Source organism: Magnolia sinica, chromosome 19 (assembly GCF_029962835.1).
Source record: "Magnolia sinica isolate HGM2019 chromosome 19, MsV1, whole genome shotgun sequence".
Taxonomy (NCBI): Eukaryota; Viridiplantae; Streptophyta; class Magnoliopsida; order Magnoliales; family Magnoliaceae; genus Magnolia; species Magnolia sinica.
In genome coordinates this window covers 1,346,814-1,418,902 of record NC_080591.1, presented here as the reverse complement: position 1 = coordinate 1,418,902, position 72,089 = coordinate 1,346,814, and the positions used below count along the sequence as shown (strand labels likewise).

The 72,089-nt window shown below is 39.4% G+C and overlaps 3 protein-coding genes and 1 pseudogene across 4 annotated transcripts; all 4 read right to left on the bottom strand.

The window, feature by feature from the left end:
• Positions 1 to 14,671: 14,671 nt before the first annotated feature.
• On the bottom strand, positions 14,672 to 14,762 carry LOC131235928 (U6atac minor spliceosomal RNA; annotated as a pseudogene).
• Positions 14,763 to 25,919: 11,157 nt separating this feature from the next.
• Positions 25,920 to 31,859, bottom strand: LOC131235596 (protein CASPARIAN STRIP INTEGRITY FACTOR 1-like). Its single transcript, XM_058232832.1, has 3 exons — positions 31,656 to 31,859; positions 30,054 to 30,109; positions 25,920 to 26,110 (listed from the first exon to the last, which is right to left on the bottom strand). Exons 1-3 carry the CDS (start codon positions 31,732 to 31,734, stop codon positions 25,967 to 25,969), a joined length of 279 nt encoding a protein of 92 aa, XP_058088815.1. The 5' UTR covers positions 31,735 to 31,859; the 3' UTR covers positions 25,920 to 25,966.
• A 3,884-nt stretch (positions 31,860 to 35,743) lies between these two features.
• LOC131234473 (uncharacterized WD repeat-containing protein C17D11.16-like) lies at positions 35,744 to 50,091 on the bottom strand. Its single transcript, XM_058231381.1, has 17 exons — positions 49,901 to 50,091; positions 49,213 to 49,347; positions 48,539 to 48,720; positions 47,920 to 47,999; positions 47,741 to 47,836; positions 47,383 to 47,506; positions 44,094 to 44,152; positions 43,160 to 43,222; positions 42,463 to 42,533; positions 41,234 to 41,330; positions 40,127 to 40,201; positions 39,340 to 39,438; positions 38,213 to 38,356; positions 38,070 to 38,099; positions 37,924 to 37,986; positions 36,102 to 36,179; positions 35,744 to 35,992 (listed from the first exon to the last, which is right to left on the bottom strand). Exons 2-17 carry the CDS (start codon positions 49,329 to 49,331, stop codon positions 35,906 to 35,908), a joined length of 1,467 nt encoding a protein of 488 aa, XP_058087364.1. The 5' UTR covers positions 49,332 to 49,347; positions 49,901 to 50,091; the 3' UTR covers positions 35,744 to 35,905.
• Positions 50,092 to 52,370: 2,279 nt separating this feature from the next.
• Positions 52,371 to 68,662, bottom strand: LOC131234884 (chaperone protein dnaJ 10-like). 2 transcript variants are annotated; one of them, XM_058231873.1, is made up of 10 exons: positions 68,466 to 68,662; positions 66,872 to 66,973; positions 65,787 to 65,846; positions 62,153 to 62,235; positions 61,198 to 61,363; positions 58,129 to 58,258; positions 57,722 to 57,880; positions 56,095 to 56,267; positions 54,963 to 55,043; positions 52,371 to 52,726 (listed from the first exon to the last, which is right to left on the bottom strand). In XM_058231873.1, the coding sequence occupies exons 2-10, from the start codon at positions 66,956 to 66,958 to the stop codon at positions 52,637 to 52,639; spliced, it is 1,029 nt and encodes a 342-aa protein (XP_058087856.1). In that variant the 5' UTR covers positions 66,959 to 66,973; positions 68,466 to 68,662; the 3' UTR covers positions 52,371 to 52,636. The 2 variants fall into 2 exon arrangements, with proteins under 2 accessions (XP_058087856.1, XP_058087855.1); XM_058231872.1 differs by having other exon boundaries at positions 66,872 to 66,965; positions 68,466 to 68,661.
• Between the last annotated feature and the right edge of the window lie 3,427 nt (positions 68,663 to 72,089).

Genomic DNA, 72,089 nt, shown 5'->3' with positions numbered 1-72,089 from the left:
CCTTGAATTCTAAATCACATGGTTTCCACTATCTGTTTGATGTGAAAATTTATACCATGCTTATGAATCATAAATCAGCCGTACACACTGAATTTCAGCCCTTAGATCGGTGTATAAGTGATCTGATCGATAGATCAGCCCCCCAACAGTTGATTTTGGGTGTCCATCAAGTGAAGGAAGGTTATGAGTAGTTGTAGTAGAATGGTTCCCTCCATCTATGGCTAGATGATCTTATGAGCTGGCTAAATGACAAATAAACATCAAAGTAAAGCCTAGAAAGGTTTCAATCATAGGGACCATAATAATCACCGTTACTTGGAGTGTGACCCACTTGATCTTTGAATATAGTTAAAATTTGGGCTCAACCCCTTAGATTGAATGGAAAAATGGACGGACGATGTAGATCTTAGAAAACACCACTGTGGGCCCCACAATCGACCCTGAGATCATCGCTGCATAGGTGCACTGGTAGTGCACCGGATTTGGAAATCCGGTCAAACATGGTTGACCCGATTCCTATTCAAAGAAGAAGATCTCCCTCTCCTTTTCTTCTGCCGCACCAAATGGACAGACAGCGTCCATGTTGGGACCTACGGTGGGCCATGATCGTGATCATCCAAGATGATTTGAACGGTTCATTAATACCACGGGGTCAAAACGACCAAACCCTGGCCCTTTTTCTCTCCCAACGCGACCGAAAAACTGGACGTTTCCTCGCCCAAAATTCATCCGCAAGAAAAGGAACCGGAAATAGTTCAGTCTCCACGTGCAGGACGCCCAAGCCCTGGATCTTAGCTTTAATCTAAGTCATCCAAACTGAAGATGAGGGAGATCCGACCACACCCCAAGCATTGGGAGTTCGAAAGAATCCATGCGATTCCGGGATTTTACAAAATAACCTACGGCATAATCAGACCACATCTGTTTGGGGACGTTGTGGCCTACCATGATCAATCCATTGAAAGATCTAGACCGTCCATCTTGTGTACACAACAAAACCAACCCTACCCACGTCAGTAGAAAGGAATGGAAGAAGATCTCAACTCGTACCAATTTCTACTGAGCATAAACGGAGTGCGTAAAAGAATCCGCCTGACTCTTTTCGCCTATGCAAACGGCTTTACGTAGGAAGGTTTTGGAACCCCTCAGGCCTATAAGAACCTCTCTCGTTCGATGATGGAAAAAAGAAGGAAAGGTGTGAGAAAGAGAGAAACATGAGAAGAACAGTGGCCAGCCCCTGCTGGGCATGACAGCAAGAAAAGGAGGAAGGAAGAAAGAGAAAAAAAAGAAAAGAAAAGAAAACAAAGAAAAGGAAAGAGAAAGAGAGAGAGAGAGAGAGAGAGAGAGAGAGAGAGAGACCGGCTGCCTTGCGAAAGATTACACGCAGTTTCAAGTCCGACGAATATGGGAAGGATCATCCTAATCCCTGACTAAGAGATCAAAGGTATTGATTCACAAACTTTTTCCTACAACGGTTCGAATTGACTTAACAAAAGATTTATTGAAAATGGATTTTTTTTTTTTTTTGGGTTAGCTTGTTAGTACACACCCATGTCAGTACACACACTCCATGTTAGCCACCCCCGCTGGGGATCGATACCAAGACCTCAAGTGTTGAAACGAGGTATCTCCACTCAGTCTGCCAGCTGAGTTATGGATCTGGGTGTAAAATAGAAATCAATTGGAATGTGAATAATGGCGAATTAAAATATATCCACATCTATTCCGATATTCACTCCAATCCTAGCATAAAACACAACTTAACCTTATCATTCTAAACTATACAATAACTTAACTATATGAGTCATATTGATGCTACCAGATTTGAAGCGTGAGGACACACACCTAACAATGTTAGGGAGAGATCAAGGTCGATAAGGTGAGAGTTTTATCCTTTAAGCTTACACTAATTTAAGTTATTATATTTATCATGCCTTTCCATGCTGTTAAAGATGTGAATTATCTTATTCTTTTTATACCTTTAATGATGTGAATCATCCTACCTATCATGTTTATATTTTTCTGAGAACTATCCTATTAATTGATTCAGTTATTATCATTACAATTATTGGCCCTATTGGGATTATAACATTATGTCAATTATAAGTGATTTTTATGAATTTATGTGAGGCCATGGATACAAGCCTGCCCTTGGCTTATTAATTTATTGAGTTGGCCCTGCCACTCGTCTCTTTATTTTGAGTTGGTCATTGCTACTCTCTGTATTATAGAGTTGACCATTGTTACTCTTCTCTTATTATGATTGACCATTGCCACTTGTGTTGAGTATACCCTTATCACTCTTCTCTTTATTATTTTGGCATTGTGCCATCTATCTTTACGGCTTAGGCATGTGTCTTGCTATTCCAGAACCTCCATAATTCAGTTGATATTCTTTATAATTCAGATTCAGTTATATTTGTTATGATTCAGTTTATATTCTCTATAAGTACAAGTAATGTATAAGATGTATCACAACTAGTGATTCAAATATTCTATCATGGATGTAATGCGCTCTGAGTTGAGACCCTTTTGGGGCACGTAAGTCCTTGAGCCTTCGGGTAGTGGTGCACAAATCAATATGTGTAATTCGCAAATGCAGTGTCACATCACTCTGGGATTGGATGTTGTAAATAGTCACTCTATAAACAAATCGTTGCACGTAATTCACGCAGCTCATGTGTTATGCGCTCTGAGGAGTTCTCGTAAATCCACGGTAGCATTGGTCATGGCGGTGATATCCGTAGTTATGGGATGTGGGTCGAGCCGGTTGTTTATAAATCGTATTCCACAATGTGATGATCACTACGTATGATGAGCCACACATACTTTGCTAGATATGCATATCATGTATGTTGTGTGCGCATGCTGATACCCTCGTGTTAGTAGAGCACGAGACATATCAGACCCTTACTTTACCTGTTATAAATCTCTAAAATTATTGTTAATCTTAAAGGATAACTTTCACTATGAGTAGGGTATTGACCCTTTCACAATCGTACAATTATACAGGTGATGTACAGGTGTAAAGACTTAAAGGGCTCGCTTCCTGTAGAAGACTATGCTAAAAGAATTCGAAGCTAGATTATTTAATTAGATTTATACTTTCGCTGCGAACTCGATGAATGTAATGAGCTTTCATTGGGAAGGCTTTGATTATTCCTTTTACTCTAAGGATATATAATCAATACAGTTGATTTTATTCTTATGAATGTTACCTTCATGAATGTATCTGGATGTGATCTAAATGAAAAAAAATAGGTGTGATTTCAGAGCATCCAGTTGTACATTGTCAACACCCGGTTTACTCGGGTACGAGTACATACTCTGACCATGAAAATTTGGGATGTTACACCCGCTTACTATTTAGAAAGCTCTTAATGAGCCTGATGCAGAAAAATGGAAGGCTGGTATAGACGATGATATGGACTCGTTGCACAAAAATCATACATGAGAGCTAGTGGAGTTTCCAGTGGGTTGAAAAGTGATCAGATGCAAGTAGTTATTGAAAAGAAAACATGATAGATACAAAGCTAGATTAGTAACGAAGGATTATGCTCAGAGAGAATAAATCGACTTCACAAAAATATTCACACCGATGGTTAAGCATGTGTCTATTAGATTTGTGTTGGTGTTGGTTGCCCAATACGATCTCAAGCTGAAATAGATGGACGTCAAGATTGCATTCCTGCACGGGGAGTTGGAAGAGCAGATCTACATGAAGCAACTAGAGGGCTACGAAATTAAATGGATGGAGAAAAAGATTTGCAAGTTAATGAGTTCGTTGTTTATTTTGAAGTAGTATAAAAAATTTGATTATTTCACGTTGAGTCAGAAATTTATTCGAAGTGAATACAATCACTGTATTTATTACAAGACAGTGAGTGATGGTAAATTCATCATCCTAGTATTGTATATTGATGATATGTTGATCGCTTGTCATGATATGTCTGAAATCAATGTACTGAATACTCAGTTATCAGGGACATTTGAAATAAAAGATCTAGGGGCAGTAAAAAGTGTTCTTGGCATAAATATTTATAGAGATAGGAAGAAGAGTAGGCTTTGGTTATCACAGGCAAAATACTTTAAAAATGTGTTGATAAAGTATAGGATAGACCAAGCAAAGCCGATGAGCGTTCTCCATGTGGCTCATTTCAAGCTTTCCTCATAACAATGTCATAAATCAAATGAGGAAAAACAGGTTATATCTTATGTGCATTATTTGAATGCGGTTGACAGTTTAATATATGTCATTGTCTGTACGAGACCAGATATTTCACAGGCAATCGGTGTTGTAAGCAGATACATGTCAAACTCTAATAAACAACATTGGGAAGCGATGAAATAGCTACTTCAATACATTCGAGGTACGAAAGACTACTTCTGAACTTTTGAGAAGACAGGAACTAAGTTGGTACGGTATGTGGATTGAAACTACGTAGGCACTTTCTTTCAAGACCGAGGTCTTGGTATCGATCCCTAGTGGGGGTGGCTAAGAGTGGGGTGAACTACCAAGATAATAATAAAAAAAAAAAAGTAAACATCCTGGTAGACTTCATAAATATTTTTACTCGAGGATTCAATCACTACTTCCATGTAAGAGTTCCGCATGCTTCATCATTGGATTCATGCCTTAAGATGAGCTTTGAAAATAGTTGGACGGTGTAGATTTAAGGCACATGCACCATGAGCTCCACAATCAAGTGTCTCACCCACCTAGGTGGATCCAGGTCTCACCTAATCTGCTTCCATATTTCTCCTGTGACCATCCTTCTCCATCAGCCACTATGACGGGCTATAATGGATAGATTGGCCGAAATGCTGATAGGATCTTTTTTTTAGAGACCATCAAACAAATTAAAGGCTAATTATCACATAGGTAAGATTTCATATTAGAGCGACATTTGTGCAGTAGCTCATAAAATCTGTGTTGGACACCTGATGTACGGTTGAGATAGCATGATTGGATTGTCTAAGTGTCCCAATACAACTAGAAGCACACTAACTTACCGTGCTCACTAATTTTATACATTTATTTTCTAACTTCATTTATTAATTTCATATGGATTTTCTCCATAAAAGAGATTTCGACAACCTACCGGTAAACTCTAGGGCGACAAATTGCCGAGAACGATATTTGTAACTATGGTGCCGTGTACCGCGCGTTAGGAAGCCTGTACGACTCTGACGCCACACGTACATGCGTTTGAAACCGTTGGTTTGGTGATCCGCACCGTCGATTCTCCGGAGCTTCACTGGGCGTGTATTTAAAAACTTTCAAGATTAAAGGATTTTTATTCTTAGATCAGTGGGCTAGAAATAGATTGCAGATAAAACAGAAAGAGTGCATATTAGATGGATAGGATCTTACTGATGTAGATAAATTTTTGAGATTTGTCCATCCACGATACGAGCCCCTAGATCAACCGTCTAGATCACCGCAAGATGGGCCCACTCAGAATTAAAAATTCTCGTGTTCTCGACCATACACGTCCCTTGCAACCCAAGTTGGATGAGGTGTCACGTGCCTCGCCACGTAGGATGCTCAGTTATTTCGGCGTGGAAATTGAGAAACATGAAAGCTTTGACGCGCTAGCGGAGTGTGATAGATGATACGCAGGCACTGAGAAATTCCATTCGTGGCACATATCTAGTTCTTAAACTACCTAAATTACTTACTGGATTTAGATGTGCCACAAACCAATAATTACATTTATTTTAATACATAAAATTAAGTGGGTGGACATTTATTGGACGGTTGAATGAAAAATATCCAACCGTCCTATTTCAGCCGACAAATCTCCTCGAATCAGACATCAAGACTATTCCAAAGATCTAATTTTGGGATTGTGACTTAATTACAGTGATCCACACAATTTAAATGGTTTATTTGAGCTAACCTACATTGTGTAATTTTGGAGTCCCGCATATCAAGCGTCATAAGCAACCAGAGTATCAAATAGCTTCCCACCGAAGAATTCTTTGAAGCTTACCACGTAATCAGTGAAGACGAAAAAGTAACACAAATCTAAACTGTCCAAATCGTGGCCCCATCCTTTACCGATGAAAATCTGGAAAAACACAATTCAACGGTTCAAATTTAAATACTACGAATCTTAATCAATATACTTTACTTTAAAGTGGGTCCCACGATGATTGGAAAAGTATGCACAACGCTCACGTGCAGGAGTCGACGCGCGACTTTGTTGTGGCAAATGGACCACGTGTTCCCCTTTTTTTCTGCGACGGACGCGGAATCGTCTACACCACCTAGTCAATGCAGCGCTTGTAACATCCATGATTTTTTAGGCCCGCCATTTTTTAAAATCTGAAATCCACTCCGTCCATAACTTGATATACTTGATGCTAGGTCCTAGGACCAAAAAATCAGCCATAAAAATAACTCAGTTGGACCACACCAGAGGGGAAATGGGATGGGATGCCAACCATAGGTTTGTGTGTGGGGCCACATGGTGTGAATCTTTCATCAAACACGTCCATAAGGTGTGACTCGCAAAAATATCCTGATCCAAAACTCAGTTGGGCCACAAAGCTGGAACTTAGACATAATTGTTACAATTGGTGTGGCTCATATGAGTATTTTACCGATACTATCTGTTGCATGTGCAGTGGATACAGGGTCTATCTCCAGTTGGACGGAGTGGATTTCATACGCAATATGGACGGCCGGAAAGTAGACAATTCCGGTCGGACACAGTCATGCTGACCGTGGAAAGGCGGGAAAAGACAGTGAGGTCCACCGTACTTTGATAAGCAACGGCAGGTGATATGGTAGAGAACGGAGAACCGAAATGTGGTAGAGCCCTCTCTCTCTACGTCCCACGTGGAAAGGTTATGGATCAATCGGGACCGTGCATCCAGTCGATCCTCTACTGGATGGCTTATCATCATTTTCCAAAATTGATATCAACCGTTGAATAAATTTCTTTTCTGTCCCCACATTGAGCCCACTGATCCAATGGATAGCATTATATACGGATACTGGCGCTCTGGAATCATCTGCAACACATGTTTCCTGCAGTGCGAAAAATACCCGTCTATGGGCCTACCATGTTGTATATGTAAATCCACTCGTTCTATCATGTTCTATACTTGATGTTAGAACACAAGGCAAAAAATTTCTAATCTTAGATGGGCCACACCAAACGGAATAATGGGGATGAAATGTTAGCCATAGATTTGTATATAGGAGCACCAAGGCATGTATCTTCCATCAAACCTGATAATCAGGTTTAACTTACAAGGATGAAGAGAAGATAGAAAAAATCAGCATGATGCAAAACTCATTTGGGCCACACCATGCGAACTTAACAGTTTTGAAAGCAATTTGAATTATTTCTAATGGTGGAGCCCATGTGAGTTTTTAAGTGAACTTATCTCCTTAATGTACAGTCCATATTATTTTCACCTGATTGACGGAGTGGATCTTACATATATAATTTGGTGGACCCCACAGACTCGAGTGTTCTACGCAACCTGGAAAGCAGGCGTTGTAGAGGATTTCAGTACAGTACTGGCATGGAAATGTGCTGTACGCGCGTACGCGGAGGTTGAGTTAGACGTAACCATCTTGAAAATGGATAGTTTTTTTATAATGGATGATGTGAGCCTCGTGTTGACAACTCAAAATTCCATCCATGTGGGCCCTCCATTCATCAGGACTGCTCGGAACACAGGTCCCGTCATGGACGGTGTTGTCCCATCCTTTAACCTGTGGCCTTTGGATCAGTGGTTAAGATGAAAATACACCAATCGTTTTATATCTATATATACACATCTGTATGTGTGTGGGTTGGAAATGGTTCGATGTGGATATACACACACACACATTGTGTGGGTGGGAAATGGTTCGATGTGGTCGTTCTCCTGAGAACTTCCCGGGAGGTTGAGTTGTGTGGGCCCACCATGATGTTTGTTGAACATCAACACCATACATTTGATAGTTCCCTTTAAACTACGAAATATCTCAAAAATTAGTCGCATGTGGAACTCAGGTGAGCCATACAATTTAAAATCATGTGAATACATGTATAAAATATATAAAATCACTTGGTGGAGTCCACTTAAAATTTGGATGTATTTAAAACTTGGTCTAAACCCGAGAAGCGTCTGAAACTTGGTCTAACCCCTCATCCAAGTGGGACACATATAATGGATGAGCTGAATCTGTGAAACACATCTCAATAAGCTTAACAAATGATTATGAATGTTTTAATGGGAAGGTAATTTATCTCAACTTTTATATGTGGTGTGGCCCACACAAGTCATGAATTGACGATTTTTTAAATTGAGGCCCACCTTGGAATGGTGCATCTAATTGAAGGGATAAATGTTCAACATATATCACGGTGGGCTCATATGGCTTGACCTCATGGGTCAAACGAACCATTTCCATATATATATATGGAAATTTTTTACCATATTATAAAATTCTGATAGGATATAATAAAGAGAAATGAAAATTAAGAAAGAAAATTTAGCATCTTAGAACCGAACTGGAACCGGACCGTGAAGAACGGTTCGGTCCTGGATCGGATCCACGGTTCTGGGTTTTTAAAAATTCAACCCAATTAGTTGATTTGAAAAAAAAAAAAAAAAGGAAGATGAAATAGAAGAAAAGGAATATTATGATCCAATCATCACAAAAAGGTCAACCCAAGGTGCAAGAGAAAGGGTTACCACATGCACCACCCTGGAATCAATGTCACATTTCTCTTAGTAATTGTCTATTTTCAGGCCACAACAGCAAAAAAAAGGCTAGGATCTTGCAGCCTGGGAGATTTCAGCAAAACTTCAGTTTAGTTCCCACAGTCCACAGATATGAAAAAAAAAAAAGGAAAAAGAATGTCTTGTATGTCCTGCAAACACACACACCCAAAAAGGAAAAAATCCGCCATCATATGACAAACCTGCCTTGATTGTTGAGTTCTTCAACATGATGATGATGCCAGAACGGATGTAGATTGTAGAACCCTTTTGAAGATCTGTCAGCTTCTTGTATGCCCTGTAATCACACCCAAAAAATAAGACAAGGACTATGTCCATAACAGTGGGATATTCAACTTTTAGAAATAAATGGTCATGGATGTACTTGGATGCACAAGTGAAGTGTGAATGAGGAAATGACAGAAGTTAATGTTGTTTCACAACCATAAATAACATTTAGCTTCTAGTATGTTCTGCAATCAAACTAACATTTAGCTTGACTATAACTTAAAAGTAAATGTAATTGCAATTTGGATTCCAGAAACTCAATATGAATGGCATTAAAACTGAATTTTGAAGACTACTTCCTCATGAATACTAGCAAACATTGCTAACTTTTTCCATTTCCTCATGATTTAGATAGAGCATTTGCAATTCAAGTCACGTGGTTACCCAAAAGCAGATAGAGAAAATTACAATTTGGTTGTTTGCTTTTTAATAAGAAGTCACTTGGGGATTTTTTAATTTTTTTAATACAAAAATGGAACCCAGCCATGTGTGGCCCAATTAACAAAAAGATCCCTCAAGCTGCACAAATGACTTAACATCAACGGTGAGAAACTCTAGTAAGATTAACCATTTGCAATTAAGAAGCAACAAAGAAGATTACTTACTCTTCTCCACATATTAACGACTGAATTGTATCCATTCACCTACTCATGCTCCTTAGATTTGAAGAGCTTGAAGGTCTGTGCAGCTGGGTTTTGTTAAGCCTATTGAATGAAATTTCAGATTCTGCAGCTGTATTGGTAGTATGATATTGTTCCAAAACATTGTTTTGTGTCTGAACATGGAAACACACTCCAATTATTTCAACTAAGCTTCCTGATTTCCATAAGGTTCCTGTCAGTTGGAAGTTGTTTGCCACATGAATTGTTATGATTACATTGTTGCTTGCCACATGGGTGCAACATGTCCATTCATGAGCAATGTTTTGAAAGTCAAGTCGGATCACAAAATAGCAAGAGGATTGAAAATGTAAATCACAAATCATAAAGCCATAAGATTTTTATAATCTTTTGCAGATATAGAAAAATCTGAAATCATATTTATACAAACTGAAATCATATTAAATTATAGAAAATCTGAGCTTCTTATGACAAAATCAACTAACTAAACCAACCACTATCATAAAAATTCATCTATCAGCCATCATACAGTGCCATCAACAATTTTTGCTTTTAGGCAACTGTCTTCAAGGAATGAATCTGGACTGTCCATAGTTACAAACTTACAACCTATGGGACGCCCTGAAAGAATCACACCAGTCAGATGATCCTATCCACCTGAAAAGTAGCCGTCTGTTTTTTTATGACCATCTTTTATCTGAGTTGTATGCCATGGATAGATGGTTAAGATCATCTGTTGAAAGTGATTCGTTAGAATCATAAGCAAACCATTAAAAGGGAGCTTTTGATTTTTTGGACGTGCTGTTTCCAGGCATGCCCTTGAATCATTTCTACCAAAGAGAGAAGTGGACTCTCCAGCATTGAACTATACCTATATATTACACATTAATACGTTGCTAAGAAAGCACCAAACTTATTCCATCACGAATCTCTTTTCTCATTAATACATATGATTAGTACATGATTTATTACTAGCCTTGACTAATATGTTTATTAGAATAGAAAGGCCTAATCACAATAGCCTTTCATCTCAAAATCAATACACTACTGAAACTTAAGAGCAGTTAAAATCAGAACTTTGTACTCAGGCTTAAAAAGTGTTGAAGAATAGACAATCCATACAAAGTAAGACAGTTCAAGACATATAGGTATGATAGAGGGAGACCAGCCAAGACGTTAACTGATCAAGTAAATTGGTTGCTCTGCAGGTCACTGACAGAATTAACCATGGATCGTTAATGGTATCAACTCACATTGCAATAAAAAATTTGGATAGATTGAAGAAACTTAGCAGAAATTGCAGATTGCACTGTGTGCTCATATTAGTCTTTCCAAATGTATAAACCTAGGGAAATCTCAACCAAATAGAGAAAAGATCATCTAATAATTAACACCAGGACAAACTGTAGAGTCATCTGATTTGCATGACCATTCCTTCAAAACTAAGAAATGCCTTTGAAAACTATCAAACCTCACCAAGATTATATGACCACGATGCAACCAGCAGTTTAGAATCTGCCTGAAACATGTCACAATTAAACAACTACCAAACCTCACCTTTTTCACCAATCCTACTCTTCCAACAGTCCATAGAAGTGTACCACAAAGGTGAAAAAGGTGGAATAAACTTTAGATAAAATTAAACAACTTCAACATATCAACATATTAGATGTTAAAGAAGATTGCTGGTAATGTATACATAAATTTTTAGTTCTGACAAGTGGGACCATGCTTTAGAAATCCATTCTTACCTTAATTTTCTAATATACCAGTAAAAGAAGAAAGAAACGTCAACAAACCAACAATAAGAAACTTCAACAAACCAACAATAACAACAATCCTATTAAAACACATTAACACCCAACAAACAACAAATGCTCAATAAACATGAAAAGACCATGAAAACACAAAGCAGAAGGAAACCAACCTGTAGATCATAGTCAATTGAACCTCACCAAAGTAAACTTGATATGAAAGTCCTCAAATAGAAGATAGGGCTGCAAAAATATAATAATTTATTAAAATCAAGAAGAACACAATAAGTAAAAGTAAATTATATGACAAAATTATATTGATCAAATGAACGTTTACCTGATTCAAGAGCTTCAATTTCAGCCATATTTTCTTCAACTTGAATGGGGAGAGGCGAAGCACGTAACCAATCTTGTGCACAAATTAAGCATTCCACAAGCTTAGGGGTAAGAGAACTACGGAATTGATCTAGAACACGACCTCCAGTACTAAAAGCCGATTCAGAAGCAACGGTAGATACAGGAATGGCTAAAATATCCCTTGCAACTTGAGAAAGAACTTGATACTTTAAGCTATTCACCTTCCACCAATTCAAAATTTCAAAGTTTGGATCATCCTTTTCACAAGATTCCTCCAAATATTTGTCCACTTCAGACTTGCCTCCATAATTCTCTTCTTCTTCCAAATGTTTTTGAAACTTCGATTTGAGAGAAATTAATTGCTCACTTGTACAACTAATTGATTGGTCGACATCCATGTCAAAAATGGCTTGACTTGAAGAAGAATCAACTGACTGCAACTTTTGATACTCATCATAAATACGATTGAATGTCTCTCTTATCTTCTTAGTGAGCTCAATCACCATGGCAGGTTCGTAAACTTCAGAATAACAAAACTTCACATATTTCAATTTATAACGGGGATCCAACACAACAGCAATCAATAACATCATATTCACCTTGCCAATATTTCCCCAATACTTCTCAAATTTAATCTTCATTTTCTTAGCCATGGCATTTAAAGTAGAATCCATACTGATTGACCATTCGGATAAGAAACTTTCAATGGCACAAACTTCATGAAAATATGAATTAGAAGTGACATATAAAGAACCAGACAAGTGAACAGTCGCATCATAGAATTTCTGTAAAAATTTTGTAAAAACCTGAGCATCATCCCAATCACTAGTAATAAGCGGTCCATCATGAAGTTCTATGGTGAAATGTGGATCTTCCTCTTCTAATCTCTCAAATACTTTTTGGAACTTTGTTGCAGCATCTAGCATGAGATATGTGGAGTTCCACCTAGTTTGAACATCTAGGCACAAACAACTTTTATATGTTATTCTCTCTTTCTCTACACATGCCTTGAAACGTTGTTCTCTTTGTGGAGAACTCTTAACATACCTCACTGCCCCACGAATTCGAGTTAATGAATCTTTTAATTCAATTAACCCATCTTTCACAATTAAATTAAGAATATGTGCACAACACCTCATGTGAAAGAATTCGCCGCCTAAAATGAAAGTATCACTCTTCTTAGACATCTTTCTTTTCATATATGAAATAGCAACATCGTTGGAACTTGCATTATCCACAGTAAGCGTGCATAGTTTCTCTATACCCCATTCCATTAAACATGCCTCCACCGCTCGACCAATTTCTTCACCTTTGTGACTAGAAATCACACAAAAGTTTAAAATTCTTTTATGCAATTTTCAGTCTTTGATAAAATGAGCTGTAAGGCACATGTAAGAAAGATTCTGCACTGAGGTCCATGAATCCGTAGTGAGACAAATTCTTTGATTTGAGTTCACTAATAAATCCTTCAATTTTTTTTCTCACTCACATACAATGCCATACAATCCCTTGCCATTGTAGTACGTGATAATATTTTGAAATTAGGTTGCATGACGCTACAAAAGTAACGAAATCCTTCATGCTCAACAAACTTAAAAGGCAACTCATCTACGATTATCATTTTTGCACGTGCTTTTCTACATAGATCTTGATCAAATTTTCACACACCAAGGGTACTACCACCATCTTCTGATATTGAATGCATTGACACAAGTTTCTGTTTCTTATCTTTATTTTGAGAATTCTTGGGACACTTTGATATATGTTTTCTCAAAGTGCTAGTCCCATTCTCACTCAACCATGCATAGGATGAATTACAGTAGTTACATCTAGCCCCTTTCACTTTTCCATCCCCGTCATTTAAAATTTTGGTAAAATGATCCCAAACATCAGATTTACGACCCTTGTCTTTAGGAAGACATACCTTTGCATGAGATGGAGAATTAGTGATAGAGAGCTCTTAAGGATTATTTGTCTCTCCAGTACTTGACATCTAATAAGAATTAAGATATAAAAAAAGCAAAAATCAATAAAACACCTAACATTCAATAAAACATTGATGTAATGTGTTTGGTTGCAACCAAACACCCTAAAACATTCAATAACAACAATGTAAATTATCATTTCATTCCATCTACAATCGAAATTTTGCATGTCAGAAGGAAGAAACCATACATACAGTTTTTGCAATCCTAGCTTAGAAACAAGGGAGAACATATTAACCAATCATGGAGAAAAAAGCCTTTTTCCATTTATCATCCATTCCTGAGAATGGCAAAACAAAAGAAAGCAGATGATGACTTAATAACAACACCATGCTAGCTCTTTGTAAGGCATATGCAAGTATGCCTCAAGAGTCAAGACAAAACATTTGTAGCTTCAAAGTTGCCAATGGAAGTACACTTGACTACTGTGGCTGCAGTCGAGTGTACCACATTTACCAACTCAAGATCACATCTAAATATAAAATACTACAATCCACACAAAACATTTCTTGTTAAGCCATTTTATCAAATAGTTAGAGGCATTACATAATGGCTCTCTAAAATCCAACTATTAGAATCTAAAATCATGTTCAATTAACATTGCAAGTAACAAAAGGCAAAACAAAAACCACCTAAAAAACTTAGTAGTCTTCACAACACAAACTCTCAAAACTCAACCAAACAGATACCCCAATAAGGCAATAACTGTTTTAGGCTATCAGTGATATAACAAGAGATTTCTTGGTATTTAGTGCAATCAAATGCACCCTTTAACCACCAGGAATTTATCTAATGCTGGACTCTAAGTTTTCAGCTTGAGCAAGCAGGCCCATCGTTCAATTATCCAGACCATTGCTCTCATGGACCCTGCCACCTAAAAATTTCTTTGACAGGGCAGTCCAGAGTTGTAACCCACTAACCCTTGGAATAGTGGCCCACAAATAGGGATGTGTGGTAACAGGAAAGCCCGAAAGCCGTTCTTGTCCCTGTCAGGGGAGATGTCAACCATCTCCCCTTACAACGAACACTAGTGGCCCGCAAATAGTATAAGAAAACAAATGCAACAATGGTTCATATTCAATAAAACATTTATAGAAAATCAATAACATTGATAATTGCTAATTACCATCACAGAGAATGATGAAGAAGCCGTTGTTGAAGTTCGGATCAAGATTCGAGATGGCCAGCGATGGACGATCGGAGAGGGGCGGCCAGCGCGAGAGGGATGGCTGGACGTGGTCTTTTTGAACTATTTACCCTGCAAAGAGAAGATTACCACTGTAAATGCAAGAAAATGGGGGAGAAATTCGAGACGGATTAGAGATTTCGAGCTAGGGTTTTGAAAGGGGGGAGAAATTTGAAAAATCTAGAAAGAAAATGGCGTACCGAAAGAGAGAGAGTGTGTTGCGGTGATTGGGACGGCGAGAGAGAGGGTTTTCCAGTGATTGGAAGATGGGAAGGGCGGACGGCGAGAGAGAGAGAGAGAGAGAGAGAGAGAGAGAGAGAGAGAGAGAGAGAGAGAGAGAGAGAGAGAGAGAGAGAGAGCTCAAACAGCAGACGCACCGCACGAGTGCAGGTGTCCGAGACCGGGACGGCGAGCCACAGAGAGAGAGAGAGAGAGAGAGAGACAGAGAGAGACAGAGAGAGGGACCGAGGGAGCCAACTGCCCCCGGAGTCGGGGTGGGGCAGGCGCAGGGAGTGCAGCGAGAGAGAGAGGGCAGGGTAGGGGCGCGGTCGGTGAGAGAGAGGGAACTTTTTGTTTTGCTTTTACGTTAGGGTTTTTTTTTTTTTTTAAAATACAATAAGCTTAACAAATGATTATGAATGTTTTAATGGGAAGGTAATTTATCTCAACTTTTATATGTGGTGTGGCCCACACAAGTCATGAATTGACGATTTTTTAAATTGAGGCCCACCTTGGAATGGTGCATCTAATTGAAGGGATAAATGTTCAACATATATCACGGTGGGCTCATATGGCTTGACCTCATGGGTCAAACGAACCATTTCCATATATATATATGGAAATTTTTTACCATATTATAAAATTCTGATAGGATATAATAAAGAGAAATGAAAATTAAGAAAGAAAATTATTTACTTTTTCATGGCATACCAAAATTTTGGATCCAAGTAATTATTGAGCCCGGGGGGTTTCATGAGGTACTGCATCACATAAACGTTTAGATTTTAGAGTGTGTGGGGGTGTGTGTGCTTGTGTTGAAAAAAAAAAAAGAAAAAAAGATTTTAGAGCCACGTCATGTATGACAAGTTTTCAGATAAGTTTGCACAAATTGAGTGGGCTGAATTCCGCGGCTGAGCATTCGGCCGTACACAGCGGTTTCTTCCGGGTAGGGTATTATTAGGAACGGGCTGAATTCTTGGCACGTGTAGCAACGGTCGAGCTTTGTTGGCCAAACTCCACCCATTGCCACCCGAAACCGTAATGTGGACCCACCAATGTGATCCGTTGGCAGCAGGTTCATGAGTCATCACCTACGGAGATCATCCAGTTTTTGTACATACAAACTGCAGAATGCTGATTGAACGGTCAAAATCATTGGTTAGTCGTGCAATTCGTAGTGGCAGAGTTATTATGATCTTACAATCACTCAAATTTCAGTACATTCATAGCAGAGAAGTAAATGGACGGTCAGGATCATTTTGGTCAGTTATACCACATGTGCAATGGATGACATTGGCAATCATGTCCTATAGTTGCTTCCCACGATGGAAATGTTTCACGTTAAAACCTTTAATGCGGCGTTATTGAAGGGTGCGACGCTACACGTTCCAAAGCCACTTTGGAAATAAATATGTAGACCCAAGGACGCAATATCTCACATTACATACCGAATTACTATACTGGCATGGACCAATTAGTTTGACTGGTGGGCCAGGCCCAATCAAACCACTAGTCTGGGTTTGGTCGGACCTAACCCGGTGTGGCCCTACTTAATATGCACATGTGTTCTATTAGGCCATCATAAGTTTCAATGGCTGATCATGTTCAACATGTACATGGTGCAGTATTTCTTATATAAAGAAAATGCCTGTGGTTTATGTTAGGACCTGATCTTAAAAATGAGGTTCACCGCATCATCTGTTAATATCCACCATGTCTATCATTTTCGCACGGATGGATGGTGTGGATGTCATTCGGACATTGCAATGTGAATGTCCTACACGCATTACGATGGGCCATGATTATCTCCATCCCCATCAGCAGGAGTGTTTCAATGGGAAACGGATTGGCTACTCCCCCTGCCACCAGCTCCGTGGCTGGTGGTCGGTGATCCGTGGGCCCCACCATCATGTATTTGTTTCATCCATTCCGTTCATCCATTTTTACATATCATTTTATGGCTTGATCCCAAAATTTAAAGGGATATAAATCTCAGGTAGACCACACCACATGAAAACAACAGTGATTGGATATCCACCATTAAAATCCTCCCAAGGCCCACTATACTGTTTATTTAACATCCAATATGTTGATTAGGTCATACAGGCCCAGATGAAGAGAAACGGCAAAGATCCGCTTGATCTAAAACTTTTGTGGGCCCCAAAATGTTTCTAATGGTTGAATCTCATTCAACACTGTTTCCTGTAATGTGGTCCAATTGAGATTTGGATATAGTTCATTTTTGGACTCACGCCGTAAAATGATCTGTAAAAATAGATGGACGGAATGGATGAAACACAAACATCATTGTGGGGCCCACATAGCACCGACCACCAGCCATTGGCTGGTGTCAGGGGGAGTAGCCTTTCCGTTCCCGTTTCAATGCGCCAGGCTCGGGCCTGAAAAATTGGAATTTGAATACGCCCGGCCCGTTGACATCCATACCCATTTGCCAAGCGGTCTTTCACTTTAAGGGCAAAACAGTCTTTTACAACCTCTAAGTCTCTAACAGTTATTTTAGTTTCTACTTTGGGCCACACCATGCGAACTTAACAGTTTTGAAAGCAATTTGAATTATTTCTAATGGTGGAGCCCATGTGAGTTTTTAAGTGAACTTATCTCCTTAATGTACAGTCCATATTATTTTCACCTGATTGACGGAGTGGATCTTACATATATAATTTGGTGGACCCCACAGACTCGAGTGTTCTACGCAACCTGGAAAGCAGGCGTTGTAGAGGATTTCAGTACAGTACTGGCATGGAAATGTGCTGTACGCGCGTACGCGGAGGTTGAGTTAGACGTAACCATCTTGAAAATGGATAGTTTTTTTATAATGGATGATGTGAGCCTCGTGTTGACAACTCAAAATTCCATCCATGTGGGCCCTCCATTCATCAGGACTGCTCGGAACACAGGTCCCGTCATGGACGGTGTTGTCCCATCCTTTAACCTGTGGCCTTTGGATCAGTGGTTAAGATGAAAATACACCAATCCTTTTATATATATATATATATATATATATGGTCGTGATCGACCTTGTGAGAACTTTCCGGAAAGTTAATGTAACGTTCAAAATCGGAAGTTGAGTAGAAGTCCAACTTCCAAATTTCAACGCATCACTTATGCAACATATTTAATGATGATTAAATGTTATTTATATTAGTGCATAAAATATTAATAAGATTAAGCCAAATCAACAATACATAATTCAAGGACAGTTGTAATACGCAAGTGAAAGACTTACTCAAATATGTATAGCATTATAACTCAGTATAGGTCCCCAAGTATATATGCATTGCCAAGTCAATAATTACATGCATTGTTTCAAATCACAAAATGTCAAAATGTAATAATCCACTACAAGTATAACCCTGAAGCCCCGCCAATCAGAACGATCTATGCAAACCGGCCTGAATTGCATATATGAGAAGGCATCTTCATCATCTACGAAGTCCGCCTCCGCCTCATCAGCTTTTCTCTATCTCGCAACTAAGACAGAGTCTAGTTGGTGTATACAACATCATCCCGAAACGTGGGAGTGAGTGATCAACTCGGTGGAACAATAAAGCAAAAGTTAACATGTTCTCAATTCAATAAGCAGAATGATAAAACAATACAATCAAACATTCCCAAGTACTTTGATTAATGCAAGAATGGTATGAATAAATGATGCATGCCCTCGCCGCACTCCTCCGCGATCTTCATCTAACGGTCTCGCATGTCAATCACTTCCTCAATGCTCCCTAACGCCAAACGGCACATGCAGTGCGGTGCATGAACGTGATTACCAAGTTCTTATTAGTCCGTTTCATATAACAGGATTGGAAAGCTAAGGTACCTCCCTTATATCAATTCCCAAACGATGATCCATTCTAGAGTCGTCAATCCTAGTAAATCTCATACGATGATACGGTTCTAGGTCACTGCAAAGGGCTCATCACCTTATCAGTGCAGGCCTAGTTTATACTCTTATTGCTACGGAAAGGCTCGTCGCCTCTATGCAGTCTTAGGGTACGCTCGAGGTCACTACAAAGGGCTCGTCACCTTATCAGTGTAGGCCGACAGCTCGAATACAATGTCCCATACTACCGTATTTGGCTCATGAGTATGGGTTGCTCACTGGTCACTACGGGGAGGCTCGTCACCCTAGCGTAGGCTGACAGCTCGACCACGGTGTCCCATACCACCATGCCCGACTCATGAGTCTTAACGGATCGAGGTACCAAGGTTTAAAGGGATTTTCACTGGTGATTTTGGTACCTTAGATTCAAGCAGTAGCATCCATACATGGTGAACATACATCGGGTTAATGGGTTACTTGACGAGCTCGACTAGTACGAGCGTACGTTGAATTGACCGACATGAAGTGCGTAAGCACTCCGTGTGGCCTAACCACTGCCAACATCCCAAGTACGGCTCAGATTCATCAATCACGTCCTATGTGGCGAAATCAACCTCAGCCACCTATTCAATGCTTGTTACCAATTGCCTAGACTATTCCATAGTCCCAAACACATTCAATTATAACAGATAATCATATAAGCTAATCAGAACAGTAATGGATCAACAATTCCAATTATACTAGCATATGAGCATTTGATGGATTTTAACTTAAACATGAATTCACACATATGTAGTCCCTAAGTAAAACAGACAGAATATAAGTTACATAGAGGAAATCATACACATCGTTAAGATAGTTGAGAGTCTCTTCTCAACGCCCATATAACGTACAATTTATTACACACTTGTTCATTCAGACATTTTTACAAAAACTTAGACTACATATTCCAACATACATGACGTATGTTGGTGATAGCACGTATTAGGGCAAATCCTTTCACTAAGGAATTGTCACATATACTTCAACCATATGTCTACAACAGTTAATCATAGCAAATCCATATCCATAATCCATACACATACAAACATTTCAACAAACACAAGAATACACAATATTCAACATAGTTCATATATATGTGTAAAGTGCGGGAACAACGTGTCTAAGCATGTGATAGCAATTCAAGTCAGTCATAAATCATTAACTGACATTGAAAGCCTTGAAAACCATAACCTAAACATTTATAGTCCGCACCTTTCGCCGGTAGACTCGTAGCGAACTCAATTTTAAAAGTTAAGTCTTGTCTACGGCACCATAATAACCTATAACAGGGAATATGTTAGCTAATTCATCTATTACGCTAGTCAAAAACTCTAAGACAAGTTAGGGTTAGGTTTTCTTACCTAAGCACGGAGTTGAAATCGCCTGTATAGCAATACAAGAATGGCGATTGAGTGCGTGGAGTAGCGGAATCGAATCCCAGGAAGAATCTCCAACTCTCACTCTCACTTTCTCTCTTTTCCCTTCTCTTTTCTCTTCTCTCTCTCCTAGGGTTTCTCAAATTCGTATGGGGTGAGAGGGAGAGGGTTTAAGGTCCTTATATAGGCTCAAGTTTGATGGGAATGGCCCTAGGGCCAAGGCATACTTAGGTTATATCCAAATACGGACTGTTCCGGTCCAACGGAGCACTTCTGGTGGCCCCTTTTCCACATGCGGTCGGACTTAAGCTCCCCGACCATGGATCTAGGTCAGGCTGAGTTTTCGTTCCGATCGGGTTTGTAGATCAGCCGCGACGGACTAGTTTCAGTTCAACGGTCACGGTCACTTGATCAAGGTCACAAGTACACCGACATGTGTGGGATATTTCTCCCGATCCAAAGGTGTATTTGGGTCAAATTCTGACGGTCTGAATCCTTATATTTGACCCGCAAGCGACATGACTCAGATTACTTAAATTCGAATTTTATTTCTAAATATTTTCACGTTTTTCACACACTTTGCTTCAGGCTCAAGTTGTGTATTTTTAGACACAATTAGGACTTGATTTCCGAAGGAGTTGTCAAGTCCAGTAATACGGTCATATCCGTATAGTTTCGTGGTAATCGGACTTTTGACGTGTGGTCCAGGTCCGATACGAAGTTTCGGTGTGCTCCCGATAGCAACCGGGTTTAAGGACGGATTCTAGATTTCAGGGTAATGTAGCGTCAATGATTCTACACGTTTTGAATCTTGCAGATCATATTTAAAGTGATTAGTGCTAATTTCACAAGTATTCTAGTTTAACACTTGCTAATATTAACCTAATTTCTAAAGTTTTGGTCTTGGGTGATTTCTGCGTGAGGTGGTACTGGGTCTTTGTACGGATTTTTCGAGACGTTACAGGTCCAACTGTGGGCCCCATCATGATGTTTGTTGAACATTAACACTGCTCCATTAAATTATGGGATATCTCAAAAATCATTGTATGTGGAACTTAGGTGGTCCACACGATATATAAATATAAATATATACATAGTCCACTTAAAATTTGGATGTATTTAAAACTTGGTCTAAACCCGAGAAGCGTCTGAAACTTGGTCTAACCCCTCATCCAAGTGGGACACATATAATGGATGAGCTGAATCTGTGAAACACATCTCAATAAGCTTAACAAATGATTATGAATGTTTTAATGGGAAGGTAATTTATCTCAACTTTTATATGTGGTGTGGCCCACACAAGTCATGAATTGACGATTTTTTAAATTGAGGCCCACCTTGGAATGGTGCATCTAATTGAAGGGATAAATGTTCAACATATATCACGGTGGGCTCATATGGCTTGACCTCATGGGTCAAACGAACCATTTCCATATATATATATGGAAATTTTTTACCATATTATAAAATTCTGATAGGATATAATAAAGAGAAATGAAAATTAAGAAAGAAAATTATTTACTTTTTCATGGCATACCAAAATTTTGGATCCAAGTAATTATTGAGCCCGGGGGGTTTCATGAGGTACTGCATCACATAAACGTTTAGATTTTAGAGTGTGTGGGGTGTGTGTGCTTGTGTTGAAAAAAAAAAAAGAAAAAAAGATTTTAGAGCCACGTCATGTATGACAAGTTTTCAGATAAGTTTGCACAAATTGAGTGGGCTGAATTCCGCGGCTGAGCATTCGGCCGTACACAGCGGTTTCTTCCGGGTAGGGTATTATTAGGAACGGGCTGAATTCTTGGCACGTGTAGCAACGGTCGAGCTTTGTTGGCCAAACTCCACCCATTGCCACCCGAAACCGTAATGTGGACCCACCAATGTGATCCGTTGGCAGCAGGTTCATGAGTCATCACCTACGGAGATCATCCAGTTTTTGTACATACAAACTGCAGAATGCTGATTGAACGGTCAAAATCATTGGTTAGTCGTGCAATTCGTAGTGGCAGAGTTATTATGATCTTACAATCACTCAAATTTCAGTACATTCATAGCAGAGAAGTAAATGGACGGTCAGGATCATTTTGGTCAGTTATACCACATGTGCAATGGATGACATTGGCAATCATGTCCTATAGTTGCTTCCCACGATGGAAATGTTTCACGTTAAAACCTTTAATGCGGCGTTATTGAAGGGTGCGACGCTACACGTTCCAAAGCCACTTTGGAAATAAATATGTAGACCCAAGGACGCAATATCTCACATTACATACCGAATTACTATACTGGCATGGACCAATTAGTTTGACTGGTGGGCCAGGCCCAATCAAACCACTAGTCTGGGTTTGGTCGGACCTAACCCGGTGTGGCCCTACTTAATATGCACATGTGTTCTATTAGGCCATCATAAGTTTCAATGGCTGATCATGTTCAACATGTACATGGTGCAGTATTTCTTATATAAAGAAAATGCCTGTGGTTTATGTTAGGACCTGATCTTAAAAATGAGGTTCACCGCATCATCTGTTAATATCCACCATGTCTATCATTTTCGCACGGATGGATGGTGTGGATGTCATTCGGACATTGCAATGTGAATGTCCTACACGCATTACGATGGGCCATGATTATCTCCATCCCCATCAGCAGGAGTGTTTCAATGGGAAACGGATTGGCTACTTCCCTGCCACCAGCCCGTGGCATATGGTCGGTGCTCCGTGGGCCCAACCATCATGTATTTGTTTCATCCATTCCGTTCATCCATTTTTACATATCATTTTATGGCTTTATCCCAAAATTTAAAGGGATATAAATCTCAGGTAGACCACACCACATGAAAACAACAGTGATTGGATATCCACCATTAAAATCCTCCCAAGGCCCACTATACTGTTTATTTAACATCCAATATGTTGATTAGGTCATACAGGCCCAGATGAAGAGAAACGGCAAAGATCCGCTTGATCTAAAACTTTTGTGGGCCCCAAAATGTTTCTAATGGTTGAATCTCATTCAACACTGTTTCCTGTAATGTGGTCCAATTGAGATTTGGATATAGTTCATTTTTGGACTCACGCCGTAAAATGATCTGTAAAAATAGATGGACGGAATGGATGAAACACAAACATCATTGTGGGGCCCACATAGCACCGACCACCAGCCATTGGCTGGTGTCAGGGGGAGTAGCCTTTCCGTTCCCGTTTCAATGCGCCAGGCTCGGGCCTGAAAAATTGGAATTTGAATACGCCCGGCCCGTTGACATCCCTACCCATTTGCCAAGCGGTCTTTCACTTTAAGGGCAAAACAGTCTTTTACAACCTCTAAGTCTCTAACAGTTATTTTAGTTTCTACTTTCCATATCAGTCAGTTAAAAAAACTTAAAATGAGGCCTTTTTACTATATGCTTAAAACATTGTAATTTATTCGGGTAACTGAAAAAGTAAGCACTTTTTTCATGGAAATGGGTAAAAAGATAAGCTTTTTGTATGAATTGTTTTTTTCTTTTTCAAAATGTTTATTTCTTTATGAATGTACAGACTTCCCAACTGATGGATAAATCAGGAACATTCACCTTAGAAAATAGGGATGTGATCAGTGGTCTAACTAATTTTTGCGCCTGGGCTTGGGCTAGTTGTGCTAGGCCACGTCAAGCCAGGACTTTCATCCTTATAATGTTAGGTCAGGCTGGGCCTAGCTTACCGTGTTCAAACCCAACCCATTGCAACCCCTAATCCTCTCTACAGGGTTTTACTAAACCCCACGTGGGTAGGGATCATCTCACCTACTAATACACGTACTGTTGTGGGACGCGTTTGCAAGATCTAAGCTTTCCATTTCGTGGAACTAATAAGATCTATGGTTTTTTTTTTTTTTTTTTAAAGGCATTTCATTCCTTAGGTGGGCTGCATACAAAATTGATAGATGAGTCGGTTTTTTTTTTTTTCACCCTACCGGCCTGTTTGATTTTTCTTGTAAACGGTAATACCTTATAAATGAGTAATAATTATTTAAGTAAATAATTACTGCATCTTTTCTAATGCAGACAGTGACGACCTACTTTTTTAATGCTAAAGTTAAATAGGCAGAAAAAAAAAGAAAAAAGAGTGAGGCCCACCGTACGTATTTGACTTATCCACACAGTCCATCCATCATGCCGGCTGAATTTAATGTATGAATTCAAACATCAATGTCAACCTCGCGAAGGAAACAACTCTTAATGGTAGATTTATTAAGGCTACTGCTTCCAACAACTCTTCATGGTGGATTTATTAAGGCTACTGCTTCCCTTGGTGTGAGCCACTTGAGCACTGCACATGCCACGTTATTTTGAATCATGCCCTAAAATGTTTTGGTAAAACAGATAGATGGCGAGAATATGTTATATACATCACATTAAGGCCCAAAAATTTAAGCCGATACTTTTGAACTCCTTTCTAAACAAAATTAATCACCCATTTTCAAAACTGGGTTGAAAAATTAATAATTACTTATTTACAAGAGATTTACATCGGACATGAAAAATCAAACAAGCCTAAGAAACCATCTGATTTTTAGGCCAAAAGGTCTAACCAATGTGAGAAATTGAAGGTTAGGTCTAGGCCAGCGTATCAAGGCTCACTTGACACTTGCGTAGAGCTTGCTAAGCACACATGCAGATGAGTGTAAATAGGCCTATCCAAACATCACAACATATGCCAACCTGGTAATGGATGTACAAACATTAATGTATGTATGCACATACACGTGTAAGAAACTCTATGCCAAGCTATGTACGCTTTTTCACGTCTCTCATTGATCAGAACCATGGGCTTCATGGACACTATCATGGATGTACGCTTTTTCACATCTCTTATTGATCAGAACCATAGGCTTGATGGACACTATCATTGATGAAGGACAACCTTAAAATATTTCAAATTAAAAGATCCTAGCCATCCACTATCTGATTTTATCTTTTCTTGGACCATGGTTGATCTTTTCTAAAACATAAGTTTCAAGACACTGATGAAATTGATAGAATTAATGTTCCAACTTAATAAACTTCATCCATTCTAGACCCAACCATTTAAGGTCATTAAACAAAATGGACCCCACTGGCCTGGCCACATTGTGTATATATACATTCATTAATATGTACATACATCATTCCTATGTGCCTACACTTACATTTTGATGGTTTATTTAGGGTTTTTTTTTTTTAAACCAAAAATAAAAAAATAAAAATCTAATTTGGTTTGTGTTATATGGCCCAGCCCATTGAAAAGGCTATATTCTCTAGCTTGAACATGACCAGCTTAGCCACCTCAGAAGTGGGTCTAGAAAATTGATCCATGGGTCAACCTGACCCGATCCATCACCAGTCACCATCACCACATTTGATCCATATCTACACGGTAAACATCATTAACACATGCATGAGTTCACATGTACCCATATGAAATGAGTAGTCATGACATAAGACATACCTTACACATAACATTGTATATATCATCCCCATATATCATGTATACATTACACGCAGATATCTTCACATGGTAAGTATATATATAATAAAGCAGAGCAGGATTAGTTGGGTATGAGCTTGAAGGGAGGCTTGTCAAGAGCTGGGGCTGGATCATATGTTTCATAGTCTTTTGTATGGACTTTGAGGATTCTCTTGTTTATGGCTCTACCTTCTTTTTCAGTGTCCACGTCCTTCTGTGCTGCTTCCTGCCAGCCATAGGATGAAAAGGTGAATGATTGCATATGTTCGGATCGTGTGGGGCCTATCATGATGCGGGTGTGCCATCCGACCCATCTACTAGATGCACGAACACATTTTAGACCTCTATTATAAAATCCATCCCAATCCATTACTCAGATGGGCCACACCATACAAACTTCGACGTGAAATGTGGCTTCCACTGGGATCTGTATATGGTGTGGTGTGCCATTAAGCCAGTTATCAGGTGTGCCCCTCGAGGATAAAGGGACACACCAAAACTCAGGTGGGCCACACCACGTCAATAAATACATTTTTGTAGTGTCTGGAGCAATACATACATGTTAGTAGTGACTGTGCATTGCTCCATGTGGTGTCCTACCTAAGTTTTGGATCAAGATGATTCTTGGGATATACGGTGAATGCAAGGAGGCTCACAAGATTCATAATGTGGATTCTACATACACATAACAGGTGGGCCCGACACTGAGGTGGGTGGGACCCTTGACTATGGGGCCACTGTGATGTTTGTGAATAAATACATGCTGTCCATCCTTGTTAAAATCTCATTTTAGGGTATGATAAAAAAAAAACGAAACAGTTCTAAATTCGAAATGGGCTATAGTACAGGAAACAGTGGTGATTGACCATTAAAAACTTCTTGTGACCATAAAAGGTTTGGATCAAGATGATATTGTGTGGTCTATTCATCTAGGTGTTTGCGACCTTATCAATAGGTTAGATGACAAATAAATATTCCAGTGGAATTTATGAAGTTTTTAATAGTGGAGATTCAATCAAAATTGTTTCCTGTGATATGGTCCACCTGAGATTTCAGTCACCTTCATTTTTAAGATATGTGAATGCTAGAAATTAGCGCATATATGTGTGTGTGTGTGTGTGTGTGTGTTTTACTTAGAAACTCAAAATCTAGGATCTAAAAAGACTTAAGAATTCGAAAAGTCTTTCATTTTAGATTGATTCCTGATCTGCGATTAAGAGTCTAAGGGACAACTCAAAATCTACGATCTAAAAAGACTAGAGAATTTGAAAAGTCTTTCATTTTAGATTGATTCCTGATCTGCGATTAAGAGTCTAAGAGACCTTGGTTACAAATAGGAAAGGTGTTATGCACCATCTCTGCCCGTACGAGGGTACAGTCTCTACTTCGTGTGGCTAACTAATTTCAGGGGATAGAATGATATGATGCAAAGTACTACAATAGGACTAGGCAAACTTGGATTTCTAATGTGACAGGGTCCGAAGTTCCAACAAGTCACAAAGCATACATTAAAAGAACATCTAGAAAGGAAATAAGGTTAAGAGGAGATGCGATGATGCCAGAATGATATGTAAGAGAACTAGGCTACCATAAGTTTATGATGTGATATATCCAGAGTTTCGGCAAGTTACAGAGCATACATTCTATAACAATCTAGAGAAGCAGGGGAGTTGAGAAAAAAGATGATGATATAATTAGTAAAATGTGAATGTTAGTGATGATGGCTAGATCTTTAATTTGCAGGTTGAAGTGGCCTGATCTTACAGTCCTAGGTAAACCTAGGAAAGAGGGTTGACTCAAGTGGGGTAGATGGCTAAGGAATGGTTCAAAGGAAGCTAAGGGGGGTGAAAAGGATAGAAGCTATGGAAACTCAAGCTCACCTTTTACTCTCTCTCACTCACTCGCTCTTTCACTCTTACTCTTCTTCTTGATTTTGGTGTCAAAATGAAGAGAGAAAGGGAGTATTTATAGGCTCCTTAGTGGTTTTTTGGTAATTATTAGGATCGTGGAGGGTAAAGGATGATGTAGAGGCTTATAATTGGTAGAGGGAGAAGAGGTGCCACAAACAATCTTTTATGGGTTAAAATGGTTAGTAAAATGGTAAATAATGATCATTCTCAAGGCAATAGGGGTCCATTGCCGTCGTCTCTCCAAGAGAGTTGTAGCTCAGGGCACATCTCTCGAGAGAATATGGTAATTTTCTTATTGCTAGTAGTGGTCGAACTATCGCCACCTAATTGATTTTCTTCGTACTTTGGCCAGATGGCTTGTTTGGTTCCAAAAAGTGGCTTTAAGGCTTAGGTTTAAGCCTTAGAAATGGCTTGTGGTATGGCTAAGGCTTAGTTAAGGCTTGAAAATGGCGGCTAAGACTTGAGAGTTTAAGTTAAGCTAGGATTAAGGTAATAGCTCTTAAGGACTATCCATGCTTTATCAAGTTGCTAGCATGAGTGGGGCATCTACAGGATCATGTCTTAAAATGGGTTTTCAAAATGATTGGACGGTGTGGATTTAAGACACATACATCACTGTGAGCGTGTCCCACCCACCTCGATGGATCCAGGGTCTCACCTAATCCGCTCCCCAAAAATGAGTGGGAGTGGAAACAACGGGTGCATGTTTGTGTGTGTACATGTGATTGTGCATGCCTCTCTTTCGCATGTGTGGGCATGTGCATGTCGGGAGTGTTATGGAGAGGGGAGATAAGATCATTGTCTTCTTCCCCACAATAAGACTTGAATCCAAGGAAAAAATATTAAAAAGAAAATAAAATTGATAATAATGAATGAATTGTTTCCACATGTATATTACAAATTCGACCAAAAATAATGAATTTATTAAAATCAGTAAAGAAGTCATAAACAAACTCAAACTCTAATAAATGACTCAAAAGGATTCATCGTTAAATTGGATCATTTAAGTCCTAATTGACCCCAAAATAATAAAATCTTAACTTACTAAAAGTAATAAATTTCGGTTTTAAATTGGAATTTAACTCTTAATTACAACCTTAATCTTGTGAAATCATTTGAGAGCTAGCCAAGTCGTCAGGTTGGTTGATAGCTTTTCAAAGATATCTTATATGCACAATTTTAGTAATCTACTGCAAAGTAACAACTGTTGGAAACTATTACCTAAGTTATTTTTCCATTATCTCCAACCTTCGGGTCTTATTTGATTCGATTCTAGCACTCCATAAAATCGTCTGCTACCAGTTCTACTTCAGAATGTATATGCTTGTGTATGCCTCTACTATATGCGGTAGAACCAAAATCGTCTCCAACACTGTGAGTGTGGTGCATGCATGCGCACCTGTGTGGTGTGTGCTAGAGAGAGAGAGAGAGAGAGAGTTCACCACTTTCATGTTCCTTAACTGTATATAAACTAAGAAAACTAACAAAATCACCATAAATGTGTGAAGAATATATCTAAGTAGTACACAGAAGAAAAAGAAGTAGAACCACTGGAAATACATGTATAAATGTGTATGTGTATATATATATATGTGTATACAATGTGCTTTTTTTAAAAGGATATTCACCGAACGATTCTTGTAAGGCTTTGTCCGGGTGGCATTGTGTATGCATGTATGTACGTGCTTACATGAAGTAGAAGAAAAATAGAGGCTTACTAGAATACATCCCAACATATTACAACACAATACATAATACATGGAGAATTTATCTTTTGAATCTAAGGTCATTTTTCAATGACCCCAACCATTTATGTTATGTTATGGGGCTCACCTTGGAGGGGCGCTAACATTAAAAATTTTTTTTAAAATAAAAATAAATAAAATAAAAGAGCTAATGAATTAGAGTATTTCAATATTTTGATTATTTGACTCTTTTGTTTTCAATATGGATGGACTCCTTAGCCTTCAAATAATCAAAAGGATTCAAATATTTCAATCCCTTGGAGTGTTTTTGGGCATTCTCCAACCATCGTCAAAGCTCATCATATAAATGGTTCGGGTCATCGAAAATGTCCCTGAGCAACCGCTAATGTAGATGTATTCTAGCAAAACCTATAAGATATATATATATAGGATTTCCATCTTCAGCCATTGGATTCAATGTGAAAATTGACCCCTCATTATAAAATAAATAAATATATAAATAAAAGAAAAAGGGAAAGAAAATGTTTGTGTTTTGTGTTTATGAATGAAATACCTCACTCAATGGACCAGCTTCAATTGCATTTTTATGCATGTACCTCCTATGCCCACCTGCATGAATCCATATTGAGGTATATAATCCCATAAAATTGTTTCTACTTCAACGTTGAGAGAAGAATCAAGTGCATGTATGTAAGATCACATGACAGTATATGAAAATATCAGAAATTTGGAGCATTTTAAGCAAATAAAAAAAGAAGGTATTTTTATGTTAGAGAGAAAAAGTTTTAGCTGCTTTTCATTTCAATCAATTTAAAATTTTGATGGTAGTTCTTGCTTCTTTCCATTAGTTTATTTGAATGACACTGACCGATTTATTATGACATGTTTGGATGATCAGTTGAACTGAATTGCAATAATAAAATTAAATATAAAAGGAAATGGCCAAAATTGAAGTGGGAATGGAATCGCTTTAGTTCACAATGAAGAAGAAGATTGACCCTTAACTCTGATTCCATCCAACTTGAAATGATATGATTTGTTGTTTGAGGCTAACCCCACTTTGGTAACTTGCACGTTATTGAATTGAGCTATCGCAATTCAATACAATCAAGCATCCAAACATGCAGTGGCACACAAAATTGGCATCATTCAAATGTGAATATGGAAACACAATAATAAGAAAAGTTCTAATTAGGGCCTGTTTGGGTGTGCCACTTAAAAATGAGTTCATCTAATTTAAATTAATAATAATTATGTATTAGATATTAATTGAGCTGGTAGAGACAAGGTATTGTGTGCTAGTGATCCAATTTGTTTGATTCCTGTTGTCTTTAACTTGTAAACCTTATTAGTGTCTATATATATATATATATATATATATATATATATGAGAACTCATCACACCTTATGTGAGTCCAAAATTTGCACGGTCCATGTGATGCAGTACCTCATGAAACCCACAAGGTCCAACTTTTACTCTAATCCAAAACTTTGGTGGGACATGGAAAAAGAAAACAGTTTCCTCTCTTCATTTGCATCTCTCTTTGCTATGGCGCACCAGAGTTCTGGATCGGAGTGAAAATTGATTCTTGGGGGTTTCCTTGGGTGTTGCATCACATGGACCATTCGGATTTTAGGCCCATGATACGTGCGTAAAGGTGCGTGCATGCGCGCGCGCGCACACACACACACATTTATATATAATGCATTTTGTTGCACCAATATCCAGAAATTTCATGATTAATCAGTTTAGTTTGGTGCAAACTTGATAATATTTCATGAATTTTGGTGTAGCCAAACATACCATGGTAAGAATTGTTGGTTATGAAGACTATTTCTATTCCCTACAAAAAAAAAAAAAAAAACTAGAAACTCTAATACATGTTAAAGTTAACTAAAATGAGACGAATCTATTTTTAAATGGCACCCAAACAAGACCCTTCGGAATATACGAATTGATGCATGTTTAAGCAAAACATGAACATAAGAATCAAGCATCGCTCCCTGGCTTGAATCATTGAATGATGGGTGAAGATAATCAAAGCTGGGTCAGGTCATGGACCATTCAAAGACATCATTTTGGTCCCGAAACCATGAATTTTCATGACAATGTGTTCATGGCATTGATTTGGTGCGCCAAAAAAAAAAAACCCACCTGCAAATGAGGCTGGAATTATTGATGCTGAGATGAGGATGAAGAGGAGAATGATTTTCTTGAGAAATGAGAAAGCCATGATATAATGAAATAAGATAAAATTCCTTGTCGAATCTCTCTCTCTCTCTCTCCTCCTTCTTCTTCTTTTTCAAGAGCATGAAATCAGAGATTCTTTCTTTCTATGTTGAAGAATGAGGTTGGTAGAGAGAAAAAGAGAGAGCATTGACATTGCAATATTTTATTTTTGTAAGAATGAAATCATTATGCTCTATGGTTCAAAATTCATTAAAAAAGAAAAAAGAAAAAAGAAGAGGAAATGTGAGGGCAACCACTTGCTTTCCATGTTGTTTCACAAAGTCTAAGATCCAAATGGACCGTTTTATTTTATTTCTTATTTAAAAGCAATGACTTCAAACACTTCTCATTCACGTAAGGCTGTAAATGGACCCGGATCCAAGCCCAGTTCTGCCACTAGCCCAGTCCAACCCATTATCAACCATGACGTACTTAAAGGCTGCAACGGGCAGCCCCAGACCGGATTTGGGCCCATGCATCAAGTCATTATAGTGTAAGCTAGCCTAGCTGGGCCCCACTTTATGTTTATCTATGTGTTCTATCCAAAAAAATGTGTCATTTCTATCATTGTTGGGCAACACATATATCATGTATGTAGATCAGACGTTCCATGTAGATGTCTGACCCACCTGATGAGCTAGCCAGCCTGATTTTTATGCCATGGGCCATCTCCAGTTCAATGGAGTTGTGTATGCAGCAAGATCCTTCGGATCCAGTCATACCATTACATTATATTCATTAATTGCAAAAAAAATAATAATAATAATAATAATAAATAAATAAAAAGACTCCCATATCGTCCCATCCGATGAACGTCCCAGATCTCACTTCACAATGCCACACATGCGGGACACTTCATCTGGGCTGATTTTTATACCATGATGAACATCCCACATCTCAATGCGCATGTCCCAATTAGACCCATGTGGGCCATTCGATTTCGCCCTATTTTTATAACATGGCGCATTCTACAAGGGCCCAATCGACAAACATCCAAGATCTCACGCACGTATGCTAATCAGCCACGTGGGGAACTTAAGTTTGGCCTGATTTTACACTAGGAAGTATTCCATAAAGGCCCTGCTGATGAACGTCCAAGATCACATGCACATGTCCCAATCCAGCACATCTGGGGCACTTGATTTTGGCCTATTAAGTTGATTTCATCTCAATGCATTGACAATTTCATGAGCTTACAAAGTCTTCTTTTACTAAATTAATAATATTTTTTTTTTTTAATGTAGACTTCTGCCATGTTCTGTTCTAAGTGTAACATCATATGTGCCACAATGGAACATGGCCTACATATAAAAATGAAGAGAATGACTTTGATAATCTGGCAGATTGTTATAGATGATACACAGGCGCTTAGAAATTGCATAAAAATCACAAACGTGGCGTACACGTAATTCAAATTAAACTGCCTAAATATGGGTCTAAGTTTAGATGTATCATGAACCAATAATTGTTTTTATTCGATTAGGTGACTATCAGATTGCTGGACATTTTATTGGACGGTTAAAAAAGAAAACTATACCATCCTCCAATTTATCAAACACTTGTCTTTAAATCAGAGGTTAGGATTGTTCATACAATCTGACTTTGAGACTGATTTGAACACAGTGGCTTCTACCCAATACATGGCAACTGTGTAATTTCGGATTGCCAGCGTATCAAGTGTGATACTCTGCCAGAGTATTAAATATCAAATAATACTAAAGTGAGGTTACATAAAATAGCTTTGTGGATGTGTAGTGCTCTCAATTATCCAAAAAGACAAGGGACATGGCCACCTTATACAATTGATAGGAATGTTGTTAGCCATAAAGAGATCCACTACCTTATTTAAACAATTCATATTCCTTTATCTTTTTTGACATTGTGAAGATTATGATGCCCCATTTTTCTAAGGGCTGATCACCTACAATAAAGGTGTACCACAAATGGTACCATATTGTTGAACCTGCTGCTTGAATAAGACATCGGTGCCGTTAAAACAGTGGGCCCCACCATCAAGATCTCCCCAAACAAAAACTTGGCCTGTAAGCTCATCAGGTGGGCCACGTCATTCGGAATCAGTGAAACACCAGAGGTCCAACTCAACACACTGGTGGGGCCCACCTAGTGAATGGATCGATTTGATTTTCAAGAAGAGTGGTCACTATTATAGGGCCTATCGTTTTTATGGTAATGATTTCCTGCCCGAGTATTGAATGGTAGTGACCAGTACTCTTTTTTCTTAGTGCAAGTGGCCCTACCATCCATAAGTAGAATCCTTCGTCCTTAATGATAAGTCATGCGTTAGATATTGGAGATGAATTGACAGTAAGAGGACAAGCTTCGGAAATCGTGTCAGTCGGTCCCAACCAGAGATAATGCACATTATACTTGGATTTTCTGTTTTTCTCAAGTGGAGCCCAATTTCCAGCGATCCAGACCATTGGAATGTCGGATGCCTGTATGGATGGACGACTCATTACAAATCTCAATAATTAGAAGGCCCCAGCAACTACTCTTGAGCCTCTTTTCAGTTGAATGGAGACATTGCTCCATTATGTCCTTGACCATTTATTTATTTGCAAGTACAAATTGAAATATTAGGACTTTCCTATGGAGGAGATTTTTGGGACATGGTCCATCAACAAAGGACCAAACAAAACCAGTCGTCTAGATTATCAAGCCATACGGCCAATTTGTACCAATGAAAGACCCACCATCATCGTTGATTGATCATGGCCCTCATCATCATCGTCATATCCCTGCAGACGATCCAACCAATCTGATATACTCTCATGGGTGCTTGGGATGACTATTATCCTTAATTTCTTTTCTTGAGAAAGCATTGGTCCAAAATTTAAGCCGGTTCGCTCATCATCAAATGGGCCACACATGAACAAAATGGGCAATTTTGTGTAGCCTATCCAATAATCGAACCTTTGTAATTTTTATGGCCGAGAAATGCTCACCATGGGCCCTACCTGGTTAGTCCAACCAACCATGATTTGAACCCTAACAGGTGCCAAAGTGGCAATACTGCCAGATCCGGACGTTCAAAAGATGGGTCTTGTGACCCTAATGAAATTTTGAATAAAAGGCCACGTTCGACATACAAATAGCCGACCTGATGACTGGACCAGCATGCATTTAGGCCTCTACGACAGAACAAGGTTGGTCCACCCAAAAATTCCAAGGGCCAAATCAGACAGTTATAAGTAAAATGCAAGCGATTTAAATTCCAAGGGCGAAATCAGATGGTTACAATCATCTCAGTGTAATTTTTGGGTTATGTTCAATCCACGATTGGGTCAGGGGCTTGGACGGTATGGATTGTCGCAAAACCATGCCATTGTACGGCGGAAGAGTCATCACCATTTAAGGTTTGCTCCAAAATGAAAGTGAAACTGGAGGGGGATGCACTTCTCCGTATCAGTGACCTAAATCCTGCTGTGGCATAAGTGTAAAAGATCAGGACTGTTCATCCCATCAGCTTTACATGGATGGGCAACTGCCCAAGCTTCAAACCAATCATCTGATCCTTACGGTCCAACAAATCTTTCCAGAACAGCAAATGAATTATGAGCGTTTTAATTTGTTCGGATTACCCAATCAATGCAACAATGTGATACAAGGGCCATGACCAACTGACAGTGGGGTCCACCCAGCACGGTTAAAATCTTGTGTGAATGAGAATCAGCACAAAGAACTCATCTATTGAGCCCCAACTCCTTTAGTTGAATTAAGGACTGGCAATTTTTGTTTCCACAGCAAAAATCAGAGGCTAGGAAGGTTAAAATCAGTGTGCTTGTGCCGTGGCCCATCTATGCAGGGACCCACTGGTTGAACAGTTCCAATCATGATGGGTGGCTCATTGCATCTTTTTGGGTAGTCTACAGTTTCCCCGCACAGATTTAGAGGTTCTCTGATTATCTCAACCATCCATCTTTTGGGTCCCATCATGGTGCTGCTGCGATATCCAAAATTCATACAGATGTATGATCAGATGCATCTCTATGGACACCTATAAAAACCTTTCTTTCCCTTTATATTTCTCAACAAATAAATCAATAGCAACAAAGCCAGCAGCAAAAATACAAACCCCTCCTGAGAGTTCTCTTAGCTGACAATACGCATGCCTTTCTAATCAAATAAACAACGCTCCTCCTCCCTGGTTTTCCTCACGCTGCCGGCATGGGGTCGGTTCTTCGATTGCTAGAACTCCCAAATCTCCGAACAACTCCAGGATCAGATAACGTGTCCCATACCTGTGGCGGCAATTCATTGGCTATGGTCAATCCAGGCAGTGAAGAAAAAGGACATCATAAGTAGAAATAATACAGAAAGGTGGAACGGGATTTGAATTTGAATGCTCACTTCCAGCCTCCCTTTGGAGCCTCCAATTGCCAACAAGAAAGGGTTGTCTTCTGAAAATGAAACTGAAAAGACTGCCCCCTGAAAATAGCATCCGCACCGGCACAAGAATAACAACAACCCAAGTGCACAAGAATAACAACAACCCAAGTCAGCTTTCTTATTATTATTTTTTAAAATAAACGACTTCGTTTCTATACATTTAATTTTTTTAATAAATAATAATAATAAAAGAACAAGAACAATCAAGGGTTGGATATTGCCCAATACAAAAGAGAGGATCTGGCCACCCCAATATTATCGACCACCTTGTTTGCTTTATGTAGAACATAATAATCTCTTTTCTTTTTTCTTCTTTTCCCTTTGTCTACAATGCTAGAAAGATCCCATAATCCATCCATTACATACCTTGATGGAACCCTTCTTTTGTATTTTCTTTCAACAGCAATGTAGCACTAAGCCCATTCAGCTAAGGCCTGCCCGGTGCGTCGGACTTTAGGCATGGCCCATCTCGGGCCAAGCTTGGGCTAGAGTATCAGGCCTGAGGGCTGGGCTTAAAATTCAGGCCCATGTATAACAGCCATCAGCTGGGCCCTGGCCATTAGGGTTTGCAAAGGCAATTTTAATATCCCTTAGGCCCGGGCTTAGAATAAACATTTCATGCCAAGCTCAGGCTGGACTACTTTGGTTCATCAGGGGCCTAGGCCGGGCTCAGGCACATGTTGAACAATGCAAGCTGGTCTTGGACAAAGCTTGGCCCGGCCTGTTGACACCCCTACATTTAGCCTAAAGATGCCTGTTGAACAATGCAAGCTGGTCTTGGACAAAGCTTGGCCCGGCCTGTTGACACCCCTACATTTAGCCTAAAGATGCCAGTTCCTCTACAAATCCTTACATAATAAGTTTATTCTAATAGGGTGTGTGTAGGCGCACTATGGTCTGCATGTCATCCGACCTGCCCAGCAAGGTTGCACTACCCTTTCTTTTCTTTTTTGACAGATAGGGTCACTATTGTGAAAGTTGGCGGCCCCAAAATCAGGCCGATCCAACCATAATGTGGGCCACCATGTGAATTAGAATGATTTTGAGTGGTGGCAAGCGTATACAAACATTTTCCTTCCCAACATCAACATTAACATGTCCAACACAATCGTCAAACACATGCTTCTGGCTACAATTTGCAGAGAAATGAAGGGTCCCTAATACACACGTTTTATGAGCAACTCAGAACTCATGAATCTAATTGGAGAAAAATGCCTGTAAAAATAGAAAGAAAGGAAAAGCTCTGAACCACAAAGGTTAGGAAATAAGGCTTCGATTTGAAATTTGAAGATAGAGATAGTGTTTGATCAACCCATTTTAAAAGGAATTGGATAACAGCTGTGTTAAAATCAGCAATCCATGAAGGAGAATGGAAACCTCTTAAAACACAATAACCAACACAAAAGAAAAGAAAAAAAAACACATAAACGTTGAGGCATGACAGAGCTGCTCACCCCTTACGCCCCTCAAGCAATGATCCAGACTCTTTATTTAGAGGGTCTCACCATAGGTGGACCACGTGAAAATATCTCACTCATCAGAGATCCCACTGTCCATATAGAGGTCAGCTGGAAACAGCAGCCAAGAAGAGCACCTCCTAACTTACCTTTTGCATGGAAGTTGTACGGAAGTGGAGGATCTCTAATCAGTGAGACTTCAGCGCCTATGTAGCCCATAAACAATGGTAGTACCTTCTAGATGAATGTTCAGATCATCACATGGACCTCCAGTTCGTGACCTTCCTTATCATTTCCCAATGATAAAATAATTAAGCAGCACTTACAGCTTTAGGATCCTTGGATGCAACACAGGAAGGTTGATTGTTTGATATATCCCAGAGTTTCACCTGAAAGATACACATGTGAGGTGCACCATAATAATAATAAAAAGTCTATGCAAAAATAAAGGATGTTAAAAAGGTAAGCCTACCATTTTATCGGTTGACCCAGTTGCAAGCAGCTGCAAAAAGAACGACGGCCGTTTCAATAAATTACCATGGAATTTTTTTCCTTTTTTTCTCAGAATTGAAAGTGGTCTACAAAAAGCTTAAGTTGAGAATGAGAAGGACATACGTTAGCTGCTGATGGATTATAGGAGATTGTACAAACAGCTTTATCATGTGCATGAAGAGTGAAACTTGGTTTGGAAAGAGAACTTGAGTTGGAAGCAGCTGCTCGAATGTCGAAACCTTGAACTGTACCATCTTCGAGGCTGACCTGAGTACATTCAGAGAACTATTAGCCCAAGCCCATTCATATTTTTCCATCTAGAACGTACTAAAAACTCATACTCGGCTCAGGAATTAGGTCCTTCAGTTATCCAGATTTGACTGGCCAAGTCAAAAAGCTAGTACACAATTTTTCTTTTTTTGTATAATTGGGATTTGTACAGTGCCAGACTATAGCGAATTGACTCGGTAGAGTTCCTAGTCAATCTGCAAGTCTTCAAATGAGAAAGTATGTTGATGAACAAACTGTCTATAAATCAAACAGAATTATGTAGCAAGGAGCTTTTTGGCAATGGTACATGACGATGTGTGTATGTGACTCCTGGACACCACACAAAGTATGTAACTGATATTTTTTGGTTGGTAGAGACTTAACTTTGATGGCGCTCTGAAGGCAACCTGAGACCATGTGCAAAGGACTACAGAATCCTGAGGGATGTTAGAATTTAAATTCATACATGTCACTTCCAAAACCACGGATGGGCTGAATCCATAGAAGCAGAATCTATGGTAAGGAAGACTTTAAATTATTTTTTTAGCTAAAGATTCACTAGGGTCGATTGAAAGCGGAGGGAGACTAAAAAGAATCACCTACTGGGTGTCCACCAGGTGGTCTGAGCTGTGAAGGTCATCTTATATACTCAAAATCGGTAACTTTTTTTTTTTTGGGAATATATCCTGCTCATTTTCAGAAAGAAGAGCTTTTAGGTTTATCACTTTTTTTTTGAAAGGTATCGCCATTTCAAATTAATTTGACAAAAATAATTACAAAACCTATTACTCATAATATACGTGGGATGTTTGCCGATTGGGCTTCTAGGAGTTTCCCATGTCCAACACCCAGATTTTTATTTTTGTCTAATAACAACACATTTCCATGTCCGGGTTATATACCGATGTTGTGAAATTTCAAATGAAGTTAAGCCAGTGAAATTCATCTATAACTTGTATTGAAATGGTTAGAAAGATTACCACAAAAGAGTGTTCATTGTGCGGATCCCATTCCAAGCTTTCAACATCAGCTGCAACCTCCCATTTAGTACCAGCTTGTGAGGGTGCCCTCATGTCCATCTGCAGTTCATAGACATAGGAGACAATTCAGGTTAAGGTGTATGTGCGCATATTCAAAATACTTGAGACCAACACAATGCAGATTTGGAAGCATTATAGCCCTTAGATTGTTTAATGGGGTATAACTAATGTGGATAATATTTAGTTGCACTACAAATCCTTCTCATAAACAACTTGTAAGTGAGAAGTACTTTCATAGAGGAACCAATAACTGGAGTGACTTGTGAAAATTTTAAGTAAATTCACCTCCTGAAAGATGCATGAACTATCGCTATCTTCTCTTTACCTTCAATTTGATATATTAAATCACATCCTAGAAGCATGGGAGCTAGCAATGTTCAACTCGGAACTTGGGCCAGTCGTGCTTGGCTGAGCCTCTAGTAGGGGATTGCTTTAATATTAATACATATATAATGCACATTCATATATTTTTCTTTTTCAAAATACCAATACGATACATGTCAGCCGATATGTATCGGCCAATATTTGAACCTCACTAATATTTAGAAATGAACCCGCATCTGTCACTTCTCATAAATAGAATGCACCATCCTCCTGGTCCTAGGAAAAATCACATAGATCTTTGTTTTTACAAATGATCTAGATGATCTAGAAAAGCATGTTGGGAAAAAAAGAAAGAAAGGGAGAGTTCAAACATTTAAGTTCGCAACAGATAGTGTTCTCTTACCATGACCACTGAGTGATCAAAAGACCCACTAAGAAGAACTTCTGGCACATTCCGGTTCCATGCAACTGCTTGGACCTGTAACAAGATCGAGAGACATAGGAAGAGGTAGAAATCAACAATTAAATTATTTCTATAAATTTATGCTTCACTAGAACATGCTACAAAAGATGTTGGCTATCAAGGCTCACGAGCCTAGCAAGAGATGGGGATTGGGATGCTAAGTGAGCTTCTAGGGGAAGATGGTTGGCAGTGAAACATGTATTTCGTGGAAGGGAAAAAATAATAGGGATTACACTAGTTTCTTTTCTTTTCTTTTTCATTTAATATACAGAAACCACTATTTAAAAGATCATATATACAAAAATATTTGCTAAGAGGAACTATATGATCCTCAACTGGTATAATCAGGTTTTCAGTTTGCACAAGCGGGACCCATGGTCCGGTAATCCAGACCACTGGACAGTTGAATTCCCAGATTGGATGATCCCACTGATATTGGGTGTTTCAGTTCCATGTGCACCATTGTTTTACAGCTCCTCTTGACCATCAATGTGCTGGCCACAAGAAGTCAGCCTGTGATTGTTCTATCAAGGAGGCTTTCAGATATCATCTATCCAAGAGATCAATCGTCTGGATCACTTAAACATGACCCCAACTGAACAAACTGAAAACCCAAATATATCCTGCATATGCATATCTCTGGTCGAGGTTCATGTAACTACGCTTTACATAAAGAGAAATAATGACTTCCGAATACAAATCAACCACCATGAAAGTCAAAACTCCTTCCAAGCAATCAGATTTGGGTTTGCAGCAGGTACAGTGAGTATATAAATTAGAGAGAAAAGGCGTCTAGTTAGAGAAAACTGATGTGTTTCCGTCATCCGATCAAGGAGCTTGATAAATGGGATACCTAAGATATAACTTGTTCAATAAGATTGAGTCAAACACAAGAACCAGATTAGTTTAAGGGAAGAAGAATGATAACATAATCTCAGCCTTTTAAACAATAAGAAATAGCACTGATGCATTGCATTTGCATTCCAAAAAAAAAAAAAAACAGTTCTCAAAATAAACTATGGATGCTGTTGATTAAGAGAAAATTGCCTTGTCTATATGATGTTCCATTGTGAGAGGGCATTTCCCTGTAACCACATCCCAAACCTTGACAGACTTGTCTGCACTTGCACTGGCTAGGACATTCCTGAATTTATGAAGCAGCAGCAACAATTAAATCATCATAAGAATGAGGGGAATAACATTACACTTGACCCAAATATTAACTGTATCCTCAGGTCTTGAGTTCATATAACTGGGGCCCATGGTTTGCCAGTCCAGATCTTTCATTTGATGGGCCACCTTATAGATGGAAAATGCTCCAATTATCACCCAAATTAGAAGATCCTAGCCATCCATCTTTGGCTTTTTTTCCTGACAAATGTGGGCCTTGATTGACTTAACTGTCTGTTTGCAGGCCAGACGCTTAGGGGGCATTTGGCACATGGTATTAGATGGGATTAGGTGGGATGGAATTGCATTTGGTCCTATGCCAATTCCACTCAATGTTTGGGAAGAATGGAAAAGCTTGGAATTAGATTAGATGGAATTGCATTGGGTCTCGTGCCAATTCCACTCAATGTTAGCAAGTTGTGTAGGTCCCACCATGATGTGTGGGCTATATCCACACCGTCCACCCATTTTTCAAGATCTTTTGAGAGCATGGGCCAAAAAATCAGGTAGATCTAAAGCTCAAGTGGAACCCACCATAGAAAGCAGCGGGGATTGAATACCAACCATTGAAAACTTCTTTGGGGCCACGTAAGTTTTGGATCTGCCTCATTTTTAGGCCCATGCCATAAAATGAGGTTACAAAACAGATGAATGGTTTGGATATAACACGTGTTATTCTCAGTAGTTTCAAATGATGGTGGGTATATTCATTCAATGTACCACCGTATTACCAACATAGCATGAAATTAAGCTTATCCCATGGTAAGAGGGGACAATCCCTGCCACATGTAATAATTACGTTTTTTTAATACCATCCCACCTAATCCTTCCCAATACCATGCGCCAAACACCCCCTTAAGGGCTAGGACCATCCCATCAGGGAGATTTTTGGGAAACGAGCCATTCACAGAGGGGCCCATCAGATCTAACAGTCTGGATTACCAAACCATGGGGCCCAGTCATAGGAACTGAAGACATAAGGACAGGGATCACAAAGTACAGAATCTAAAGTGTAGACTGTTATGGGCACCATGCTCCAATAATCTAGACTGTTGATCTGATGGGGAACTAGAATACATCGTATCATCCTAGCATTGTGCACTCACCTGATCTCCTTGTTCCAGGCAAGACCGAGTACAGAATCTTGGTGGCTGTCCTTTTTGTATTTGACCAATGTCTACAGTAATCAAATTCCCACATTTAGTAAGATCACATGTTAGAAAATGTGAAGGCATCTATATCTAGTATCTAATAAGCACTCAAAACATTGCTGTAAGGACAACTAAAACAGCTGTAGAGTTTATGGGAAAATTACTGAAAACACCCTGCTTATTGTTCTTTTGAATTGACGGAAATAGCTTATGAAAACATGATACCATCCACTCCATCTAGTTGACTTGGCCATTTGACAAGGTGAGTTGAGGGTATCTACATCAATTCAAGGATGTTGGGGAAGTCATAAATTCCCCTGTTGAAGAATCAGGACTTCAGATTGAAGTGCATGAGGAAGCAATTCCCTATATTATTTAAGAATAAGAATCCAGGAAGCATATTCATTTATTTCTTTCTTGGAACTAGAGAGATATGCATGCTAGTGATAGAAAAGGCAAGATACAAAATAAACTAGATGATGAAGTTTCCACAAACGAACAAGAAAATGTTATTGTCAGATCTTAAGCTTAAAACTATCAAATGTATGCAGGAAACAATCAAAAAAGAAAATTTACAATTTTGAAACTTCGCCGGAAACAATCAAAAAAGAAAATTTGCAATTGACAGTAAAGGAAGAAAATAATTACAGACCTTCTTGCTTTTTTTCTTCTTGGAAATGCCCCCTAAGACCATAAATGGTTGAACTTCATCAATCTGAAAAAGAAAATGTAGACAAGCTATGAAGGACTCAACATACAAAATGCTAAGGTAAAAAGGATGTCAAAGCATAGAAAGAAGTCATATTTTCTCAAGGATAGAGTTGTACATGAGCAGAGTTAGCTCGGTAGCTTGCTTGACTCGACTCGAAAAAGCTCGACTCGACTCAGATCGAAGCTGAGTTCGAACCGAGTCGAGCTAATTTTTGGAGCTTGAAACCAGTTCAAGCCAAGTTCGATCTTGCCCCCAGCTTGACTCGACTTGAATACTGCTCGAACTTGGCTCGACTCGGTACGGGGTATATATACCCTTCAAAAAAAAAAAAAAAAACCTTACACTACCCGTTTTCAAAAAACATCCCGCCCGGCGCCCGCACGAACCCTCTCTTCCTCCCTCTCTCTCAGTCCGGCGAAGCTGACCTCTCTCTCTCATCCTCCCTTACCTGCACGGCCGCACCGGCGCCCGATCTCCCTACTCTCTCCCTCCTCCCTTACTCGCACATCCCTCTCTACTCGTCTCTCTCCCCCCTCCTCCCTTACCCGCACTGCCCCACGGCCGCCCCTGCCACTGCAGCTTGCCAGTCCAGTTGCCCCTGCCACTGCTGCAACAAACCAGTCTGATAAGCCGAAAACTCGAACTCGAAATAGGCTTGAAGACTCGAACTCGACTCAACAACTCGGCTCGAACTCGGCCGAGCCGAGCACGAGCTGCTGTTCCGAGCTCGAAGGCCGACTGAGCCGAGCACAAGCTAAGACTTGAGCAGTCCGAGTCGAGCCTGAGCTGGGAAAAGCTCGGCTCGGCTCGACTCGTGTACACCTCTGCTCAAGGATGAGCTATGTCAACCAATAAGAAATATGAAGTCACATACAAGGTTGAGGTCCCAAATTTCAATAGCAAGTTCCATCGAGCCTACAGCTATAAAGTTTCCTGCCATCATCAGGAAGAGTCAAACCATAGCCAAAAGGAGGCAAAAGAGAGCGAGAGAGGGAGAGAGAGAGAGAGAGATGAAACATTAAAAAACAACTAAAACATTAGAAATACAAAAAACAAAGAAAGGAGAAATTGCCAGCAATAATAATGATCTTTGACAAAACAGTAATCAAAGAGACGTATCAAAACCAGAGAGAGAGAGAGAGAGAGAGAGGTGATTTTCATAGGCAACTTCATCTTTACTACTAATGTCTCATGTGTTGGACATCTGAACAATACAAAAGGCGGGCCACACCATGAATATCACCTCACAAGAAGGTCAAGCAATCCACTCGTTAGGTGGGACACACATGTAAATTGAGTCAAATCCTAGGCTGTCCATTGATTTCAACAGCGGCCCACCTAGGATTGACCACCTCATTTTTGCACAAGGTGGTCTTCATGGTGTGCCCTACCTTTTGAATGGATCAGATGTCCAATACATGATATGATATGCTAATGGGAAAGGAGGGGTTGCATGTGAACTTTTGCAAACATGGGATGCGTGTGTGTTCTAATGTATTTCTAGCTGTTCATCATCACCATCATCAAAACCATGACCCAGCTATCTGTGGTCAGCTTTACAATCTTGTTTCACCAATCAACCTTATCTAAGGTCCTATCCTCAATAAGTGAACAGGCTTTCACCGTCTCACCATCTCAATCCAATTCATTTTAGGTCTTCCTCACATCCTCTTTTAGGTCATTCTACCTTAATCAATGTTCCCCTCGTCGGCGAAGCCATTCTAGTCTTCATTGTACGTGACCAAATCATTTATGCTCTCCATCATTTTAATCCCCTATTGGGACTATCCTTAGTTTGCTTTGGATGACCCCCACTTTTAATTCTATCCTTCCTATCTTCCCACACATCCATCTCAACAACCTCATCTTTGCAAGACTCATCTATGCTCACATTACTTTCTAATTGTCCAACAATCTACCCTATGTAGCATAGCCACTCGAATAGTTGTCCTGTGAAATGTTCACTCAAGTTTCATAGGCATGCATCTCCACTTATGTGCATATAGTTTTCTACATCTCATGCTTTTATGAACTCCTTTTTCGTGAATATCCATGGACAAATTTCATATAACAAAACATTTTTGAACATCATTATATATTTCTATAGATATGTCAGTTTTTCGGGTTTTCCAAGCCCCCCATGTCTAACAATAACCCGTGTTCATGTCCAAGCCGTAGATAGATGAATGCAATGGTCCTCAAATATGATCATATTATGCTTTTTTTAATGGCCTTAATTAACGTTATTGATTTCAAAAGAAGTATAACCAAATAAACAAGTTCCTAACAGATGCTTTCCAAGGGGCAACAGGTGGGCTTGTTCAAAGGTTTCCAAGTGAGTCAGGCGCTTCCCCCAATCTCCCATATTCAGTTTGCAGATGATGCAATTCTCTTTTGTGAGGCGGACGAGGTAAAGGTTGATAATTTGAGCATGATTCTCCATTGTTTTGAAGCGGTCTTGGGGCAAAATGTTAATTTGGCTAAATGTGAGATGCATGGTATTCATTTGAATAGTGAAGCAATTGGTCACTTTGCGAACCTTTTCGGCTGCAAGGCAGAATCCTTCCCCTCTTATTCGGGGCTCCCCCTCTGCATTGGAAAACCGGCTAAGCATCTTTGAGACAAAGTGGTAGAAAGGATAGAGATGAGAAATTATCGGCTTGGAGAGGAAGGTAATTGTCTCTTGGCAAGCAGATTACCCTTATTAAAGTTGTTCTATCCAATCTCTCTATTTATTTCTTGTCACTTTCAAATGCCCAAAGGCGGTTCTCTCCCACCTCGGCAAGCGAAGACGTGATTTCCTTTGGGGTGACTCAGTCGAGAAGAAAATGTTTCACTTGTTGGACTAGGGTGGTGTGTAAGCCATATGATGAAGGCGACGCTAATATTCACTCTTTGGCCTTAATGAACGAGGCCCTCTTAGGCAAATGGTGGTGGAGATTTAGGACTGAATCGGGAGCTCTTTGGAGAAAGGCTATTGCAGGTAAATATGGTTGCTTGGTAGGAGGCTAGTGGACGAAGGAATCCTCCCTCTACAAATCCTCTTCGGTATGGAAAGGTATCGTTAGCATTAAGCACAAATTCTTCGATGGCGTTGCCTTTTATCTTGGAAAAGGGGTGAAATAATCATTTCTAGAAAGATATGTGGAGAGGCAATATGCCTCTCTCCACCCGCTTCTTGGCCATAGCTACTCTTGCCCCAAATAGAAGTATCATGATTGATAAATGTTATGAGATCCGTGGTGAGGCGATTGTTTGGTCACCCTGTAGCAAGTCCTTGTGGGACGAGGAGGTGGAAGAGTATGTTGCCCTTTTGGATTTGTTCCAACCCAACATTCCGAAGGCTGGTGAGGTCGATAGCCTAGTTTGGACTAGAGATAAGTTTGGTCGCTTCACGATGAAATCTTTCTACTTTATGCTTCATAATGAAGGGGAGAGAATTGAGCACCTCTTTTCTTTGGCATTATAGAGGCCCTCCTAAGATCGGGGCTTTCGGGTAGAAAACAAATCCTCACAATCGACAAACTCCAAAAATGGTCCATGATTGTCCCGAACATCTCCTTTGTATGGCTCGTAAAGAGACGATCAACCATCATTGTTCCTTTGTGAGTCGTGTGTGGATTTCTCTTCTCGCTAGGTTCGGTTTGGTGTGGTGTATGCCTTTTGACATTGGGGATTTGTTCTTATATTGGCACGGGGTGGCCTTTCGCAAGAATTCTCGTGCGATTTGGAAACTTTGTCTCCTTGCTGCTTTATTGGCTATTTGGGTTGAGAGGAATGGTAGATGCTTCAATAATGTCAGCCGTAGTGTGGATTGGGTCGCTTCTCATGTTTGGGACATTGCTATGGAGTGGGTTACAGCTAAGGGTTGGATGTTGTAATTTAGCTTTTCTTTTTCTTTTTTTTCCTTTCACTTTTTCTTGTTTCCTCTTTGCGCTACTGCTATCTCAGCACCTTTTAATGAAAGTTCCTGTTATCTTTCAAAAAAAAAACAGATGCAGCACCTTTTTTTAAAAAAAAAAAAAGAAGGCAAAAGCCAACCTTCAAAGTTCCCAACTAAAATCCCAGCATAACCCAAGCAGTCTCCCTCAATAAAATTTGAAAAGGAATATATATATATATATATATATATATATATTCAAACAGGGGTATATGGAACTCACCTTTATCTCCACTTTTGAGGTTACAATCAAGCCATGATGTGCAAAGGGGAAAGGCTGGAAGTATTATATCATGATGAACATACATGTTTGAATCACCATCTTCTGATTCTTCAAGTATCCAAACCTGCCAAACAAAATAAAGAAACTGTAAGAGTTTTTCCTTCCTTGTCACAATTAAATCAACAAGGGATTGATGAGATGTCTACTATCAAATGAAAATGCAATTGGGCACCCAGCATCCCCATGTGCAAGTACAATGATAAACAGAAGGGAAAGAGATCACAAACTCAATAATATGCAAGGATGAAAGCGAGAACAAAAAGGAGAAGCAAGTGCTGATCAAGTCACTATCACATGCCTCGAGATGACTGACATCATCCTCATTACGTGCACAGACTATAACTGCATCCGACGGTTTTATGGTCATGTCTTCAATTTCCTCTTCATCATCATCCTGCCAGAAGAACCATGGCATAGTTCATGCATTGGAAGCCGAAGATGCAATGGATGCTCATGTAAAAAGAGCACAAGACTTACATCCTTATCCTTCAGATATGGATCCATGTCATTGCTGGGATAGAAAGTGTCACCAAGTCCAGAACTAAATAGCTCAATGCCTGATGTTGTCCAAAAGAAATACATTGTTGGTAAAATATCCACACAACTTTTTTACCTTCTTTTTTTTTCTGAAATAAAAGGAGAAATTAGACAGTGTGCCTCAACTTCCATGCAAGGATCAATGAACCTAAGGTGGTGTTTGGAAACTTGGAAAACCTTGGAAATGAAATCAGCTTCGGCGGAAAACTCACTTTTCCTCTGTTTGAGAAAGAAGTAGAGCTCTAGAAACTTATTTCTATTTCCCAAATTTTCCCAAAAAAAATGTCATCATTTATTTCACCGGAATAAGGCATTAAATCAATTATTGAGGCAGAGAAACGATACGAGGCAACTGTTCGAGGTGATCATATCCATGTAAAACTGGAAACCAAAACAAAGAACAGAAGACCTAAATCCATGGTTGTCCATTCCCTGAGGATTCCAGGTCACTTTTCCATATCCACATTTAGTTTTCCTCAATCCAAACACAACCTAATGAAATTTTATAATGACATGATAAGTAGTTGGCAAACACATGTAGATAAATCATAGGAAGTACCTGCATCCTCTTCATCATAATTATCCATATCAAGTTCCCTCAAGCCATCAGTTATGTCCTGAAAATTGTTTCCGGAATTTTTGCCAAGAGCATCTGCTGCAGCTAATGCCTGACCGATTGCATTGGTCTGCACAGCAGCATCAACATCCATTTCCTCATCTTGTTCATCCTTGCTGTGTCCGCTGCATGAGCATACAACTTTTAGAACAAGACAGAGCACGAAGATTATATAATCCAACAAGAATATACAGACACTTCAAGTAAATGCAATGTGGGTGGGAGTGGGTTCTAATAGACAGCTTGATGGAACTCATGCATCAAGGTGGGCCCTACACAGCTCAAACATTTGAATGCATGTGATCATTCCCTACACACTTCAGGCATACAATATTTCCTTAAACGCATAACCAGCAGTGACTTAAGGTTAATTTCCTCCCCCAAACACTACCTGTAAGTGACTTACTTGGAAATCATTTCCCACTTACAAAACTTACAGGCATCCACACGACCCCTAACTGATGCATGGATGATGCATTGGATAAACTTTTTTAATTGCATTTGGGTACTCAAGCTCATCACTTGCAAATAAAAATTAACATCTCTAAGTGTCAATGGCTAGACTACATAATGTAACAGCAATGACCATGTAAGTGAGTATAACATAAGCATTTTACCTTCTTTCTAGAACCCCTCTCTTCAAGATCTCTTCAATCTCCTCTTTTGAGGGTGGCTCCGCAACAACTGGTACAACCTTTGAAGCACCTTTTGGGACCCAACACACGGCCGCTATCATATTTTACACAATTATCCTATCCAAGAGAGAGTATACAACATCGAATGTTAAGCGTCCATATGGAAAACATTAATTGGTGTGGATATGTTTGGATTGGATGTGTGTATCACACATTCATACTAGCATTCCTCAACCAGAAAATTACCATGACTACACTAATATGCGGATTCGCCATAATCTATTAAACACTGGCAACTCATCTACATTAAAAATGACAATCATTTACATCAATCAGAACCACCCAAAATTTCAGATTCAAGGTCCTTTTATGGATGAGCAGAGGCCAAAACTCACACTGATTGGATGATCAGATACTGCTTGGAAGAAAAATGATATTGTGGACGATCAGAGGCCGAAACCAACTAATTTCTCCATTGAATTCGGAGCGCTGATTTTCTTTTTCTTTTGATCGGTCATTCGATGCCCAGTAGTTAGGACTATTTGAGTCGTCCAATCAATGTGATTTTCGGGTTATGCCCATCTAAAAGGGGGACTAGAGTGTGTACGGTCTGGATTGACATGGGAGAGTTTCGAGCTCGAAATAAATCTGCCAGCGTAGCTCCACGTACCTGCTCCGACGTCTCTCTCTCTCTCTCTCTCTCTCTCTCTCTCTCTCTAGCCGGAATCCCTTCTCTCTCTGTGTAGCCAGAATCCCTTCTCCAGCCAATAAGGTCTTCGATCTCTCTCGGCGCTTCTTTCTCTGTCGCTGGAATCCCTTTGGGACGGTCCTCTCTCTCTCTCCGTCGAAACCCACCGAAAACCCTACGACAGCAGCAATAAACCCTCTTTACGCGGAAGCGTATTGGTACTGTGTAAACTGTGTGGGGCCCACTGTGGATGTATGTGTCTTATCCAAGCCGTCCATCCGTTTTCTACACACCCAACACAGTCACGCCGTAGTGGGATTTCACCACCTATGGATACTCGAACCCTTGATCGGGTGTTGAGACTCATGAGAATCTACCACCGGAGCAAGAGTAAGGATCCATCGGTAGGTGTTCAATTACTGCTGTTTCCTATGGTGTGGTCCACTTGATCTTTGGATATGCTTCATTTTTGGGCTCATACCTTAAAAAGATCTTGATGGACGGTGTGGATAGGAGACATAAATCAGTGAGCTCCACAGTATTTGATACTCTGGATGAGCGTGATCGATACTCCCCTGCTCTATGCTTTATCAACAGGTTGTATGGAAGAGGGCATTAAGGAGGGAGAAAATTACCACCGTTAATCCCACGTTTTATCCAGCATCTTTTATGATGAATCCAAAACTTACCTTGCTAATTTAGACCTTTCACGTACGGACAGAACATTCGAGGACGAAAATACCCCTGTGCCCTACTTAAAGCTACGGTTATAATTCGTAGCTATAGGTCTAAAGACACGAAAAATTTAAAGCAGGGGTATTTTCGTTCTCAAATGCTCTGTCCGAACGTGCAAGGTCTAAGTTGGAAAGGTAAGTTTTGGATCCTTCATAAAAGACGCTGGATAAGGAGACGGATTGGCTTCTCCCCCTGACACCAGCCCCGTGGCTGCTGGTCGGTACTCCGTGGGCCCACCATGAAGTATGTGTTTCATCCATTTTTACGTATCATTTTAGGGCTTTATACAAAAACTGACGGGGATATAATTCTCAAGTGGATCACACCACGGGAAAAATAATAATATAATAATGATTGGATATCCACCGTTAAAATCCTTCTAAGGCCCACTGTACTGTTTATTTGACATCTAATCTGTTGATTAGGTCATAAGGACCCAGATGAAGGGAAAAAATAAATATCAGCGTGACCAAAAACTTTTATGCGCCCAAAATGTTTTTAATGGTCAACTTCATTCAACACTGTTTCCTATAATGTGGTCCACTTGAGATTTCGATATAGATGGACGACATGGATGAAACACATACATCATGGTGGGGCCCACAGAGCACCGACCACCAGCCATTGGCTGGTGGTAGGGGGAGTAGCCAATCCGTTTACGCTGGATAAAAGGTGGGGTTTTAATGGTGAGCATTCAATCACCACTGTTTCCTATGGAGTGGTTCACCTGAGATTTTGATCTGCTTCATTTTCGGGCTAATGCCCTATAATAAGCTAGCAAAACGGATGGACGGTGTGGATATACAATACATACATCAAGGTGGGCGCTACAGCCGGGGCTGCACCTAATCCGCTCAGTCCACTTGAGATGGACCTGACTCTAGCATGGTTTGGAATTTGGATGATAGTGTCCATTGCTAAACATTGAATCATGGTTTCCGTAAACAAGCAAATGTCATCCAATGGTGTTTGGAAGATTTTGATCCACCGTTAGCTGCTTTAGATCGTATACCATTGGATGGTCTAGATAATGTACCGTGTTAGGGCCCACATAGTAAGCAGTCAGGATCTCACCCAAAATAGATCTATGTCTCATCTGACGGGGCCACCATAGCTTGCTGATAAAAATTAAAAATAAATAAATAAAATCTCAACCATTAAAACATCCCAGTCATCTTATTCGCTGACTGTACCGAATCAGTCATATGATCCTAGCCATTAATTAGAGGTTGTTTGCCCATTGCCCCTTGACGGTTTGGATCATTTACCAGTCGCCATTTGTAATCGTCCTCAGGATTATTCAAATGCACGGCCAACCTCACCTGACCGTTGTGATGCGTCCCATCCATGGTAGGGCCCAATAGGTGAGAGGCTTGATACTGCACAAAGTGTACTGACTGTACGGACATTCAAGGACTAGTAACTAACCTAGATAATTCCGATAGCACCTTAACCGTCCGTTTGCAAGGCCAACAGCCAAATAGCTAGGGTTGACCAACGGAGATTCGGTGGTGGGCCCCACATGATGAACGGTCTGGATCAGCAAGAGGTACCTCTTATATGTACAAAATAGGGAACCGAATCAAATCTCGGGCAACTTTTGAGTCGACTCGGCGAGTTTTAGAACTAGGATACAAAGTCGCTCTGAAAAGAAGAGTATGGTAACAAGAAAAGAATAGAATCATTTTCCGAAGCAAAACAACAGGATAACTTCATGTTATGAAAAATCATCTTTCAAATCATTCAACTAGAACACAGTTAAACACAAATGGGCCCACCTCAATCAACGATCCAAACAACAATACTACATTAGCTGGCAATGAAAATCACAACCTACATTCAAATACATAGTTCAAAAGAATAGTTCAAAAGAAAGAAAGAAAGAAAACTGAAAGTTCTAAGAAGTTTTAACACATGCATCGTATACTGGGTGAGATGCCTAAACCCAATTACAATTTCTTTCAGATATAAGACAGATACAGGTCATGATGCTGCTGAAGATGATGTAGCATCATTCTTCGCACCGCTCTCATGACGCAGGCTGTTTTCTCTCCTATAAAGATCCTTGGCACCCTGAAAGGCAATTTGAAAGAACAAACATTAGGGTGCAGTTGTAAGAAGGCATGTTGAGAGAGACTGATACTCTGGTGGAGTGTGATGGATAATATGCAGGTACTTAGAAATTGCATACGTGGGATGCAAGTAAAGCAAATTAAACTATCGAAATTGTGGTTTCCCAGTTTAGATGTATCATGAACCAAAAATCAAACTTGATTATCTGACTATAGGATTGGTGGATATTTATCAGACAGTTAAAATTGCAAAAAAAAAAAAAAAAATGAAAAATGAAAAAAGAAAAAGAAAAAGAAAAAAAAAAACCCATGGTCCTATTTCAACAAGCGACCAAAGAAATTACATCATTGAACCAATTCTAGATTGAATGGGTCCTGCTAGTTCCGGTGGGTGAACTTATGGTGGGGTAGACCACGGGCCCATTCCACCAGAGGAGGAAAACAATTTGAGAAATGCTCCCACATGCAATTGTGAGGGGGAATTGGCTGGACCATGTCAGAAGAATATCTGAGATTTCTGTTCAACTGGCCGGGTTAAAGAGAAAATTACAACTGATGTGGCTTCCTGGAGCTTCTAAAAGGCTGTGACGCCACTTAAAAATAACTTTATCTCACTTTAGTTAACAGTATATTAACTAAAATGAGATTAACTCATTTTTAAGCGGCACCCAAACAAGCCCTAAGAAAATGATTGGAAACAATTCAAGGGAAGTCCCTAAGAGAGCAGATATCTGGAATATGCCACCATCTAACTGGTGAGTTTCAATGGATGCTCCGTAGGTAATCTAGGCATCTGGGGAACCGGTGTGCGGTTTCTGATGTCATGGTCCAAGGGTATTTGCTTTCTCTCCTGTCCAATTGTTACGGGTGACTCTATCTAACCGGAGCTTGGAACTATTTTAATGGGCATGAACTGACATGGGAATACTTTGGGCGATTTAAAATTGGTATTGCTTGGGTATCTACGGCTAGCAAAACTCCCTGGAAAAGAGAGCTTCCTCATTTGATGAGATAAATATGATGGCATCGAGGTGGCCAACTTCATTTTGTTTAATTCCCAGAGAAGCTAATTCGATGAGATAGGAGATTGGTGGTTTAAAGATAGAGTGAAGAACCAACCTTTGGATTTTGGGGAATTCTACCCAAGTTATTCAAAAACAGTTACGTAACAGCCGTTACATAATGGTAATGGTGGTGCCGTTACGCGATATAGGGCTGTAATGCCCAATTTGAAGAAGAAAAAAATATGGCCCTAATGGGCTTGTAACAGCCGCAATGGCCAATATGGGCCTCTAATGGGCCGATACGGCTCATAAACTTTGTGCCTTTAAAAGAATTCCGATAACAGCCGTTATAGGGGCCATAACAGCCAGTACAACCCATATAATAACGGTCATACGGCCAGCCATTATGTCTGCCAATACCGTTACCGAATACCTTGATTCTACCACTCTCTCTCCTACAACTCTATTTTGGAGAGATCAAAGATGATGTTTCTATTTCTACATAAACTAGGGTTGGGTGGATGGAGTGGAGATATGCCCCTAGAGCTACGTGATTGCACCTCATGCCTATAAAACTTCGACCAGCTATACCATATGGGCAGAGTGTTGGACAGTTAGAAGGTAGCATGAGAAGATATGAGTAAAGATTGAGTGTTGCACTTCTGCACAAGTTGTCATGGACATGTGACCTATAGTCCTTGCATTGGGTGTCTTTGGTGGAGAGGCGGAACCACTTGTTTATAACACTTGAGGATCTTGTCCATGCGCATGCATGACATGCTCCACCGTTACATGTGTGTGACCGTCCAAGTTCAAGCATTCACATGTGCATACGTGCCACCATCAATATTCAAGCACTAAGAAAATGTGGCGCATGTGTAAATGTGCCGTGAACCATTCTTTTAGTTCCCCACGTGTTGCAATCCATCCCGTCCATGTTCCAGCATAGCATGTTTAACAAACAAGGGACGGAACAAAAAGTCAGCGACATCATGTCTATGACCAGCTAGCCCTGAACGCATGCCGTGCATTGCTTGTGCAAGGCAACTTTGCCTGAATCCAAATTCCAAACAGGCCCTACGGAGCTAGGACAAAACGAAGATGATGTATGGGCAGTATACTGTTATTTACAAATAACCATATATTTTTTTAAAAAAAGAGTCAAATCCATTAACTACTAATTGCAAATGATTAAGAAATATTAGCAGGTAACATAATATTTTCATGACTTACCTGGAAAATGGTTCCTAGCTTTTTCAATGCTCTGGCTCGTAACTTGAGCACATCTCTTGAAACACTACTATCTTTGAGAACCTGAAACACAAGAATTAGTTTAACAATAGTTCCCTTGGCTTGTAAAAAGACTAAAGCGGCTACTGACTTTCTGAAGTTGGTCATCGGGGAAAAAGAAATGGAACTCAACTGTGAGAAATTTACCATGTCCTAAGCTTCAACAGACGTATAAATTGCAGACGAGCAGGATTTTTCCCTACGTGTGTTGCCAACAGTTTGGTGATCCCAAAAATAGCATATTTTTTTCCGTCAATGGTAGACTGTTTTTTTAATGGACTGATAGCTTTATTTTTCTATGGATCAAGTGAATTGGACCTTTTCTGTACTTTTTCTTAATCATTTATTTATAAGCCATGATTAAGGTGCTTCCATATTCCAGTTTAGGAGATTTTTGGTATATCCATAATTCACAGTTGGGCCCATCAGATGAATGGCCCACAGACCAAAACAGCAGCCCACATGAAAGGAACCTTTGGCCTTAGCAAACTACATCTGCTGAACAGCGACAGATTCCAGAGATTTTGACAGTCTCGTGATAATTTAGCGAAAAATACAGAAAATGGTATTATTGCAAGAAGTATCCGCAGACCTTAAAATATTTCGTTTTTATCACGATTTTAACCCCCCAAAAAACTAGAAACCTTACACAATTCGTTATATAATATAAGATAAAAAAAATTAAATTATTTATTAACTTATTATAAATACTTTTAAATATTTTATTTATGCAAGATTTTCCCAATAAAATCCCGAGAAAAACTTCAAAATTTGAAGATATCCTGAGGATTTTTCTGACTGAAATTGCCAAGAAAGAGATTTGTCACCATGCTGCTGAGGAAAGGAATCCAGTACTCAATCCCAACCATAGAGCAATAAAGTTCCTTTTTTTAAATACATTTACTACTTACTTTGTGACAAACAAAGGGGATAAGAAAATATTATCCTAGATTTTTTTTGGATTTTTTTTCTTACTAAGATGCCAAAATGGCAAAGCATATGAATCACATTATTCTGGAACACACTGTTCAATATAATCCATTTTCTCGAAAGTAAAAGTTAGTGAAACTCTTACCGCTTGGCATACATGAGAAAGGGTTGCTTCAATGTCTACCACATTGATCTTCCAAAGAGAATTAAGCATCACGTCTTTATTATCTTCCACGTGCTTCAACAAGTTCTCTTCTTTATTTTCACCTTGCCCCACTTTCTCCATCCCTTCCTGTAATTGAATTAAAGACACAGCACCTGCACATTTCAGAGACAACAAGTGGCGTGTTGGCTCCAATTCTGAAGAAAGACATACAACCATGATTCGCCTTCCCGAAAAAGCATGCAAGGACCATATATGCAGAACCCATAACAAATGCATACTTAGACATGAACATGCTTCGGTATCAAACATAGCATCCTGGAAATAGGGCTGGCAAAGGGTTAAGTTGTTATGCAGGCCAGCTATCCCAACCCGCTTCTTAGTTAGTTGGGTTTGGGCTACATTAGTCAGGTCACATGCAAGGTTCAGGCCAGAAAATGAGGGTCATTATTTAAACAGTCTGGTCAGATCCCCAACCAAACTGACTGATATGATTTTCATAAATAGTACTAGAAGGTTATAATCACCAAATGACTTTAATAATACTAATGGTCCTGAAAATGATGCCATAAGGTCACGGGTCAGGTGCAATGGGGCTTGGCCTAATAATTTTTTTCATGGATTGAGCCATGAGCTTAGATTCTATATGGTTGAGCAAATAGTCTGTGAGTGGGTCATGGGTCATGGATGCAGGAGGCTAAGGTCAGAATTTTTACCCCATTCGTAAATGGAGCTGACCCTGACCGATCGGATATGACCCGACCATTACCTACAAACTTGTGGCCATTAGGATTCTGGCCGAAGGACATCTAACTGTCCACAAGGTTGCAAGTAATGGTTGGATTTAGCATCTGAGTGGTCAGATCAGATAACTGACATGAACCGAACCTGACCCATTGCACCACTATGGAGTCCCAAAATTGATGCATCTGCAAAGCTATACAATAATTTCAAAATATATTTTATTATAAATAGAGAATTGGTGAGATGTGATTCATCAGATTTCAAAACTTGATGATTTACAATACATGATTTACTAAGCCGAATGTTATTCATGCCAGACAAGGCAATGATGATGATGATATTATTGTCTAAATAGAGTGTTGCTAAGCCCTCACATGCCCCTACAAATGACAGTACATGACGACCTGGCATTCCCGGCACATCTGACCCAAGCAGGTGGCTCCACCATACAGATGGCTTTGCCGAAAATCAGGCCAGTCAACTCAGGTGGATCACATGTACAAAAACAAATGATGGTTAAAAGAAGTTCCAGCAGTCCACATTTATGTACATGTGTGGTCTGACTAACAAGTAGACCCGCTTAATATTTGAGCCAAGCCAAATACAGGTGGAGCCCATGTGGTGCATGGCTCCGATGCGCTACACAGGTAGAGGTGAGTGCAAACTTAGCAGAACTCATTTAAGTATTACTGCAACTGAAAAATGCACTTATACAATAGAAATAGGAGTATTTAAAGTATATAAATAGTCACCAAAAAAAAAAGAAGAAGAAGAAGAAGATAACTTGGAGATTTCTTCCTAAGAGCTACTGAAAGTGTCCATCGCAGATTTTTTAGGTGTCCCTGTTACATAGTTAAGCAATAACCTGAAGCAGCAGTCACTTGTGATTTTATATGATGGCCTTTGCCCCGTACCCACTCTGCTAAGAAAGGCACGCCCATAAAGAGTATATTCTTCCCAAGCTCCCTAGCAGCTTGCCTCGTATAGATATAACCGATAGTGTGTAGCATTGCCTCCCCAAAAGCTGAAAATTGCAACAAGTACGAGTTCATCGCAATGTAGTTACCACAAAAACAGGTCTATGGACCATACAATTATATGTTTGAAGAATGTAACTTATTCATGAGAAGATTACCCGTGCTAGGATATTACAAACATGGAACTCAAGTTAATCTTTATAGAAGATAATCATATCAAGAAAGGTAATAGAGTGTTTCCTTTAGATAATAGTAATGGATTTCAAGCTTTCTAGTAATGCATAAATAGATATACCAGCTTGTGACAGCTGACGGGCTTCCTTGTTTGCCCAAATTACAAACTCGTCCTTTCTGCCTTCTACAAATGGTTGAAGACGGTCCTTTAGATATTGGATAAGCTTTTCCACCCTTTCCTTTTGGACCTCCTGCACTCACAAAAAGAAATTAGGCTTAACGCCAAATCTATAGACCAAAGAAGTAAAGCATATTAAAGAAGCAAACAACAGTCTTACAGACCATTGAAATTCAAAAGTATCCTCTTTTATAATAATGACATCTCCAACTATCCTAGGCAAGAGAGTGATTACCAATCCAAATGTCTAACCAAAATCTAACATTTTCTCCTCTTCCCAAAGAGTAGGAGATTCTATCAAACATCGGGAAAGCAGCCTTGGCAATGCCTTTCCACAGGAACGAGGCTCAATAGAGCGATGAATTTTTAGTCCACCTTGCAGTGGTTATTCCATATTTTGCCTCCACTATATGACGCCAATATGTTCTTCACAACCAAATCTCCAAACTCATTTACCCAAAAGAGCTTCGTTAAACAGGATAAGGCCTTTAAAGTTGGCCCCTCCATTATTGTAAGGACAACAAACTTCATTCCACTTCAAAATAGGAAAATTTCCTCCACTCGAACCACCTTGCCAAAGTAAGTTCCTTCTGAGCTTGCCAATCTTTGAAATCACTGATTTGGGACATCTGAATAAGGAGAGGAAATAGACTGGAAGGTTAGAAAGGGAAGCTTTGATAAAATTACTTCTCCCTACCAACGAAAGGAGATTAAACTTCCAAGCCGAGAGTTTCCATTCAATTCTTTTTATGATTTTGTCCCACAGGGCTAATGGGGGCTTACCTATACACAGGGGCAAACCCAAGTACGGAGTTGGAAGAATACTTACCTTGCCCCCAAAAGACTTAGCTAAAGAATTACAAACCTCAGGTTCCAGATTGATTCCAAAGAATTCGATCTTGGGAAGGTTGATTTTCATGCCTGAGACCACTTGGAACCAGGTGATAGTTATGCTAAGGAGAGCCACCTGCTTTTCTTTTGCTTCACAGAACAGGAGAGTATCATCTGTTTGGAGTCTTGTGTGATTAGTGTATATCAATGAAACTTAATGGAAAGTTTTTTAAGAGATCCGTTAGATTGGCTATGCCATATGGCACAGTGTTGGGCATTTACATCGCAACATGAGCGGGGAGTGAATGTTGCAGGGATAAGTATGCTGAGATGAATTTGTGGGAATACTATGAAAGAAATAAGAATGGGATGGTCTCAAGCAGCTTAGGATTACAGTATAATGGCCACCACAGATGGCGCCAATGTGGAGGGGAACATTGATTAGGATGGAAATGATGATAACCAGATACCCATTTAGTCCATGCCATGCTTCAAGGGTAGACATGAACATATGGATGAGATAAAAATGCAACCTGCCTATCCGCCACCATAACATTTCTACCTTCTTTTAAAAAAAAAAAAAGAAAAAAAGATAACGATAATTTGTATTAAGACAAATCAGGGTACAAAACAGGAGGATAATCTCGCTGAGTTAGCGAGAAGAGATGCCTCCATTAGACAGAAAAATACAATCCTTAATATAAGCAAAATTAAAGGCCCATTCCGCAATGTACTGCTGCACTTTCTGGATAGTTGCTTCCACCGATATGTTGATGTCATTGAAACATCTCCTGTTTCTAGCTTTCCAGACCGACCACCAAACTGCCATAAGACAGATTTTCCATATCTTGTTTCTTTGGATTCCCAAATTGGAACCAAGCCAGGCTTTGAAGAGATCCTCAGCAGAGCAAGGAAAGCACCACGAGATAATGAAGAAACTGAGGACAGCCGACCAAACTTGGGAGATGAAGGGACAATGAACAAACAAGTGGTCCACTGATTCATCCGATTTCATACAACAAAGGCATATATTAGGAATAATCATTCCCCTTTTCCTCAAATTATCCACGGTTAACACTTTCTTTTTAGCCACTAGCCAGCCGAACGCTGAAATTTTTGGAGGAACTTTTACTTTCCAGATTTTCCTAAGTGTATCTTTTTCCTTTACTGCTGGATTGAAGTCCATGAATTCGTACAGAGATTTAAATGAGAATGGGTCTGATTTTCCGTGTCTCCAGATAAGGGAATCTTCAAAAGATTGGTCAGGCTTGAAGCAGGATAGCTGACGTTGAAGTAATACAAATTCCTCGATCTCCCATTCATTAAGATTTCTTCTGCAGGTTATGTTCCAGACGTAATCTTCCCCGTTTTTTGAGAAACAATCAGCCACCAAGATTGATTGGTTTGGTGCCAAGCGATAAATGTTGGGGAATACGTCTTTAAGAAGGGATTCTCCCGCCCACAAATCTTCCCAAAACCGCATTTTATCCCCCTTACCAATTGCTATGCTAGTCCCAGCTATGACCTGTGGGTACCTTCCATTAAAAGCTTCCTCATATGGCATGAGTGCCTAGGGATCTACCTTCCGGCAGTTTGGAATCACGTCTTAACTTATTAGTACTTGTCTTTTCTCTACGCTAATCACTACCAAACTGTGTTAATTAATTCATGAACCTGCAATAGAGGAAACTTCACATGTTCCTTTATAATCACAAATCTAGTGATCAAAAGAAGATGATACACAACAAGATAGCTTCACGCAGTATACTCAAGATTTTAGTTCTGATAAGTGGGGCCATGGTTCAGCATTCGGACCATTGTCTCCACTATGGATGGACCATGCCCTAAAAATCTCTTGGATTGGACAATCCTAACCTTTTGATTTGTAGCCTAAAATAGACGATTAAGCAGAAGAATGCAGTAACTATCTACATTAATCTGGGAAAAAAAGTCCCGAGATTGGCGGCTGGGATCTCCCAATCTGGGATATTTTTGAGGCATGGTCAATAGCCATGGTCGAATGCAAGAGACCAATGATCTGGGTTACCAAACCATGGCCCCACTTGTTAGTACTAAAACTATTGAGTATAACATGCAAAGCCTCAGGTTGAGGGTCCTATAATTCCTCATAAAGTTGTCACTTCCTCGGTATAATATTAATAAGTGATGGGTGTACTATACCTGCAATTTCTCCCGAAGTTTATGCCTTCGTACTTCTGGGACCTGTGACTCTTCTTCAGCTTCTACACATGCCATGGAAGCCAAAGCAAGCTGCCCAACATAGTCCTCAAAAAAATCACTCCCGAAAAGCATCCCAAATACCGCAGCAGCATCCACCATAGAATCCCTGAAAATGAGTAACAAATTGAAATGTAAATATCAGTATTGTGTCATGTCTGACACATTGGCTGAGCGCACACAAGTATCTGGGTATCATAGTTATTAAATATATTTGTTTTTTTTTTTTTTTTTTGACCCATAATGTTCTCTTTTCATTTAAAATAAGGCAGAGCACGCAATGTTAAGAACTGATATCGAAGTTAGTTATCAAGCACTTAGCATCCAGACACATGGCCCACATGTACAAGATCCTGAGTGTTTGTCATTGTGCCATGAATTAGTTATCAAGCACTTAGTATCCAGACACATGGACCGCATGTATGAAATCCTGAGTGTTCGTCATTGAGCCCTGCCATGCATAGGCCATATGCAAAAAACCTCACCTTTCAGAAGATCCTAGTCATTGATTAGAGTATTTTGCCCATTGAACTTTGACCATTGGTTGGAGCCTTTCCTACAATCTAGAATCCCCTCAAGTCCATGTACCAGCACCTAGGACCACCTGACAGATGAAGTTTTTGGGGCATGCCCCATCCACTGTTGGGCCCAATAGACAAAAGGTCCAAATCCAGTTCACATGTGCTACATGTATGGATGTTACATGCTTGATAACTGAGTAATGATAGCATTGAATCCTCTTCTTAAAATAAAAGGCTAAGCATAAATTTGGTTAACTCAATACAAGTCGATAGCATTCTGTGTGCACGAGTCTAACAGAATAAGAAAATCGTAATTTGACAGTAGACGAGCTCATAAATGCCTATTAAGAAAGCTATTGTAAGTTAGGCGAACTTACTGGGCTACAGCTGACTTTCCATTCTTGTCATATGATTCACGCTTCACAGGATCACTTAGAACTTGATAAGCCTCCCCAAGAACCTTTATACAGACAACACAATCAGCACTGAAGAAGTTTGTAGTACCGTGAGATATAACTACCAAAGATTTTGATGGGTCTTAAATGGTATAGATCTTCAAAAAAGTTGAGTTTAAGGCAATTATAGGCTTGTAATTACAAGTGAAGAGAAATTAAGAATCGATCGTTTAGAGAGATTACATCAAACTAGTAGGTATGGCACGTGCAATGGACATGGAGGGAGAGGTGGTGGTTTAGAAAACATGGGAGAGAAGCCAAAGGGAGTGGAGAAGTGGTTGTAAAAGGGACTTGTTAGATTCTCTTACAGAGTGCGAGGGTTGATACTCAAGTTTGAAATTGTACACATGGCGTATATTAGCTCAAGCAAACTGCTTAAGTTGTGAGAACCACATTAGATACCTGAGTTTCCAAATTCAAGATCGATTTATTGTTTCTAATCTCCTATTAATAACCATTTATTTGTTCAATTTGAATAATTGACTGTTTTTGTTTGGCCATCCATTAAATATCCACCAATCAGCCAATTAGAAAATAAAATCAATAAATATTTTTTTAAAATCAGGATGCATCTGAATTGATACCCACAATTTGCATTGTTTACTTTTAGTTAGCGTTTTAAATAGCGGTAGCATGTAGTGTAGCGTTCAACCCTCTATAATGTAAGTAGTGTAAGCTACACGATACTTCTATTTTTTAATTTAAAAATGGAAAACAATGATAAATAATAAGACAAAATAAAAAATAAATAAAAATAAAAATAAAAATGCCTAAAAGATTATTCATTGTTCAAATACAAGCAAGTGCAAACAAGTTATTAATTATCATTTATCAAGAGCCAATCCACATATATAAACCAAATCAAATCATTATGGCATCAACAACTTTCTAAGCAAACCATTTTAATTAATAATGTCTAATTGAAACCACAAGTCACTACTCAAAAGTATGAAAGGAAATCAAAATCCCACAGGTTGGGAGTATTAAGTACAAAATACAATTATCATTTATAATTTTTTTTTTTTAAAACGTAGCGTATGTTACATATGCCATATGTACACTACATACGCTACAACCCCTATAGAATACGTTGCAGGGGATTTACGTTATTTGCTAACGCTACGCAATGTAGTAGTTACGCTATGCTATGCTACGAACGCTATTCAAAACACTACTTTTAGTTCATGGACGCCAACATGTATAATTTCTTAATGCCTGTGTATCCTTAAAAAAAGAACAAAGAAAAAAGAACTTCTTCCAAAGATTGCCTTTTCAAGCTTTCAATAATTAGTCTCCAACAGGGAACATCTGTTGAGCCAACGCACCACTCCTTAGTGACTTACCCCTCATTCAACACATTAGAATAGCATATCTAACCAGCTTCAAATCAAATGACGAAGCGGACTTCTCAAACAGCATCCTCATGCCAAACTTTGAAAACACCTAAAATTTGTAAAGAGTGATTTTTGGCGAGTATTTTCTACATTTCTATGATGCATTTGAATTCAAACTGAGTTGTAGGCATTCAGCTTAATTAAGAGCAAATGATGAAAGGTAATGATGCTCATTGCTCCCAGAATCAAAAGAAACACATCATCCACGTACTGCAAATGAGAGATCGAAGTGGATAATCTTCCCACACTAAAAATCCCTAAAACAAGTCATTTTGCTACCCCATTTCTATCTTTCTCCCAAGTGCTTCAGCAACCACCACAAAGAGAAGAGGAGAAAGCAGGTCCCCTTGGCGCAACCCCCTCGAGCATTGGAAAAAACTTAGAAGAGTCATTGACCAACGATGAAAATCTAGCCAAACTCACACACTCCATCATCCAAGTCCTCCATCTCGGACCGCACCCGATTCTGCCCAACATATAGTCAAGAATGCCCCAATCAACATGATCATACACCTTTTCAATGTCCAATTATCAAACCACGCCACTTAATTTATCTTTATGTCTAGAGTCAATGCACTCATGAGTGATCAAGGTGCTATCCAAGATTTGCTGCTCCTCCACAAAAGCTCCTTCGAACATCAAGAAAACACATCCTAGCTTTGCCCCGAATCTAGTTGCTAGGACCTTTGCAATGATTTTATAAATGCTTCCAATAAGGCTAATGGGTCTATAATCTTACAGGTTTTCCGCACCTGAAATCTTAGGGATCAACGCAATGAAGGAGGCCCCAATATCTCTAGAAAGTAGCCCCCTCCTATGAAATTCAGGGCAAAATTCATGACACCCCCTTTCACAATTTCTCAAAAGACTTGAAAAAAGCTAAGGGGAAGCCATCCAGACCCAACACTTTGTCTCTCCCCAGGGGAAAAACTGCTTCCTTCATTTCAGCTTCCGAGAATTCCCCCTGTAGTGAGTCCGCCTCCTCACTAGAAAAACTTTGAAATTGCAGGTTATACAGCTTAGGTCTATACCATGGATTTGTATGCAACAAATCTTGATAGAAACAGACAATCTTCTTGCACACCATATCCTTTTCTTCCACTCTTTCACCATCCACCACAATACTACTAATCTTGTTGCATCTTGCCCAGGCGCTAGCAATGCTGTGGAAAAACTGAGTATTCTTATCTCCCTCTTTAAGCCAATTCGCACATGATCCTTGCTTCCATTTGATCTCTTCCTCCTTAAGATGATTTGCATATTCTTGCCCCAGATTCAGACGAAGATTAATGTCCTCTGACATTACAAACTTTCAAAAGTTTCATAGCACCACCCGAAGTAAACCTCAAAGAGTTACAGTAACCACAAAGCATATGAAGTTCCTTAACCTTCTCCTCTATTCCACTCTTGAAACTATCCAATCACATGATACAAAATTGACTAAAGGTTCAAATCAGCTTACAGTCTTCCCCCTTTAACCATTGCAGCAATCCAGTTACCGATTCTTCCACATATGAGCCACCAAGCCATAACAGTAGCAGGTTATATGCTGCAGTCGCGTTTCTGTCTGATGTGATTGGGCCATGAATTGAGTGAAAAAAGATATTTTTGTGTAAATTCGTTGATTTCGTATAGTCCCAAGTGGCATTAGGGGTGTTAATGGGCTCGGCTAGGCAGTTTCTAAGGCTTGTGCAAACTTGGCCTGGGGCAAAATACAAGGGTCCAGGCCTGACCAGCCCACCAGATAAGCATCTAGGTCCCCACCCAACCCACTTGCCAAGTATCCATTCCAATGGTGTTAAACAAGTCGGACTAGATCAGGTTGTCATGTCAGGCCTTACACATATCTAAAAGCAGGCCTCGCCTGATAGTTATGAGGCATCCAAACTAACAGCAGTTATCCACAGTCCCAGCGCAGCTCACAGCAAACAGGACATGGGCCCATGCTGGGTCAGCTGGCCCGCTTTCAAATTTCACCCCTAAATGGCATCTTGATCATCTACATGAGACTTGGAATCTAATCTAACTGATGACGTATTACAAACACTGATCATTTCCTGCAACAAGACTATTTGAGAACCCACAGAAAAAAAATTCACATTCCTTGGATACACTAAGATTCTCGCTGGCGATGCTCAAGTACATTAAAGTAAATATAATACCTGAAAATTATGAGCAGCCTTGGGATCTCCAGGATTTTTATCAGGGTGTACCAACCTTGCCTACAAAACCAACACACAAATATAGCGTAATAACTAAAATGATCTCATGGCAAAAAAAAATAAAAAATAAAAAGGCGACTGGAATATATTAAAAAAGAAGAGGAGACAACAGGGGCTGCCGAGATGGTATACTTATGGTTTTGGGAAAACAAATGCAAGGATAATTAATAAACAGTTTGCTAGAGGGTGCAAAAGGCATTTGCGGCAACTTTCAATTGAACAGGGTGCTTCGTTTGGAAAGTCTAGAAACCCCATTCTGCATTGAGCATGATGGAGAGCACCAATCAAACCAGGTCTAGATTGAAAGTGGTCTCATTTCTTCAAATAGAAGAAATAAGATAATGGCCAATGGACCAATGGCCATTCCACTCAATGCTGATGTAGTATTTTCAAATACAGCCTAAGATTTTATTGCAAATATGTTTAGCAAAACGGGCTACTGAATCTGCATTACTAGCCATTATCAGATCGTATAAATCAAATCCAAAAGAAGAAGAAGAAGAAGAAGAAGAAGAAGAAGAAGGACTCTAAGAAGAAACTAACAAAGAAAATCAAAAGAACTGAAGAAAGTTCGCCTATGGCATAGTCACCATTTCGGATGTAACATCAACAGAATTCTATAGCTTCCTCGACCGAAATCTACAAAGAAGCTATCAACCCAAACAAGCAAAGGTATCCCAAGTAAACCCAAGTGTCCAAACCAGCAACTATATGATTAACAAAATGGAGGCTAAGTGTGCTTTTGAATGCACTATCAACTTGAATCACAATAGCTCATAAATAACCAGACTACAATTTTATTCCTCAAAATCATGTTGAGGGTCTGGACTCCAATTTTTCAATTTACTTCTAATTTGAACCTGAATGAAATGTAACTGCAATTTGGAGGCCTGCTTCCTCATTGTGTATACAAGTATAATTAACTTTTGCTATTTCCTCATCATTAAAATTTAAAAAAAAAAAAAAAAAAATGTTCACAATTCAATTCATTTGTGCATTTAAACACAGCCTGAGATATACGTTACCTTGATGTAGTAAGCCTTTTTTATTTCAGCTGCTGATGCATCAAAACTCACACCCAAGATGTCATAATACTCAGTGTCCTTCACCATCGCTTTCCTGTTAAACTCCAACAACACAAATGCAAAAATCAGAAACCATATTAACCACAAAAATTCCAAAATTACCCATACAAAATGGCTAAAACAAATATTAAACAATCCAAAATAAATCAACATTGAAACATTGTTCAAAATCTTGATAAATCACAAAACAACTAAAGAGGATGGCCAATTAAGGTATAATTACTTGAGAAATTAGTTTTCATGCATCAAGAAGTGAATAATGTTCCAATGTGACCATTGCGTACAAATGGAGCACATGGTTCATACTTCATCGATCTGTAGAATGCACCTGACCGCTGTAAATGGGGCTTGCCCAAAAAATATTCCAGTCTGTAAGATTCTAGCCATCCAATCTTTAACCTTTTTGTTAATTCTTCTTATATTTCTCCATAACCATTGTTTTAGACCACTAATCAAAGGAATAGGATCTTCTAACAACAGAGAAATTTATGCCACAGGGATAATTGGACCAATGTGCGATTTCCACGTTTGGGGATCTTCCAATGACATCATGCAACTAATTTCCACATTCGTGCTACACAAAATTCACACTAAAAAACGCAGATGGAAACCCAATCTCACACAAAATACATTAGGAGGAGGCAAAAAATACACCAAGATAAAACCAATCTAGAATCCACCACTAAAAAGTTCCAAACTATATAAAGAATATCATGAACCTAATTTCCAGATACTTGCAGCTTACAAGACCTTCATCGGAAAATAAAATTAAATATTTAAAATACACAACTACACCCCAGAAAATCATCATGAGTCAAACGCTCAAGCACTCTGACACTCACCACAATAACCAAAACGACCCATCAATCGAAGCTTCAAAATGAATAGAACCGAGTCACTAATTCTCCAAAATGAGAAACTGTAGATCCCTCAGACTACGATGATTAAAAAAAAATTAATGCCCAAATCTAAAACATAAAAACAGCACAACAGAAATATATGGAGCCACTAAATTAAACCCAACCTGATTGGTTTGCACACACCACCATTTTCAATAACCCAAAGTGGAAAAATGGGTGTATTCAAATTCAATCAGGGTACATGCATACGCCCTTTCTTTCAAATACCTCAGAATGGGAAAATGGGTGTATGAAAATTCAATCAGGGAGTGCATGCATAAACCCATTTTCAATACCCAAGATGGGGAAATGGGTGTATGCAAATTCAATCAGGGTGCGTATGCATACACACATTTTCAATACATAAAATGGATGGATGTATGAAAATTCAATCAGGGTGCGTATGCGTACACCCATTTTCACTACCCAAAACGGATAAATGGGTGTTTGCAAAATCAATCAAGGTGGCTGTAGCTATTAACTCCTCAAAAGATAATCACACCCAAAGCAAACCCCACCAAGACCAACCAATACAAAAAAACAATGACTACCCAACATTCCAAGCTTCTATATGCAAAGAAAATTTGAAGGAGAAATTCAAAGACAGCGGAAATTAGAGTAGGAAAATGACATACCAAGAAAACAAGGAACAAGATCTGCCACTCAAACTTCTTCAAAATTTCGACAGGAATATGATATTTGTGAAAGCTCTCAAGTCCTTGGAAGTCAGATTTCCAGTAGTAACCCGGTAAATCTCAGAGGAATATATATGGGGTTTTTACCCCGGAATCCCTGAGGAATCTATATTTTATGATGCTGGAAATTACTTCCAGGTGATTTTGAGGAATGGAATTACAAACATACACTGATGTAATTTTTTCTATCAAGCACTGAAAGTCGAGACTTGTGGGCCCACATGTATAAGATCTAACGCATCCAACATATGCACCTCACCACGGTGATAACACTAAAAAGACCCACCAAACCGATCAACACTGAGGTCTTGCATCGATTCCCTAATGGGGGTGGCTAACAGTGAAGTGTGATCTGACAGTGGATGTACTAACAAGCTAACAAAAAAAAAAAAAAAAATCCATCACATGAGCTACACTCGAATTGGGATATTTTGAACGGTGGATATAAATTTGTATCGATTGGCCCAGTGTATTTGGTTCCATGTCCATATATTAAACGGACTGATGTCAGATAAATATCATGTGGCTCCATAATTCTCAATTCTCCGTTTCGTAAAAAAAAAAAAAAAAACAAAAAACATATGGTACCAATGTGCAAGGAATATGATTCTTTAAGACGGTGTTTGGTGCATGGCATTGGGAAGGAGCAGGTGGGATGGAATTCAAAGAAACATATTCAAATAAACATAATTATTACTTGTTACAATGGGATAAGCTTAATTCCATGTTATGTTTGTAATATTGTGGTACATTGAATGGATATACTCACCATCATTTGAAACTATTAAGAATAGCACATGTGTTATATCCAAACCGTTCATCTATTTTGTAACCTCATTAAATGAGGCAGATCCAAAACATATGTGACAACTAAGTTTTCAACGGTAGGTATTCAATCCCCATTGCTTTCTATAGTAGGGTCCACTTTAGCTTTAGATCTACCTAATTTTTTGGCCTGTACTCTAAAATGACCTCAAAAAATAGGCGAATGGTATGGATATAGCCCATACATCATCGTGGGACCTACGCAACTTGCTAACATTAAGTAGAATTGGCACAGGAACCAATGCAATTCCATCTTATCTAATTCCAAGCTTTTCCATGCGCCAAACGCCGCCCCCACCCCCCTGTCTGCGGTAATTTTGTATGTTGGTGCTCCGCTAAAGCATGGAATATACTACGCCTGCACACACCAAGTGTACAAATGGCATGCATGTTCTTCAATCCAAACCGTCTTAATCTTTGGTCCCAGATGAGACAAGATCATGATTTTCATTTTAGTGTCCATTAATGGCTGGATTGTATCAAGATGATGAAAATCATCAGATCGATCATCCCGAGAGACTGTTGGACCCACCATCGATGGATTATGTCTCAAAGAAATTTTCAATCAGAAGATCCTGACCATTGTTGTGTTTTACCCTAACCACTTATTTGTAGTCGACTGATCCAAGGGTTAGAATCATCCAATGTGGGTGATTTTTTTGGGAATCACCCATCCATGGGGGTTACTTCAAACCAGCAGTTAAATCGGGGCACGGCCCAAAGGAACCATAGCATTTTCGGAGAAAACATTCATGCCCATCCAATAAATGGACATAACTGGTTTCAACCAAGGGAGGCAAATGTTGATTAATCCAACCACTAGGATCATTACAAAGTCCTGAATTTTTTTTCTATGGCCCATCTGTAATGGAGGCTCTGATATAGATGGTCTTGATCGATATACATATATGCCATGAGTCAGGTATTCACCTGAGTGGATGCCATCCTCCATACACTGTCAGAGTAACATATCTTTCCCATATTTAACCCTTCATGTGAGGGCTAAGCTACCCTCTTATTTATTGTGAACGTACGTTGAAGATAGAAAGTTTGATACTCTGCCAGAGTATGATGGATGATACACAGGCACTTAGATATTGCATTCGTGGCACGAAGTAATTTCAAATAAACAGTACAAACAATGGGTCCCATTTTAGACGTATGATGGGCCAAAATTACGGTCAGCATTTCATAACATAACCATTGGATTGGTGAACAATGGACGCTTAGAAAATTAAAAAAAAAACAATTAAAAAAAAAAATCCAATGGTCCCATTCCAACAAACAAGTGTCCATCAATGAGAGGTTAGGATCACTCAATCTACTTGAGGACTGCTACTTAGAGACAACAGGCTACCCAATTTAGCAGGATTTATTTGAGTTATTGTTTGGCACGTTTACGATTTGAGTGCCTGTATATAAAGAGTCATAGTCTGCCAGAGCATCAAATGATTCCATCAGATTGAATGGTAGCTCGGGTCGAAGGTCTAAATAAATGACTGTAGGTTACAGAAAATATTTTATGCATGTAACCGGCTACACCGCAAATAAAACCCTTCTATTTATGTATTTGTAAACATCCAGGCGTTCCTTTTTACGACGGAAAAAGCAATGGGGTTAACTACTTTGGAAAATGACAATTTTACCCTTATTAGTGCGTCTATGATGGCAGTGTAATCTCTGAATTTTGGGTTTCGCTTCATCCATATGATTTTTAAGGTATCAACTGCCAAATAAAAACATGCCATGTGTACGGTGGATGAGTCAGCAGTCACCAACTAATTCTCAAGTGGAACCCACTTCGATGCATACATCACATGCAAAACATCCAACAGACTCGCCACACTGAAACTGTCACGAATACAATCAAGCAAATCAAAATGGATTGCAGAAAAATACAGTATGTGTACGGTAGAATTATGGTAGGATAGCTTATAAAAAGAGGCCTGATTTGTACAACTGGCTTCTCTTCACGTGTGTTGCATGTGCCACTGCTACTAGACAGAAGTTTGGATATAATAAAAAGAAAAGATCATTTATCATTACTTATTAGTTCCATTGGCAGTGCCCGGAAAAAGAAAACTCATTTAATTTACTAAGATGCAAGTTGGCGCCCCTGTACGGATGGATGTCAATATCATTAGACAATAGGTTAAACAAACAATAGGTTGACTCATCTTTGATAGTGGCCTACTGTCCAATCAAATCCCTCCACGTAGCATTACCTAATCCACCCCCATTGATAAGTTGTCACACAAGGACCATGGACTGCTCTTCTGATGGGCCCACCGGGAACTGGCCATGATGGAAGGTGACAATAGTAAGGCATCACATAGGCAAGGAAATAAGTGGTCTTCTCCTGCACCCCCTAGTAAAGGGGTCAGCTGCTTCGGTGGGCCCCACTGTGATATGTTTCCAAAATCGACTCCAATCATCAGGTAGGTTGCCCCATTTTAGGCATAGGGTTCAAAAACCAGTTGCACCTGTGATTAATGTGGACCACCCACCGTTTTTGGGGCCCTGTTCTTGTCTGGCCTGCTGGTCTTATCCAGCAGCTAGAATTGTTCAATTTTGGCCAGCCCAATTACATGCCAAGACCCACTAGACGGGAAGGTCTAGATCATTGGCACGAATATCATTGCTTGCATCGGAACATGAAATTAGCTAGAGTTTCAATTCCTATTTTCCCTTGAGCCATGGGCTTGACCATTAAATCGGAACTCGGACCTTAAATGGGTT

Bases quoted from the DNA above. Each gene is read 5' to 3' on its own strand.
- LOC131234473 (XM_058231381.1), bottom strand. From the start codon at position 49,331: ATGATAGCGGCCGTGTGTTGGGTCCCAAAAGGTGCTTCAAAGGTTGTA. The intron at 42,534-43,159 runs GTCTGTAATTAT...TGATTACTGTAG, and splicing joins AGAAGAAAAAAAGCAAGAAG to ACATTGGTCAAATACAAAAA. The intron at 37,987-38,069 runs GTAGGCTTACCT...TGTATCTTTCAG, and splicing joins CTGGGTCAACCGATAAAATG to GTGAAACTCTGGGATATATC.
- LOC131235596 (XM_058232832.1), bottom strand. From the start codon at position 31,734: ATGGCTTTCTCATTTCTCAAGAAAATCATTCTCCTCTTCATCCTCATC. The intron at 30,110-31,655 runs GTGGGTTTTTTT...GGATTCATGCAG, and splicing joins AATTCCAGCCTCATTTGCAG to GTGGGCATAGGAGGTACATG. The intron at 26,111-30,053 runs GTATTTCATTCA...TATGGCTGGCAG, and splicing joins AAGCTGGTCCATTGAGTGAG to GAAGCAGCACAGAAGGACGT.
- LOC131234884 (XM_058231873.1), bottom strand. From the start codon at position 66,958: ATGGTGAAGGACACTGAGTATTATGACATCTTGGGTGTGAGTTTTGAT. The intron at 65,847-66,871 runs GTAACGTATATC...TTGGTTTTGTAG, and splicing joins AAAAGGCTTACTACATCAAG to GCAAGGTTGGTACACCCTGA. The intron at 55,044-56,094 runs GTAAGAGTTTCA...CTTGTGTTTCAG, and splicing joins TTTCTCATGTATGCCAAGCG to GTTCTCAAAGATAGTAGTGT.